The sequence below is a fragment of the Adiantum capillus-veneris genome, chromosome 15 (assembly GCF_014529385.1).
Source record: "Adiantum capillus-veneris isolate H3 chromosome 15, ASM1452938v2, whole genome shotgun sequence".
Taxonomy (NCBI): Eukaryota; Viridiplantae; Streptophyta; class Polypodiopsida; order Polypodiales; family Pteridaceae; genus Adiantum; species Adiantum capillus-veneris.
The window spans coordinates 12,043,287-12,115,375 of record NC_140945.1 but is presented as its reverse complement, the minus strand read 5'-3'; the positions used below and the strand labels follow the sequence as shown (position 1 = coordinate 12,115,375).

Genomic DNA, 72,089 nt, shown 5'->3' with positions numbered 1-72,089 from the left:
CAGCAAACACAAGCTACCTGATGAACTAGTGGATGTCGCCTACAGTCTGTGTGTAGATGCGACCGTGTCGTATGTGACACGCCTCCAAGAACTGTGAGCCGTCCTTCGATGTGTAGACATCCACAAATCAACACTCTGGGAGTGTCGATATCCTCAGCACCTTCAGTCGTAGGCCGAAAACCCCAAATTTGCAGAGTCGGATCTGCACCCACCGAGACCACGTAGTCGAAAATGGCCTGCGCAGACCTTTGTCGAAGCCGAACGGTGGCCGAGATGACCTTAGAATGAAATTCTGAGAACACCTAGCCCTTTGGGCTCACCCACAAGATTTGGGGCCGTGTCTTCGCCTGTCGAATTTCACTCCAATCTGAGCTGGTGACTCTAGCCTCCTGCAGTGCTGCCCCGAGCCTCGATCTGAGCTCTGATACCAGTTGAAGGAGTACGAGCGGAAGTGCGACGCGAGAGAGAGTGCGAGAAGAAGAGCACGACGATATGGTGAACTCGCTCTACTGTAATGTGTAGAGCATAGTGAGTTCTTATTAGGTTTTTACAAAAGAATATGTGTACATACCTGGCGGCCCGCCCACTTACCTGGGCGACCACATTGGGCTTTATACCCCAACATAAATAGTGTATACACTATCAAAAAATAGATTAAAAAAAAGGTTTTTTTGCTTATTTTTATCATTTTTCTTGATACTGTAGCTTAAAAATGAAAAAATCCACCAAAAGGTAGTAAATCAGTGTTTCTAAATGGATTTTCTTAATCATTGATTTTTCACTTTGCTTTTTTAGTGTATTGTATTATTTTCTTTGATTTTTTCAATAAACAGGTCAAAAATTAACATAAATAGCAAATGAGCTCAGATGGAGAAAGTGAAGATACATTGATGATCAGAGGAACAAGGCGAACGTGCAGAAAAATTTTCAATCAAAATGACAAATGGAAGTGGGAAGCCAGCCTAAATTAGGCCGCCAAGGCCTGCTTTTGCAAATTCTTCCAGAATGAGCTAATGAAATCTGATTGAAGAATTTTTTGAGTATAACATAGATTTCATGGCTTAGTAGGACTAAAAGGGGAATCTGGGGAAAAATAGTTTGGGAAGTCAGAGTATAGATATCCAAGGTAGCCCAAAATCACCTCATTTTCCACTAATCACTCTTGGAGGAGACATCTTTCTACCTTCTTCACGCACAATTTTTGGAGTCCACAATAGTCGCCTATTTTCAACGTCTGCTCATAGGAGATATGAGGGGTAAGTTCTATAATTATCAAAGAACGTTTCTATACAGTTGGGTAGCAAGTCTAGGCCTAGGAAAAAACCCTAGAATCCTAGCTGTGCACGAACTCCTACGACACAAAGTTGACCATAGCGTCCTGTTAGCTCAACCAAATTGGACAAGACTTGAACTATAGTAAAACACTTCCATATCACAGACTTGAAAGGGGTCGAGGGGGTCCCAAGTAAATAATCTAGGTTTTTGCCATATGCCAGAATTGGATTCTGACTCCATGCGCAACTTATAGACAAGGTCTATACATAGTGTACCTAGATGGTTTCAAGAAAATAGTCAAGGCAAGATCTCAAACATCACGAAACAGCTCGAAGGCTACAAAGTGTCAAATTTGATATATGAAATCAAACTGACTCTGAATGAGTCCAAATTGGATGAGAAGCATAAGGACTATGGAGAGAGATAGATTTCACACACAAGAGATTATAGAGTTGAGAGAGAGAGAGAGAGAGAGAGAGAGAGTACACACGATATACGTGGTTCACCCAATGTGGGCTACGTCCATGGGAAAGCAGCCACTCAATGGCTTTAGTACTTCAAAACAAGAAGTAGTTTACAAAGGGATTATACCTTTAATAGAGCTCCCGCCTTGCTTCACTCTCACCACCTCACACTCACCTTGTTGCATCAACTTCACAATATGAAATGTGTGTAGAAATGGCCTCCTTTTATAGGCCAAAAGGGCTATCCTCTCTCATGAGAGGCAACCATGTGTAGCCGCCCTTGTGTAGATAAGTCCAAATCGGACCCTCCAATCCGCCCATGTGTGACCGCCCTTGAGAAGACAAGTCCACTTTTGAATTCTGCCACCGGCCATTGACTTTCAACCACCGGCCAATCAGCCAACCGACCGGTCATTTTTTTATCACTTTCCGGCTGTTGTCCAGCCATAATATTCTGACGAAAAGGAATATTCTGACGTGAAAATTTTGGTTTCCGACGAGTGATTTTCCTTCACGCACGATTGCTTCTCCTCATAATGGGGGCCTTACAAATGTGCGTTTTTACCACAAAAAATTACAAGGGGTAAATGTTGACAAGTCAACCTTTTAACAACGCTTCCACAAAGATTCCATGAAGATTCCTCAAAGATTCTCTAAAGATTCCAAATAAAGGCTGATAAAGTGATGAAGACGAAGATGGATGCTGTAATGTGAAGATACAAGCTCATGGACATCATCAAATATCCCGTTATTATTATTTTGAGCCATTACGGCCACTTTTGTAATGTTTACGGGAACTTCATATTTTAAGTTAGCAATTGTATTTTGGCCACAGATGCTTGTTGGATGAGCAAATCCAGCTCACAGTGTTGTAATTAAGCTCTATAGAAGCCTAGGGACAAATCATGTCATTTTGGTCGGACATTAGGTTTTCTAAGGCTTAATATATAAGCCAAAACCTAAAGCTTTGTAAAGGAGACTTCTAATAATCTGATCTTTTGTGTCGTTGGGAGACTGCGAGAGAGTGAGAGAGTGTGTGTGTGCGCTACAGGAGCTACGGTGGTCGGAATCGCAAACGGAGAGCAGTAGTGTGTTGCCCACGAGGAGAGCTATGCGTTGATGCTCACATCACGCGCGTTCGTCTGTGTTTTGGCAGATTCACCCGCGAGATACTTTTGGAGTTTCGATGAGTAACTGTTGTCCGTTTTTGCATTTCAGCATATCCACGCGATTAGAGAGAGTAGAGCTACACATTAGGCACTTTAGTTTTTGGAAACGTCGACCTTCAAAAACCGGCCAGACATCCTACGTGTTTTCTGCACGGAGGGTATTGGGTAAGTTTTTTTGGTCACGGACCTTAGGGAGAGTGGTCTATTGGTGTTGATAGGATATACCTCAAGTTTTGTAACGTTTCGAGAACGTCTAATGGGATTTTGGCTTGCGGTAGCATTATAGGAGACTCTCACATTCACAGAACCGATGGCATGTAGAGTTGATATCTTTGTAGGAATTAGTCAGGAGTCGGTCAAGTGTAGAGTGACACCCTATGCTTGCTTCCACGCGCCTGCGGGTCGAGCTCCGTCCTCAGTTGACATTATATGTTAGGTGAGTTCTCGCTATGCTGACGTCCGTCACGGCGTATCCGTCCAACATTGGCGCCGCTACCGGGGACGAGGGCCCTAAGTAGGTGACCGAGACTAGTCCTTGAGGATAGAGGTCCCTCTGGCTTGCCAGAGTACTATTTTACATTTAGATAGGATCAGAGGGTGGTGGACTCTCTAGGTCTTAGGAGGAGTCTAAGGAGAGTGTGTCTAGCCTGGATCTTCCGTCTTATGTAGTATTAAGTAGTAGTAGGTTGTGGTGTAGAGAGTAGGAGTTGGAGTGGTAGATGTGGTGGTAGGTTGACTTGAGAGTCCGTGTGAGGCCAGGAAGCAACCAAGACATCAAAATCGTCATCTCACATGATGAGTAGGAGTAGGGTAAGTAGGATATCTTGATTGCTGATCTAAAGTACTTTATGCATGTCTTATTTGTTGTTAGGCTCATCGGAGAAGTAGAAAATGCTAAGTAGGAAAGACGGTAAATTGTGTTTGGAAGCTGATTTGAAGTCCAAAAGTTTCTGTGATTATTGCTGAGAGCTCTACAGAGCATAGGGAATACTACTGCCAGAAAAAAATTGCATTTTAAGACAGTAGACATCCTACGCGTAGGATGTCTCCAGGGTACTTTTGGCAGGGAATTTGGGAAAACTGAGGTTACCAGTGGGTTCAGAGGGTAGGTTTTACCCTAGTAACATGTTGACTTGGGTGTTTTTCCCTATTTTTGTTGACCAAAAGCCAAAAGGCGGAGTCACAAAACGTAAAATTTCAGAAAAGGCTTAAATTGAGTAATTTTTGCATGTTTTTGCAAATGTGAAGCATACTTGCACTTGCTGAGAGCATAAGGAAGCATCAGGGACACTTCAGACTGAAAAAATAAGCAGTAGACATCTTACGCGTAGGATGTCTACAGAGTGATTTGGGCACTTTTTGGAAAATCTGAGGTTACTAGTGTGTTTAGAAGGTAGGTTCTACCCTATTTTCACCTGGAAAGTGGAAATTTGACCAAATTTTGACAGATTAAAGCCAAAAGACGAGAATTGCGAGACATCCTACCCAAATTGTGTCCAAGGCCTAATTTTGAGACCAGACCATAGGATAACTCCATAGGCATATTCTAAATGTTGTATTGAGTGCATGTGATAAATTTCATCTCATTTAGGTCAGTGAAAATGAAGATTGAACAGACTTTAGCATTTTTGGACAGACAAAAGGCAAGAATAGCTAGTTTTGGGGTCTTTTGACATCCAAACTCAAATCTAAGCATACCAGTGGGTTGCTGAAGACTAGGGGAATCTTTGGTCCAAGTTTGGGTTCATTCTGGGCAAAAAGACAACCTACGCGTAGGATGTCTACTGCATGATTCTGAGACCAAAATTCTCCTGTGACCATACCATGCTATCATATAGCCTTAGATAAGCCTCCTACACAAATTTGGTCCAGCTTGGAGTTGATTTGACTTGGGAATTCATCAGAACAGACATCAAGATTTGGAACAGATTCTTGATCATTTGACCAACCTATAGGTGTCAGAATCAAAAAGTAAAAATAGCTGTGAGTTTAGCACATAAAGGGGAAGCTATAGTGCAAGTTTGAGCTGAAACAGAGCAAAAAGACATCCTACGCGTAGGATGTCTCCAGGGTCATAAAGTGGTCAAAATTCTATTGTAGCCATATAGGGAGGTTCTAAGTGTCTCAAGGATTCCAGATCTTTTTTCAAAAGTGAATTTGGACCTTGTTTTGCCTATTTACCAAGCAAAGACAAGAATTGTCAGACATCCTACTCTTGGAGTGCACTAGAAGCTTATGCAGCCCAAATCTTGACCTATTGGCATCCAAATTCAATTCTAAGCATACCATTGGGTTGCTGAGCACTAGGAGAATCTTGGGATCAAGTTTGGACAAAATTTGAGCAGTTAGACATGCTATGCGTAGGATGTCTCCAGCTTGATTTAGGACTCCAAACCAACCTATGAGCACACCACTGTGATCAACACATCAAGGAGAAGCTAGAGTCAAAATTTCAAGTCATTCTGAGCAAAAAGACATCCTACGCGTAGGATGTCTCAAGGCCATTTTTAGGTCCAAATGAAATTCTGATCATACCATTGTGTTGCTGGACTTAAGAGGTCTCTCTGGACCAAATTTTGTTAAATTTTGAGCATGTAGACATCCTACGCGTAGGATGTCTCTAGGCCAGTTTTAGGGTCCAGCTGTAATTTTGACCATACAAGAGTGTTCACAATGTCACAAAGATCCCAAATCTTCTTTTAAAATTGAATTTAAACTCATTTTGACCATTCTAAACTGCATTTCACTATTTTGGCCATAACTTTCACAAACGGTATCGGATCGAAAAAAGTTTTTATAGCAAAGTGTAGCCTAAGAACGACTCTACGGCAACCATTTAGGTCAACTTTGAAAAAAACATCGTTTAAGGCCTTAAAATGCATCCGGGTCAGGAGTGTCTAAAATCGATAATTCGAAAGAATTGTGAGAAAATGGTCACGGTATTGAAGACTGCTAAGTTAGCAGATTGAAATTATCTTTTGGAAAAACCATTGGTCACCCGCGGAAAGGTGTAAAAGTTAACTACGGCCTAGTGTACGTCCATACACAAATCTGGTAGCAGTAAGACCATATACAAGGACTCTTGATTTTGCAACAACAGTTGCAAGTTTTGGAGAACTTTAACACAAGATTTTTGCTAGCAAATCCCTGCAACTTGTGCATAATTCTCTTGTGCTAGCTTAAGTTTAGTTCAGCTAAAAGCGAACTTGAAAGTCACTTCCGAGCCCACGGAACAAGTGTGGCCGTCAAAGGCACATCAAGAATTTTTGCATTCATTGTAAAAGTTTGCCAGCTAAATAGAATTTTGCAGATTGTGTGCTAAAGTGAACACAGGTTAGCTTGACTCAAGAATCGCTATGAAGGGAGCAGTTGTTGCAGTATAGTGGTAAGTTGCATAACTTATCACAGTGCTTCCACTAGATCGAGGCCTGCTAAAAAGCTCTAGGAAAAGCAAGCAGCCAAACAAGACAGTATCAACCTTGGCAAGCAAGGGAGCTAAGAAGTTCAAGAAGTTCAAGCAAAGCCCAGTTCAGAAAACTCAGAGATTAGGGAATCCACAAAAGCTGAAGGACCTCAAGCGAAAAAGACCGACACAAGGGTGCTAATAATTTTTATTAGCATTGAGGCAAGCAATTAGAGCTATCATTGAACAGGTACAACAAGGGATTCAAGACAAAAGCAATGGAGTCTCAAAGGAATCAGACCAGTCAGGAAGAAGCTTCAAGTACATCCACAGAAATTACAAGAGAGCAAATTTGGATCTATCTGATTGGATGCTACAAAGGACTACCATGCTATGAGGATGACAATCGGAATTTGTACATCAAGACAAAGAAAGATACAAAGGAAACTCGGACATATCAATATGTGGAAGTTGAAACAGCAAAGAATGTACTACACCCACATCCAGATTTCATGGAAGACTGTCTGGATCAATTTACATGAGGCACGGAAAATACATTGACAATAGAAATATTGTACAAGGATCAACTTACAGAACTCTACGCATATCCTCCAAGTATTTTTCTGTACAAAGCAAAAGATGGAAAACGGAAAATTGGTACCCTCTATGGAGACGAAGATGGTCTATACTACAGGGCTGTCACAAGTCAGGAAGTTCCTATAGAAAACAATCATTACTTTACAGCAGAAGCGTTTGGCTCAAGAGGAGAAGAATACATGTCTAAAGGTGGTAATGTATACCATCTCGTCATGGGTTTACCTCTAGCTACGCACTTGGAAGAGTTAACAACTACAACTGTCACTGCACAAATGGGTGGCACAACACAAGGCACAACATGGAAAGACACTGCACAAGTCTCGTGCACCGCACCAACACAAGACAAAGCACAAACACACCAAATCGCACAAACAGGGAATACGTCGGAAGTATCACCTATGAAGATAGCACAACTGCAAAAAGAACTAGCTCGGTCTCAAGAGCTACTTAACAGAGCACAATAAGTCATATCATCAGGCATTGAACAGATGCCAACATCAGATATGAAACCCTCTCGGATGGAGGGAGTTCAAACTCAACAAAGAGACCCTATCTCTTCAAGAGTGGGATTAAGAAGTCCAGACTTACAAGAAGCAATGTCCTTTTCAGGAGCCCAAGTGGAATTTCAGGAAGCATTGGAAGATGCCAAGCCAGAGGCGAGACCACTGGAAATTCACAATGCCCAATGTAGAAGGTCGGGTCAAGATGTCATTGTGGTCGAAAAATACGATAGGCACCATGAAATAGCCGATGTGAAAAATATGGATGAGTTTAGCAATTGTGGGCAACCGATAAGTCACATACTTGGACCCAGTACAAAAGCACCATCAAGGGAAACGGAAAACAAAGATTCGGTTCAATCTTCACCCTCGGTGCAGAACTCACCAAAATCAACTCGGAAACATAGCCCTAAGGCTATGCAGAAGCCCCACGTCAAAGACCATATACTGATGGAAGAATTAGCATTACAAGTGCTAGAAAGCATGGATAGTGAATTGATCTTGTATGCAAGCAATGATGGAAGCTATTTTCATCTTCTCAAGGACAAGATGATGAAGGATAAAGAGACAAATCCAGTGGATACACCTAAGTCAGTCGTAATCTATAGGTTCATGCAAGCAAAGAAGAGGTCATATCTGTATCTAGATACCAGAGGAAACCATTATCAACAGTATTATGGAGAGTTGCCTCATCCAAAGGGTGCACATGTTGAGATAACAACATATTGCGACCAATGGGCCATTGGTCATTTAGTGAAGGATTGCCCATCAAAGCTCTACATGGAAAAGAAGAAGCAACAAGCCAAAAGCAAAGTTCAGACAGTGACAACAAGGGAACGAAAGCGAGAATCCCCAATAAGATCTCCGGAAAAGAAGCAGATCTTGTCGCAGAGCACAAAAGATAGGCTCAAGAAACAGTTTCTTGAAGTCAAGGGTGTCAACGACATTATCATAGAGAATCAGGCTTTCAAAAAAGATCAATTGAATCAGCTGATTCAAGATCGTTTAAGGAACCTCAGTGAGGACAAGTCAAAGCATCCACAAGGTGATGAAGATGAAGCTCGCAGTTCAAGGTTCGAGAGCAAAAGAAGCCAAGATTCTGACGATAGTGAGCCAACACAAGAAGAGGTGGCAGAGGTAACAAAAAATCTTAGTGCCACGTCGCAAGTGGAAGACATGCAAATAGAATCAATGGATGAAGCTGAAAGTCTACCAAATAAATTCTCTATTGTGGACTCTTCATTGGTGATTAAACAAATCAAAGAGTATGAGAAGCTAAAAGAAGATGTAACTGAAGACATAGAATGCACAGAAGAACAGGAAATGACTGAGTCCAAGATTGACTACCAAGGACAAGCAATACAGGATATGAATGAATATTTTCGAGAAGAGACTCTACAAAAACCCATGGAACAATGGAAACCAAAGGCCACAATGAACATTGCATCAGAAGAAGAGAGTCAATCTCAACATCCTGCTACACAAGCTTACAAACATTTCCGAGAAGAAAAGTCACCATTGAATGACCTTCAAGTGCTAGAAGAAGTAAATAGTGACAGAGAGCTTCTGAAATCAAGAATCAAGGCGTCACAGTTAGAAACTAGCAATGAAGACCAACAAGCTGCTCGGGCTATAGACCTTCCCCAAAGCTATAGATCAGAAGATAGTAAGCACTTGGGACATGCTACAACCAGTCAAATGACAAAGAAGTTCAACATACAAGAGGATGACAAATCCTTCAAGACACAAAAGTCCAAGAAAAGTACCGAAAGCAATGAGGACATCAGCTACTTGGCAGCCAACAAGAAGATTAAATTCTCGTTGGATGTGTATGAGAAACTGAAATTCAATTTTACAGCAGAGATAGATTGCACTGCCACGACTAATGTCATGTCTTATGGGCTGTGGTTACTTCTAGATAAGCCTGAACTGTATGAAATTCAGGTACAGATTCCTATATCACATGGAATAGTTGTCACAAGTTTAGGGATTGCAGAAGCTACCCTTAAACTACGGTCAAAGGTAATCAAAGACAAATTCCTAGTGGGGTGAATTCCTCCAAAATGAGTACACATTTGATTTTGTCCAAGCACTGGGCAAAAACATTGGCAGAAGAACCTGAATTTTCGGCAATGGTCATCACGCCTAGCTCTCAAGAAATCCAGCCTACTACTACTCCAAGATTATCGGCTTCCGACAAAGGCAAAACCAAAATGAGCCCACAAATGTCCTACCAACAGAAGCAGCCCCTTCAATCAAAGTCTTCAGTCCAGCCCCGGAAAGTTCAAGACAGAGCTTCGACATCAACTGACCACATGCTTCCACATGGAAGACAGACTCCAAAGAAAATCTTTCAACCGAAATACCCTACACTGCGAGATCACTGCCGCCAAAGGTCTACATTAAAGCTGAAGAAATAAAGGTCAAGGACCCAATATGGGTAAATGATCCTAGCCAATTGATGAAAGGTAAATACATGGGATGGATAGCCTCCCACTATAGCTTAGCAGAGCAAGGCTATTATGAGGGTCAAAAGAAAATTTGGTTACCAAAACCACAGACCTCGGCTTATGTGGTGGATAAAGGTTTCAAAAAGCGTCCCCAAAAGCAACAAAGCTCATATTTATATCGCCAAAGGAGACCAACCAGCAAGGCTCGCCAAAGGGATGCAGAAAATTTCAAATCCAACTTGCCTTCATACCAACATAGGACTTCAACGATAAATAATCCCAAAAATGGCACTCTTGTACATCTCAATACGACATCAAAAACATCCTGGGAAGTGCCATCTACAATTCTTCAAGCACAAGGTTACTATCAAGGAAATCGGAGAATCTGGCTACCAAAGATGCCAGGTAAACATTCTTCAATCAGACGACTTCAGCTTGGAAATAATCTCAATTTCACGGAAGGCAAAATCAAGGACAATGTCACAGTCAAGGCAAAGGATATATGCAAAGACACGCTAATCACACGATACAGATACAAATGGGTGCCAAAAGAACAACACATAACGAAGAAGATTGAAGTCATCTCTAGCTCGCAAGAAATGTCAAGACATGATAGACAAAGTGTTATGGAGAATGGAGCGAGCCAATCTTCTCAACCAAGGGACCAACAACAACAAAAAGAAATTTTGACAACCAAGGTCACACAGGTATGGCAAAAGAAACCAATATTGCCAATATGGTCCTTTACAAGTCCTCTCTTCGAGGATGGGAGTTTCGAATTTCAAAACCTATTCTTGGTCGAAAGCTCCCGAGAGTAAGTCAAGTCGCCATAAAAATCATGGCATAAGAGTCAAGAGTCGGGCAGCTGAGCCACTAAATGAGCAAGACAGACCCAAGCTTCATGTCTTAATATTTTTTGTGGTCTATGAGTCTAGATATTTAGATTATAGCTCAAGCTGGAAGAGTTGAGCATATTGTAAAATGGGGTCGCTCATGCTGGATAGGTGAGCATAAGAGTCGAAGTGTACTATTTTAAATGGTGGAGTGGCAGAGTAGTCCAAAAAACACTCATGCACATGAACACAGTGAGGAGAGTGGAAAAAACCTCGTCGACAAAAACCCTTCTTGTGAGTAACGGCAGCTCTTGAAGTCAAATATATTTTTGCTTCTCTAGCTACGTTCACTCCTGGAAGCACCCATTCAAACTCTTCTTGCACGCATATTGTTTCCCATGCATCTATCTGTGCAAGCATATATAATGTCCCATCATTGGACATTTGCATTTGACACGATTTGTGTTCCACCCATGCACTTACATAACAAAATGACGATGACGAAGCGGTAACAGGTTTCATAAGCATTTGCTCAACAACAACGACTCTGACTTCAAGCTACTAACACTTATCCAATGTATATCAAGTCAATAATAGTAGCCATATGACCATAAGTACTTTAACTCAACAGAACTCGGTTACATCAAACATAAGTACATATAGCCTCCCATTTAATTGTGACTAAATGCATTTTTTTCCCACTGGGTTTTTCCCTTTTGTCCTATCCAGGTATCCAAGACCTTCATTTTGTAATATACGCCACATTTTATTTTTACTATTTTATTTTATTTATATAAACACAGAAAAGCAGACCAACAACGTCCCCAAAAAACTACGTGCTCATCAACTAGAAAATCAACGGGGAGCGGCCCAGAAAAAATTCAAAAAGGCTTCAAGTTTACAGGTACACATGCATAATGACACCCAAAGAACAAACAATACAGAGCTTCCAAGATAAAGACTTGCTGCAACAACAAACCTCACTCAACCTATTCACGCTACAACAACCAATCGGAGGGGGAGAGCTATGGATTCAACTACACTACGTGTACAAGAAAATGGTACCTCTACAACATACAAAGCATCTGGTAGAAGCAAATGCAACAACAAAAGCTTCAACCAACACCAAAACATGAAACACTCGTCAAGGCCACTGCAGACATAGGGTCTTGTCGGGGACGACAAGACTTCGGAGTGGGAGAGTGTTGACAGGTCAACCTTTCAACAACGCTTCCACAAAGATTCCATGAAGATTCCTCAAAGATTATCTAAAGATTCTAAATAAAGATGCTGATGAAGTGATGAAGACGAAGATGGATGCTGTAATCTAAAGATACAAGCTCATGTACATCATCAAATATCCCGTTATTATTATTGTGAGCCATTACGGCCACTTTTGTAATGTTTACGGGAACTTCATATTTCAAGTCGGCAATTGTATTTTTGCCACAGATGCTTGTTGGATGAGCAAAGCCAGCTCACAGTGTTGTAATTAAGCTCTGTAGAAGCCTAGGGACAAATCATGTCATTTTGGTCGGACATTAGGTTTTCTAAGGCTTAGTATATAAGCCAAAACCTAAAGCTTTGTAAAGGAGACTTCTAATAATCTGATCTTCTGTGTCGTTGGGAGACTGCGAGAGAGTGAGAGAGAGTGTGTGTGTGTGCTATAGGAGCTACGATGGTCGGAATCGCAAACGGAGAGCAGCAGTGTATTGCCCATGAGGAGAGCTACGCGTTGAGGCTCACATCACGCGCGTTCGTCTGTGTTTTGGCAGATTCACACACGAGCTACTTTTGGAGTTTCGGTAAGTAACTGTTGTTCATTTTTGCATTTCAACATATCCATGCGATCAAAGCGAGTAGAGCTACACATTAAGTACTTTAGTTTTTGGAAACGTTGACCTGCAAAAATTATCCAGACATCCTACGCATTTTCTGCATGGAGGGTATTGGGTAGGTTTTTTTGGTCACGGACCTTAGGGAGAGTGGCCTATTGGTGTTGATAGGATATACCTCAAGTTTCGTAACGTTTCGAGAACGTCTAATGGGATTTTGGCTTGCGGTAGCATTATAGGAGACTCTCACATTCACAGAACCGATGGCATGTAGAGTTGATATCTTTGTAGGAATTAGTCAGGAGTCGGTCGAGTGTAGAGTGACACCCTATGCTTGCTTCCACGCGCCTGCGGGTCGAGCTCCGTCCTCAGTTGACATTATATGTTAGGTGAGTTCTCGCTATGCTGACGTCCGTTACGGCGTATCTGTCCAACAGTAAATCAGTCTCCATACTTAACAATCTTCCTCTTGGAGACTGATCTCTTAACCAAACGTGTGAGACTGCTTTCCATTCTGGCTTCTTATCCTTGAATGCCGATTGAAGATGAGCAAAAGCTCAACTTCTCCTTGTTGACCACCTTTGTAAACATGTCTGCACCTTTACTAGCTTTAGCTGTCCCTCTTCCAAAAGAGTGTGTATGAAGTGATATCTCACCTCAATGTGCTTTGTCCTTGAATGAAAGGCTGAGTTCTTTGCAAGATGGATAGCGCTTAAGCTATCACTGTACAAGACACAATTGTCTTGTTTGAATCAAAGCTCTTCTAAGAATCTGTGAAGCCACAGAATTTCTTTGCTTGCCTCCGTCATTGCTACATACTCTGCTTCCGTGGTAGAAAGTGAGACCACTTTTTGCAGCTTTGAAGCCCAGCTTACTGCTGTGCCTCCAACCTTGAAGACATAGCCAGTAGTGCTCCTTCGAGTATCTTTGTCACCTGCCATATCTGCATCAACATATCCTTCTAGAAAAATATCAGTTCCTCCAAAATACAAAGCATTTTTTGTTGTCCCTTTTAGATACCTAAGTATCCACTTCACAGATTGCCAGTGTTATTTACCTGGGTTGTCCATGAACCTACTCACAACTCCCACTGCATGTGCAATATCTGGCCTTGTCTAGACCATAGCATACATTAGAGAACCTACCACTGCAGCATATGAAACTTTAGACATATAGTCTATCTCCTCTTGTGTCTTTGGACACATATCCTTGGTTAGTTTAAAGTGACCAGCCAAAGGTGTAGAAACTGGTTTTGCATTTTGCATTGCAAACCTTTCTAGTACCTTTTTGATGTAATCCTCTTGAGATAGCTTTATTGTCTTCTTCATCCTGTCCCTTGATATTTTCATACCAAGTATCCTCTTTACAACACCTAAATATTTCATTGAAAAATATTTAAACAACTCCTCTTTTAGGTCTTTGATGTCCTGCATGTTAGCACTTGCAATCAGCATGTCATCAACATACAACATTAGGATGATGAACTTCCCATCTCACAAATTCTTCGTGTAGACGCAGTGATCCAAGTTGCGTCTTGTGACATGGTCCAACATCCATCGATCAAACTTCAAGTACCATTGTCTTGATGCTTGCTTTAAACCATACAAGCTCTTCTTTAATCTGCAAACCATTTTCTCCTTACTTTTTACTTCATACCCCTTTGGTTGAAGCATGTAGATTTCCTCCTCTAAGTCACCGTGAGGGAATGCCGTATTTACATCCATTTGCTCAAGATTTAAATCATGAGCAGCCAAAAGGCTTAAGACAAACTTAATTGAGTTCATTTTTACAATAGGAGAAAATATTTCATTGAAGTCAATACCTTTCTTTTGAGAAAACCCTTTTACCACAAGCCTAAAATTGTACCTTTTCTTCCCACCTTCTTCTTCCTTCAGCTTGTAAACTTATTTTTTTTGAAATGTACGCTTACCTCTAGGCAACTCAACCAACTCCCATGTTTGGTTGCGATGTAGTGAGTCCATCTCCACTTGCATGATCTTCGTCCATTCTTCTTTGGATTTTTGTTGCATAGCTTCTTCGTATGATTTCGGCTCTCCAGAACTAGAGATCAAGAGGTGGTTGAAGGAAGGAACAAACCTTTCTGGAGGTCTACTTGCTCTTGTAGATCTTCGTGGAATAGTTTGAGGCTCCTCATTTGGCTGACGTTGTTGCACATTGTCACCGTTTGTAGTCCTTGAGTGTTCACCGTTCTTAAGCTCCATGTACTCATCACCTTTTTCTTTTGTTTGTTTTCTTACCAAGTAATCTTTGTACATATTTTGTTCGTTAAAAATTACATCCCTACTCCTTAAGATTTTACCATCTTCAGGATTCCATAGGCCATACCCAAAGTCACCTTCTCCATAGCCAATGAAGAAAAACTTTTTGGACTTTGCATCTAGCTTTGATCTTAGGCTTCTATCTATGTGCATGAAAGCCGCACACCCAAACACTTTGAGAAATGCATAATTTACCGGTTTACCTGTCTATGCCTCTTCTAGAACTCCCCCATCCAATGCCGTTGAGGGTGACCGGTTGATTAAGTACACATAAGTACTTACTGCTTCCGCCCAAAGCTCAAGCGGTAGGCCTATATGTAGCCGCATGCTTCGTGCTCGCTCCATGATTGTCTTGTTCATCCTTTCCAAAATCCCATTTTGTTGAGATTTTATTGGGGTTGTCCTTTGCCTCCGAATGCCATTGCTAGCACAAAAGCTTGGTTGCAATATTTGCCTCCATTGTCGGATCTGAGGCATTTAACATTGGTATCTGTTTCATTCTCCACAAAGGCTTTCCACCTTTGAAATATGGAAAACACATCGGACTTATTCTTCATGACATAAACCCATGTTTTTCTAGTTGCATCGTTGAAATGTTTACATAGTACAATGAGCCACCAAGTGATGGTGTACTTGCAGGACCCCATACATTAGAATGAACCAACTTAAGTTTTTTATTTTTTCTTTCATTTGGTGATTTTTGAAATTTTACCTTCTTTTGTTTACCATAAACACAATCTTCACAGAACTCTAAGTCCACTTCTTTCAAACCTGGTAGAAGCTTCTTTGTTTGAAGGATTTGCATTCCTTTGGCACTCATATGCCCAAGCCGGTAGTACCACACCGCATTGTCAACTTCTGTAGTTGTTGCACAATCTGAAGGTTGCATGCTAATCGTACAAAAGTAAAGTGTATCGACCTTTTCTCCCTTGGCAACCACCAAAGATCCCTTTGAGATCTTCCACCGTTTTTTTTTTAATGCAATGTTGTGACCTTCATCGTCCAATTGTCCTGTAGAGATCAAGTTTTTCCGAAGAGAAGGAACATGCCTAACATCTTTAAGCTTCCATTCATTTCCGTTAGAAGTTTTGAAAAAAACTGTACCTTTGCCCACAATCTCACAAGCTTCATCATCTCCCAAGTATACATACCCAAAATTACCATTAGGCAAAATTTGGACTCACAAAGGGGCCCTTTAAGGAGTTTGACTTTACCTCTCTCTACCAAAATGGGCGCATGGATAAATTTTTGCAAACAAAGTTGGCGGAGGTTTGACAGTTAGAATGTCCTCTTCAAGCTCTATCTATTGATATATAGCACACCATGAGATTCCTCATATTTTGGAGTTTGTTTGCAAAAATTTATCCATGCGCCCATTTTGGTAGAGAGAGGTAAAGTCAAACTCCTAAAGGGCCCCTTTGTGAGTCCAAATTTTGCATAATTCTTTGGTGTAATCTTGGAAATGTTTCTTGTGGGGTGTCACATGGAATGAAGCCCCAGAATCTACTATCCAGGAATTAGACACATTGTCTAATGAGAGAATTAGAGCATCTTGCTCTACTTTACCTGCCACATTGGCCTCCGATGGTGGCTTATTGTCTTGAGACTCAGTATCCTTCTTCTTCTTGGACCAGAAACCCTTCTTGACGTGGACCTTCTTGCTACAGTTCCAACATTCAAGAACCGACTTTGTGCGTGGCTTGCTCTGCCTTGAGCGATCACAACCCTTTTGGTTTTTGAACCTCTCCTTAGGCCTTCCTCTTGTTTCCACTGACAGTGCAGCACTTGATGATTCTCCTGTGCTTCTCCTTCGTATTTCCTTGCTTAGGAGAACACCCACAACATCATCAAACTTAAGAGTATTTGTGCCAGAAATAGAATTACTTACAGCCATCACAAGTCTGTCCCAAATATCCTGTAGAGATGATAGTATAAGGAGAGCTCGTACTTCATCATTGAAATTGATTTTCACTGATCGAAGTTGACTTATGTTTGTGTTAAAGTCATTTAGGTGTTCTACAACTGAACCATTCTTTGCCATCTTTAGATTGAACAAGTGCTTCATAAGAAATACCTTATTGGATACCGATGGTTTCTCGTAGAAGTCGTCAAGTGACTTCATCAAGTCCTCCATGGTCTTCATCTCCGAAACATTGAAGGACACCGTTGACGCCAAGCTTAACCGGATTGTTCCGAGTGCCTTTTGATCAAGAACAATCCATGCTTCATCTGCCATTGTTGCGGGCTTCTTCGCAAGACCGCCTAGTGGCAAATAGAGCTCCTTCTGGTAGAGATATTCTTCAATCTGCATCTTCGAATGTTGGTAGTTTTTTCCGTTGAACTTCTCAATCTTGAGCTTCCCTTTCTCCGCCATAACTCCCTCTCAATTCAAGGAATCCTTTCCTTGAGATAATTTAGCTACGAGCAAACCTTGCTCTGATACCAGTTGTTAGGAAATAAGACGTAGCTAAATAGGTATTTGAGTAGATTACTTAATGGAGAGAGATAGATTTCACACACAAGAGATTATAGAGTTGAGAGAGAGAGAGAGAGAGAGTACACACGATATACGTGGTTCACCCAATGTGGGCTACGTCCAGAGGAAAGCAACCACTCAATGGCTTTAGTACTTTAAAACAAGAAGTAGTTTACAAAGGGATTATACCCTTAATAGAGCTCCTGCCTTGCTTCACTCTCACCACTTCACACTCACCTTGTTGCATCAACTTCACACTATGAAATGTGTGTAGAAATGGCCTCCTTTTATAGGCCAAAAGGGTTGCCCTTTCTCATGAGAGACAACCATGTGTAGCCGCCCTTGTGTAGATAAGTCCAAATCGGACCCTCCAATCCACCCATGTGTGGCCACCATTGAGAAGACAAGTCTAGTTTTGAATTCGGCCATCGGCCACTTCTGACCACCGGCCACCGGCCGACCGGTCAAACGACCGGCCAACCGACCGATCATTTTCCGATCACTTTCCGACCGTCGTCCGACCATAATATTCCGGCGAAAAGGAATATTCCAGCGTGAAAACTTTGGTTTCCGACGAGTGATTTTTACTTTTGACGAGTGATTTTCCTTTACGCACGATGGCTTCTCCTCATAATGGGGGCCTTACAAATGTGCGTTTTTACCACAAAAAATTACAAGGGGTAAATCAGGCTCCATACTTAACAAGTCATGGCTTCAAAAGTGACCAAACAACTCTATATGCCAAGTAGTCACAAAAATTGATGATTTCAGAGTCGACAAGAGCATGAAGTGATGCCGACAAGACCAAACTTGACCAAATTCATTTTAGGACTTGTTTTAGATGCATTAAAGATGTTTAGGTCATCAAATTATCTTTTCATGCAAAAAAAAAGTGACTGTTATAAATAATCGTGATTATTTACTTTTGTACATATTTGGCTTGAAAATTATCTTGTCACTTCACCTATCACTTGTACACATCCATTACATGCCACATGTCAAGTATGAGCCCAAAAGATCAAGAAAACCTCTGATTTTGTCAAAAAATGCACTAAAGCTCTTTTGTTCAAATTTTGAGTTAACAATAATATTTTTTGATCCAAATCACCCCATATCTCACACACAGATTTTATATCATGTCTAGAATCAACTTGCAACAAAAAATGTATAAGTTGATGAAAAAGTTAATAATCGCGATTAATTACTTTTTTACCAGAATGTGTTCAACTTTCAACTTTGACCTTATGGGACCAAAATTACATGATGTTCCAAGCCCACCAATCAAGTTTGCTCAAATTTGGATCCCAAAAACTCAAAATCCCTTTTTATCCATTGTTTCTGAGTCTGAAGCCTAAATCTGGCACCATTTTCACCCAGTGCACTCAAATGAGCCCACACTTCACTCAAACTATCTAAATACCACATGTCTCAAGCCTATGATGTCAAAAATGCAAATAGTGGAAAAAGTCCCCATTTGTAAATAATTGCGATTATTTACTTTTGTTGCAAATTTTGTCTGGATTGCATGATTTTGATCTCTACATGTTTTTATGCATCTATGCATGCTCCAAAATTGATTTGAAGCAAAATAGCATCATTTGCCAAGCAATTCAGACTCATGGAATTTTAGGGCAGAATTTCTAAGTTTGACACTGTATTCTCCTAATAAATGCAGTGCAAGCAATTGAGAAGGCAAAGAAGAGGATGTCTCAGAAAGATAAACTACAAGACTTGCCACCATACCAGTTGGATCCGAGCTCTATGAAGACAGCAAAGGCAACCTACCTGTCTAGACTCCAAAGAGCAGCTTGAAAAACATAACACTACGGTCTTCAGCGATAGATTCAAGAGTGAATATGGACATCACGTGGAGTTACAAATGCTACCCAAGGAGGTTTACGATGTAGCTGCAAGGCTAGACACTAAAGAAGCTAACAAAAGGCTGGGACTTCGGGAATTCTATGACCAAGAGCCATGTGGAGTGGATTTCCAAAGAGCCTATGAACTGTTGTCCACAATTAAAAAGATGGATCTGCTCAAATCCATCTTCTTCTGCTAATCTGAGATCTGCTCGGATCTTGGATTAGGAGGGGAAAAAATTTGAAGTGGTTATCGACAAAGATATAGTGGCCGAAGCACTGAAGTTGCCAACAGAAGGTATGACAAGTGGGCCAGAGATAGGAAAAGACCAGGTACTTTTACCAAGGATACCGCTGCCGTCACCTTCTTCGATCTCATCCTAAAGCAAGTGGACGATCCAATCCGTCTTTACCACCAACTTTTGCTCTTTCTTTCAAAGAGACCACCAAGATACACAACTCTGAATCATGCAGTTGCAACTACTTTCACGCAAGTGTTGAAGTCAACCACAAGGCAAGAAATAGATCACACGTAGTACATGCTTACCAAACCCAAGAGCACAAAGAAAGAAGGAAATATAACATATCTGGGTGCTCCAGAAGTTCTAACACAAATTTCATATCAATGTCAGATAACTTGCCGCCAGCCCCAAATCAGAATATGTAGATCATCTTAGCTCAACCTTCTCCATGAACCACGATATCGATGAAGAAAAGGGTATATAAATCATATGAAGAATCAGTAGAAATCTCACGTGAAGCCCACAACAACGAAAGTTCTGACAATGAAGAAACGAGGGCAAGAAGAGAAGAAATGAAGAAGAAAGCAGTGGCAGCCCATCAAGAAGAACCTCAGCAGAAAAGGACAAGGTTTGAAAGAGAGAAACAACCTTATGAAAGAAGCCACCAAGTTGTAGGAGAAAACCTAGAATCATAGAGTCCAAGAGAGATCAAGGGTCCAAGGACCAAGAACCCCACGAAGAAGGTCCCAGAGGATCCAAAGGATTTACTTGAGTGGATATATGCAAAAGCTGAAGCTTTGAAGATTCAAGAAGCTCCAGAAGCACAAAGGAAAGCAAGAGAAGAATTGGTTGCTCAACAAAGGCAAGCAGAAGCTGCACAACAAAGTGAACCACATCATGAACAAGGAGAGATGTCTCCAAGATCCACTTCACCCACTACAGAGCAAGAATACCATCCCATACCAAGTCCAAGCCCTTCACCAACTGCTAAATCCAATGAAGGCGAGGAAGAAAAGGAAAAAAAGAAGCAACAGTAAGAAGCCAGTTTTGAGCAGCCAGAGGAAACAGAAAATACTGAAGCTAGAACTTCTACATCAACACAAACAGGATCAGTTGAAGCAGCTACAAAGCCTCAAGAAACATCAACTAAAGCATCTACAAAGCCACAAGCAGAATCTGTTGCACCGTCAAAAGAGCCGCAAGACAAATCTACTGGAACTTCTAAGCAGCCTCAAGTAGAACCTAAAGAGTGGAAAACGACGGATGAAGTGATCATTTAGGTTAATGAGTATACAAAGCAAATGCAGCTAATGATAGAAAAAATACGAACAACAGTACTTAGCCGGCAGTGCCAAGGCTAGAGAATTGGAACATGTAATAGATGCTCTACAAGGTGAGCTCGAAGACATGATGAACATTATAGAATATCTTCAAAGACAGATTAAAGAGCTAAAAAATGAAGCAGAACAACACCAAACGGTCAAGGAAAAGTAGTAGAAAGAGATGAACGATTTGGGGGAGCTCCTCACAAAGTTGTGTGATGCATGAAAAAGTAAGGATCAACAAGTGACTAAAGTGACCAACGAACTTAAAATCACTACTCAATCAGTTTAAAAGATCCAAGTGCAACTAGATGTATCCAATGCCTCCTTGCAGTATTGTGAGCAAAGAATCAATGACCAAGCGGCATTTCTAAGGCAAATAAGGAAAAACCCAGCTGTAGCTTCACTCAAGGGAACAAATGAAGTCTACAAGACTTTGGAAAAGAGGAACAAGGACCTCAAACTTGAGTTGAAGCTTGTACAAGCACAAAGACGAGACCTTGCATTAATGCAAATACAAATAGAAGAGCAATTGCTCAAGGAGATAGAGGATTTAAAAAGAGCCAACCACCTGCTAAGAGAAGGACATACAGAAGCTCAAGAGGAGGCATGAACCTCTGAACATCCAAGCATAGATATACCATTAGTCTCCTTTGTAGATATGAAAGCACAACCATCAGAAGGGCTAGAAGGAGATTCAGAGTTTCAAGTAGCAATCACAAAAGAAGATCAAATACCAATGGTCCAGCTTTCTAAAGCTGAAGAAGATGCACTGAAAGAATAGATAGTCCATGGGGTAGATGCTAAATGGAAAGCGGCAATGGATTGGGAGTTGAGAGTTCTCCACTCAGTCAGTGTAACTCTGCTCACTCCCAACCAAATCAATGCTCAATGGCATTAGAAGTGGCTGCCCTACCCTTTGATAAAGGTGGAGCTATTGCAAGTCAAAGAAAGACTTTACAAAAGGATATGCAGGTAGAAGGTTTTGATGCTCTTCACCCAAAATGGAGAAAGAACTGGCTCAACAAGAACTCAGGATCTCTCATTATGTTTACAAGAGCACCTACAACGATACAGAAAGACCCTACATTCTGTCCTGTAGCAAGGGTAAGGACATGGCTAGTACATGAAGCACTGAGAAAGAAGAGGCCGACATGGCTCAATTGTTAGGAAATAAGACGTAGCTAAATAGATAATTGAGTAGATTACTTAATGGAGAGAGACAGATTTATATACACGAGATTAAAGAGTAGAGAGAGAGAGAGAGTACACACGATATACGTGGTTCACCCAATGTGGGCTACGTCCACGGGAAAGCAGCCACTCAATGGATTTAGTACTTCAAAACAAGAAGTAGTTTACAAAGGGATTATACCCTTAATGGATCTCCCGCCTTGCTTCACTCTCACCACCTCATACTCACCTTGTTACATCAACTTCACACTATGAAATGTGTGTAGAAATGGCCTCCTTTTATAGGCCAAAAGGGCTGCCCTCTCTTATGAGAGACAACCATGTGTAGCCGCCCTTGTGCGAATAAGTCCAAATTGGACCCTCTAATCCGCCCATGTGTGGCCGCCCTTGAGAAGACAAGTCGGCTTTTGAATTCGGCCACCGGCCACCGGCCATTGACTTCTGACCACCGGCCATTGACTTCCGACCACCGGCCATCGGCCATTGACTACCGGCCACCGGTCAACCAACCGGTTGTTTTCCGACCGCCGTCCGGTCATAATATTCCGGCGAAAAAGAATATTCCGGCGAAAAAAAGGTCTCGGGGGCCTCCACCCCCGAGGCCTTTAAAGTTGCCCCTGATTCTTGTCCGTGAAAATTTTGGTTTCCGGTGAGTGATTTTCCTTCACGCACGATGGCTTCTCCTCATAATGGGGGCCTTACAAATGTGCGCTTTTACCACAGAAAATTACAAGGGTAAATCAGGCTCCATACTTAACAATCTCCCACTTGGAGACTGATCTCCAAACCAAACCTGTGACTGCTTTCCATTCTGGCTTCTTATCCTTGAATGCCGATTGAAGATGAGCAAAAGCTCAACTTCTCCTTGTTGACCACCTTTGTAAACATGTCTGCAGGATTTTCACTTGTATGCACCTTTCCTAGCTTTAGTTGTCCCTCTTCCAAAAGAGTGCGTATGAAGTGATATCTCACCTCAATGTGCTTTGCCCTTGAATGAAAGGCTGAGTTCTTCGCAAGATGGATAGCGCTTTGGCTATCACTGTACAAGACACAATTGTCTTGTTTGAATCCAAGCTCTTCTAAGAATCTGTGAAGCCACATAATTTCTTTGCTTGCCTCCGTCATTGCTACATACTCTGCTTCCGTGGTAGAAAGTGAGACCACTTTTTGCAGCTTTGAAGCCCAGCTTACTGCTGTGCCTCCAACCGTGAACACATAGCCAGTAGTGCTCCTTCGAGTATCTTTGTCACCTGCCATATCTGCATCAGCATACCCTTCTAGAAAAATATCAGTTCCTCCAAAATACAAAGCATTTGTTGTTGTCCCTTTTAGATACCTAAGTATCCACTTCACAGCTTGCCAATACTCTTTACCTGGGTTGTCCATGAACCTACTCACAACTCCCAATGCATGTGAAATGTCTGGCCTTGTCCAGACCATAGCATACATTAGAGAACCTACCGCTCCAGCATATGGAACTTTAGACATATAGGCTATCTCCTCTTGTGTCTTTGGACACATATCCTTCGTTAGTTTAAAATGACCAGCCAAAGGTGTAGAAACTGGTTTTGCATTTTGCATTGCAAACCTTTATAGTACCTTCTTGATGTAATCTTCTTGAGATAGCTTTATTGTCTTCTTCATCCTATCCCTTGATATTTTCATACCAAGTATCCTCTTTGCAGCACCTAAATCTTTCATTGAAAAAGATTTGGACAGCTCCTCTTTTAGGTCTTTGATGTCCTGCATGTTAGCACTTGCAATCAACATGTCATCAACATACAACATTAGGATGATGAATTTCCCATCTCCCAAATTCTCCGTGTAGACGCAGTGATCCGAGTTGCATCTTGTGAATCCATGATCCAACATCCATCGATCAAACTTCAAGTACCATTGTCTTGATGCTTGCTTTAAACCATACAAGCTCTTCTTTAATCTGCAAACCATTTTCTCCTTACCTTTTACTTCATACCCCTTTGGTTAAAGCATGTAGATTTCCTCCTCTAAGTCACCGTGAGGGAATGCCCTATTTACATCCATTTGCTCGAGATTTAGATCATGAGCAGCCACAAGGCTTAAGACAAGCCTAATTGAGTTCATTTTTACAACAGGAGAAAATATTTCATTGAAGTCAATACCTTTCTTTTGAGAAAAACCTTTTACCACAAGCCTAGACTTGTACCTTTTCTTCCCACCTTCTTCTTCCTTTAGCTTGTACACCCATTTGTTTTGAAGTGCCCACTTACCTTTAGGCAACTCAACCAACTCCCATGTTTGGTTGCGATGTAGTGAGTCCATCTCCACTTGCATGCTCTTCGTCCATTCTTCTTTGGATTCATGTTGCATAGCTTCTTCATATGATTCCGGCTCTCTAGAATCTGAGATCAAGAGATGGTTGAAGGAAGGAACAAACCTTTCTGGAGGTCTACTTGCTTTTGTAGATCTTTGGGGAATAAGTTGAGGCTCCTCATTTGGTTGACGTTGTTGCACATTGTCACCGTTTGCAGTCCTTGAGTCTTCACCGTCCTCAAGCTCCATGTACTCATCACCTGTTTCTTTTGTTTGTTTTCTTTCCAAGTAATCTTTGTACATATTTTGTTCATTAAAAATTACATCCCTACTCCTTAAGATTTTACCATCTTCAGGATTCCATAGGCGATACCCAAAGTCTCCTTCTCCATAGCCAATGAAGAAACACTTTTTGGACTTTGCATCTAACTTTGATCTTAGGCTTCTATCTATGTGCATGAAAGCCTCACACCCAAACACTTTGAGAAATGCATAATTCACCGGTTTACCTGTCCATGCCTCTTCTGGAACTCCCCCATCCAATGCCGTTGAGGGTGACCGATTGATTAAGTACACAGACGTACTTACAGCTTTCGCCCAAAGCTCAAGCGGTAGGCCTGCATGTAGCCGCATGCTTCGTGCTCGTTCCATGATTGTCCTGTTCATCCTTTCCAAAATCCCATTTTGTTGAGGTGTCCTTGGGGTTGTCCTTTGCCTCCGAATGCCATTGCTAGCACAAAAGCTTGGTTGCAATATTCGCCTCCATTGTCGGATCTGAGGGATTTAACCTTGGTACCTGTTTCATTCTCCACAAAGGCTTTCCACCTTTGAAATATGGAAAATACATCAGATTTATTCTTCATGACATAAACCCATGTTTTTCTAGTCGCATCGTCTATGAATGTTACATAGTACAATGAGCCACCAAGTGATGGTGTACTTGCAGGACCCCAAACATCAGAATGAACCAACTCAAGTTTTTTATTTTTTCTTTCATTTCCTGTTTTTTGAAATTTTACCCTCTTTTGTTTACCATAAACACAATCTTCACAGAACTCTAAGTCCACTTCTTTCAAACCTGGTAGAAGCTTCTTTGTTTGAAGGATTTGCATTCCTTTGGCACTCATATGCCCAAGTCGGTAGTGCCACACCGCACTGTCAACTTCTGTAGTTGCTGCACAAGCTGAAGGTTGTGTGTTAACAGTACACAAGTAAAGTGTACCGACTTTTTCACCCTTGGCAACCACCAAAGATCCCTTTGAGATCTTCCACCGTTTGTTTCCGAATGCAATGTTGTGACCTTCATCATCCAATTGTCCTGTAAAGATCAAATTTTCGCGAAGAGAAGGAACATGCCTAACATCTTTAAGCTTCCATTCATTTCCGTTAGCAATTTTGACAGAAACTGTACCTTTGCCGACAATCTCACAAGCTTCATCATCTCCCAAGTATAGATACCCAAAATTACCTTTGGTGTAGTCTTGGAAATGTTTCTTGTGTGGTGTTGCATGGAATGAAGCCCCAGAATCTACTATCCAGGAATTAGACACATTGTCTAATGAGAGAATTAGAGCATCTTGCTCTACTTTACCTGCCACATTGGCCTCCGATGTTGGCTTGTTGTCTTGAGACTCTGTCTCCTTCTTCTTCTTGGACCAGCAATCCTTCTTGACGTGGCCCTTCTTGCCGCAGTTCCCACATTCAAGAACTGACTTTGTGCGTGACTTGCTCCGCCTTGAGCGATCACGACCCTTTTGGTTTTTGAACCTCTCCTTAAGCCTTCCTCTTGTTTCCACTGATAGTGCAGCACTTGATGATTCTCCTGTGCTTCTCCTTCGCATTTCCTCGCTTAGGAGAAGACCCACAACATCATCAAACTTAAGAGTATTTGTGCCAGAGATAGAATTACTTACAGCCATCACAAGGCTGTCCCAACTATCCGGTAGAGATGATAGTATAAGGAGAGCTCGCACTTCGTCATCGAAATTGATTTTCACTGATCGAAGTTGACTTATGTTTGTGTTAAAGTCATTTAGGTGTTCTGCAACTGAACCATTCTCTGCCATCTTTAGATTGAACAAGCGCTTCATAAGAAATACCTTATTGGATGCCGATGGTTTCTCGTAGAAGTCGTCAAGTGACTTCATCAAGTCCTCCGTGGTCTTCATCTCCGAAACATTGAAGGCCACCGTTGACGCCAAGCTTAACCGGATTGTTCCCAGTGCCTTTCAATCAAGGACAATCCATGCTTCATCTGCCATTGTTGCGGGCTTCTTCGCAAGACCGCCTAGTGGAAAATAGAGGTCCTTCTGGTAGAGATAGTCTTCAATCTGCATCTTCCAATGTTGGTAGTTTTTGCCGTTGAACTTCTCAATCTTGAGCTTCCCTTCCTCCGCCATAACTCCCACTCAATTCAAGGAATCCTTTCCTTGAGATAATTTAGCTACGAGCAAACCTTGCTCTGATACCAGTCGTTAGGAAATAAGACGTAGCTAAATAGATAATTGAGTAGATTACTTAATGGAGAGAGACAGATTTATATACACGAGAGTATGAGTTAGACAATGAAAGGTTGCTCATCTATGAGTACATGGAAAATGGAAGCCTGTATAAGTAGCTTCATGGCACGACCTATGAGTACATGGAAAATGGCAGCTTGTATAATTCATGGCAAAAAAAAAAAAAACAAGATGATCCCAATGGCCAGGATGCGGCTACAATAGGGCTTAGATGGGAAAGCAATTAGCTTATAATAGCTTCAGGAAAGTATCATGTTAGCCCATTGTCACTCAGATTCAATACTTCAAGAGAGAAGCACTTTGCAAGAGAGGCCCATAAAAGAATTTTCCAATACCAGGATTAAGCATATGATCACACAAGTTGTAAGTAACAGGTGCAATATTTAGGCCGAATCGGCCAACATTGCGTTGACCGACACTCACTACACCTTTCACATTAACATAAGGAACATGAACACGACAGCTACTATACTCTTGTTTTAGTGCATTTAATAAATCATTTATACCTTGTGTTGCATGTACTCTCGCTAGATCCATCGTTCTTAGTATACTAAATACGCTGCACACCTTGCTATAAAAAGAGAAAGGATTAAAAGTAATTCATTTGAGAGATATTAAGAATATGCTGCCACGTCCTTGCTAATTTTAATCGAATTCGATATTGTCTTTTCTTTTTTTGCTCAATTTACAGGTAGTTCCGCCAATTCAACAGATTTCAATTGAATAGGGTCTTTAGTTAGAGGTAATTTATGCATAACCGGGCTTTGAATCCACAGGAGCTTGTATGTTAAGCGTTGTGGGTTTTTAATTCTTTCTTAACTCAAAAGAATAGAGAGTAGAGCATATATTGAGAACAATAGAAAACCACAAAGACCAGAATCAAGATTGATGCCTGATGCTATACTTGGGTGTTCATGTGTGTTTAACGGAGGTGGTTTAGTTTTAAGAAAATCAAAATTCCATGTTTGAATTTGAAAGTCAAACTCGGCCGTAAAAGGTGTCAAAGAGTCTAATTCCCTAAAGTTCTCCGGTATATAGTTAAATCTATTTAGTATAGAGAAGTCTACGCCAAGAAAACAACTAATGAGCGCAAATTAAAAAAAGGACACAATATAGGTTTGATTAACATAAGAAGCACGAATAAAACGAAATATTACATTAATTATTGGGCTTGGTAGGTACTAGTCAATACTTTTTCGAAGTTTGAAAAGCTGTAAATCCCTAAACAGACGATGCATATTATAGTAATTGGTTACACAACGAGGCCCTAGTATCTCATCTTTTAAAACCTCATCCCAACAAGTCGATTCAGCTCATTGATTGCTCGACTTCAATCTTCTCTGCAGGTCGATTTTGCACTAAGGCTTCAACGCCTTCCTAGTTCTTTGCCCAAACTCTATTCAATGCCACTTCAAGCTGCCTGATTCTCACCACTCGATGCATGTTCCTTGTAGAGATTCGATATTCCTCAAGATTCCATCATGAGCTTCCACAGGGAGGGGGTGGTAGAGGGGGGGGGGGGGGGGGGGGGACTACACGCAGCAAGAGCTCCAAGCTCTGCCGATCTCCTCCGATCCGCCTTCTCCTTGCCAGACTCGGGCCGAGCTTGATCCTCAAGCTCCCATAGCCGACGAGCTCACCCCCTCCGATCCGATGCCGCCAAGCTCCGTGGCTCTCATACCAGTTGAAAGTGTGTAGTGCACAGATGTGTGCATGCGTGAAGGGGAAGAGCGACATTGTGTGTGGGTGGAGCAAGCCTCAAAGAAGATCTCCTTATCCATATATATGTACATTGAATAAGGATATGTGGTCACTGGGTGGCTAGACACCGAATGTCCGGCCCTGGGCAAAGGCAGATCGCCTTCTTCCCAATGAGAGAGAGAGAGAGAGAGGGGAGGGATAGAGAGATACAGGAAGGTAAACTGATGAGAGAGGGAGGGTGGAGAGGAATACATAGAAAGATGGATAAGGAGACGGAGGGATACTTTTTTGTTCATCTCTCTCCTCTCTCTCTCTCTCTCTCTCTCGGCTATGCATTGATGAGTTTGAACACATGGCTATTTATATGCTTGAAGGAGGATTTAAAGAGGTTCATTGGTAATGTTTTAATCATGCTTTAACTATGTGTGGATATGTATTGCTTTTGGCTTGTACTCAAGAAGATGTAGAAAAGCTTAGGACCGTCCATCAAAATTTTTCTTGAAGTGGGAACGAGAGCCTACCATGCATTTGAAAACGCGTCAATGAGGGAATATCAAATATTGGATTCTCAAGAAAGTCTCTTTTGACACATGGGTAACTCCTATACTTCTTTGTATTGAAGGATGGGGTGGTAGGCTGCATTAGTGTCTCCACTTGGAAACAGTTTGTAAATGTTAAAAAGAGGTTTCTCACAAACTTTCTCCAAGTGAAGGTACGAACATCTTACATGTCCCTTCTCTTTCAGTCCGGATTACTTCCAATTAAAATTATGGGCATGGAGAGACTTGTGGAGTACATGATAAAGATGCTTCATAGCTTGCCACATTAACCATCTAAAATTGAAAGTGAGATAAGAACCAAAGTCTAGATGACTCATAGAAGCAAAATAATAAGGCTAGGTTCAGATGGGGCGGTGGCACAACACCCATAGGGGAATTGACGTGAGGTGGCATGCAAGCATTGGAAGAAAGAAATGAAGGGTTCTCCAAACCCACCAAGAAAATGGGCGAAACCCCCCCCCCCCCCCCCCCCCCTCGTCACTAAATGACACCTCTCGAGGGAGGTGGGATCAATGGCCCACAGTAGGCATCGCGAGACAGGTGCAATCCGCGCCATCCGATCGACATTTAAACTAGGTGTGAACTAAGCGTGAACTCGGAGATATATGCACCACACTAAATTTGGTGTGAACACGGTGTGAACTGGGGAGGGTCTGCACACCACACCAAATTTGGTGTGAACTCAGTGCGAACTCGGTGTGAACTATGTGTGAACTAGGTGTAAACCTGTCTGCGACGCTGTGATCTATAAACTTATCCACACACACCTTTTAACGAGCGCGCGTTAGCCTAATGGTTAGAGTCAATCCCGTGGGGAAGAGGGTAGTGGGTTCACGTCCGGTATCCGAGAAAGTGGGAATCTTTTGCATTCCGTAGGTAATCCAACGGTCACGATCAATCGATGATCGTGAGCCATTGATCCCACCTCCAAATGGAGGTGTCAATTAGTGACGAGCCCCCCCCCCCCCCCCCCCCCCCTCCCCCTCCGAAAGAGGAGGATTTCTGTCGCAAGACCCGCCACAACCTATCACATGACAACACACTTTTTTTAAATTTGTTGTAGGTTGAGGTTGACTTTTCTTCTGGCAGAGAGCTTCCGCCTATTGTCAACCAGGAGGGTTGAGGCAGAAGAGTTTGACAAGGGCTACCAGCGCCCTCATCTGAATCGAGAATAAGTTTGAAATGGATGCAAGACATGAAGCAGTGCTTTGGAAGATGGGATGCAACATCGTTGCTTCATGATGCATCACTAAACCCTACAATGAATGAGACTTTCCTATAACGCTAATTTATCATTACATGGAAAAATAATGGAGGCTGACATGTCATGCATTACACCACGCATATTGCCCCAATTACAAAAGCATGTTCTTTAAGAGAGGAGATTGTACACACCCATACATGTTTGAGGTTATTTGTTTATTTGTAATCCACGTCTTAGTAGTGATCCGACTTAATTCTCTTTCCCTTCGATGTAAGATAGGGAATTAGGGCACTGGAGAGGAGTCCCTTCGTACATGCACATTATGTCCCTAGCAAGTCCGAGAGTTTGAGCATCACACCCTACTTGAGTGCTCATCTTTCAATCATATTTGAGCTTGCTTCTATCACACTTTTAGCCTTGGATCACTCCTTACATACCTTCCTCCCAACCACTCCATGGACTCTAGTTGCCACCCTCATATTCACAATTCTCAACCATTAGGAGTTGTTGATGAACTCAACATAGAGTGGGGACATGCTTCATTTGGTCCCATAGGTCTATGAGCAGTTAAACGAGCTATTTAAAGTCCAATGCCATGTTGAATAGCAGAAAATGCAAGTGGAGGGTGAATCTCCACGGCAAAAACAATCCATGTTCCTTCACTTGTTTGGCTGTTGCAGAAAGGCTGGCTGATCTGATCCTTGGGAGGAGGAGAACCTATGCTGATGATGATAATGCAGCTGATCTCAAGCCCATGGAAAGCTCATTGTTGATACCATGTGAGAGCGCACATGTGCGGAAGCATGAGAGAGGAGAGGAGAGAGAGAAAGAGAGAGACAGTAGACACAACACAAAACGTTGGTGTAGGGGAAGAGGGGGGGGATCAGCCCCCTGACTACCAGAGCATGAGATGTGTCAATACAATCTATATATGTGTGAAGTGGGTACCCCGCTGGCCCCTTATATATGAGTGGCCAAGGGAGGTCGAGCAGTGTAGCTGCTACCCCATGATCCACCATGAAAATGTCCTATGTAGGGCGCCTCGACAAAAGAGAAGGCGGCCGGCCCAGAAGGACAATGCAGCCTACATGCATATGCTATGGGTGGCCAACCCGGAGGCACACTAGCCGTACATGCATGCCCTAGGTCTACTTTTTCTATAGCCTTTGATTTGGAACCCCAATGTCACATACCATGAGGGCACACAACTGGCCCATGACAGCATTAATGGTTAAACTACTTGGGATTCAACACCTGCTTCCTTTTCAGAGTGGAAGATGATGATCTAGATGTCCTGGCCCAAAAGTTCTCTAGCATTTCTTGGAGCTTGGGGGAACTTTTCCACCTGCATGTGAGCCTGCCTCTCAGAGCCTATAACCAGACTTCTCTATGGGCTGGTGAACTGCTTGTGAGTGCTGCAATAATTCGATTGTCCCCTTCAAAGGATCATCTTTAACGTTCGTTCTCGTTTGACCCTCATCACTGTGCTCTTACAGCCTACAAGTAAGACCTTGCCCATACAATTGTTATGGTGGTGGACATACTTGGAAGACAGTATGCACTAGCCCCAGCAGATGTACGTTCTTCTGCATGACTTGGGATAGTTAGCCTTATTTTAGCTTGGGACCCACAGGAATGGTTTTGGCAATGAGAAGATGTATCATGTAGTAATATGTAGACAATTCAGAGCAGTACAGAGATTCTTGTGAGACTTCAGGCCCAGCAGCCTACAAAGATTGAGAGTTTTGGTTACATGCCGATTAATCTGTGGGGCTGCCACCATCCGTTGAGACCTTGAGAAGTAAGTCAAAATATTGATGGCAGATGGGCTAGCTGTCTGATAGCACAAGAGGGTCTACCATTTCGCACATGGGCAAGGCAGTAGGGTTCATAGTCCCTACCATCTCATCTGTTTACTCTGACCACTTGATCTATCAGACATATGTTCATGTGTTGCCCACACCATTACGGGGTATATAGAGCTATCTGTTTGCGTTTGTTAAGAGCTAGATTAAATATTGAGTATGTTTTATGGGACACGGGCACAAGGTCAGCTGGCTTCATGGCATGCACCTGTAAGACCGAGCGTCCCATACCACCCACTTACCCAGACCTCATCCTACACCTGCTGGGTAAATTTCCGATACACTAGGAATGTTACCTGTCACAAGTGATGACGTGGCATGCCCAGCTGAAAGAGAAACGGCCGAGAGGACAAGACAAACAGAATCCGAAGAACTTACAAGCATCAGCCACAAGGCCTAAAACCCTAAAGACCAAAAGCTGCCCATAAAATGCACTGAAATGACACGTGGTAGGATTGTATCTAAAGGCCATATTGACCTATGAGACCAAAGAGTTACATCATGGTGAATCTGATACAAGGTCTAGATAAAAAGAAAGAAAGAAACTAACTAAATAGAAACATTATTAGAGTTGTAAAAGGTGGGTATCAAGAGCCTGAGAAAGGGAGTTATGATAATGACACACATAGACACTGAAAAATAAGCAGCAAACAATCTACAAAGAGATACTATAGGAGGAAGTAGTACAACATGGCCATCCATGAATTGAAGAAGAAGAAAAATCAAAGTTCGATACCTATAAATAGCATCATAACTTTTATAAGCCTCACAAGTCTCACCCTACATGCCTACTGAATTTGTGTATGTGAGTGTGTGCACAACTGTATAAGCGTGTTTGCATGTGCACCTGCATGTCAAGTGTTTTTATGTAAATTCACAAAGAAAGATCTGTCAAAAGGTCACTTTTGATGCTTAATAAGGCAAGCCAGCCGCCTCAACATCGGCATCAATTTCACTCACAAAGTAGAGGGGAAGACCCTTAGCAAGAAGCTTGGCTAGGAGCCCCTCCCCTTTAGCAAAGTTTGCCAGCAAAAGAGATAACCATGTTGAAAAGATATCCGGCTCCAAACAACAAGACATTATTTGCACAAACATTTCTCTATTCAAATCATTTTTGTACAATTTAGTCAGAATGAAGAAACATTCCAATTATCCTATACGTCAGGACAAAAAGTGAGTTTGTAGATGAACTAAGTCTTGATCTTCCGTGTCGGACTGCAACTAACCTAAACATCTTTAAACAAGGTAGGATTCTAATTTGCAACAACAACAGATTTTGTTAGCCTTCTTTGTTAGCCTTCGATTCATATTACAGTGTCAAAGAGCCTATTATTTGTTATCCATGTCAAAAGCTTAAAAATAATTAGTTAGAACAAATATTTGATTTTTGGCAAACTAAAGTAAGAAGCAGAGAGGCAGTGACATCCTCAAGGATTCCAATAATGTTTAAGCTAAAATTTTAGCATTATCTTCTTCTTTTTAACTATCTAGGTTTCCATCAAAAGGTCTCACTCCTTTGGACGGGCATGGCAATAAGTGTTTTTTCCCAAAAGGACTATTAAATAATTTCGACAACCATCCAATGTCAATCTTTTTGTTTCTCTCTCCCCATTATTTTTTATTAAAGAGATCTATCATATTTTAAGAGCTTGAAAATATAGCGTTTACTTCGAGTTTCTCTTTTGAAGAATTGCATTATCAAGTCAATATCTCCATGTGTCCTAAAAAATAAGCTCTATTTAAACAATAAGAAAACAATCCCCGTCATCTTTTGAAAGAGCCAATGGGATTTACTCCTTTGCACAAGCATCAGTACAAATTTGGTGCCACAATCTCAATAATAAAGTTAGTGCCACAAATGGGAGTGCATAACAATACCAAATATACTTTGATAAATAAAGTTTATTATTAAATATTGAAGCTAATTAATATTTATATATGTGTGTGTGTGTGTGTGTGTGTGTGTGTGTGTGTGTGTGTCATAAAATCTAATATCTAGCTAACCCAAATGATTTTCTCATATTAAACTGATCATTTAATGTGGTAGAATAAACGGGAACAAGAGTTAGAATAGAGACATGTGCTTCTACACCCATCTCAGTAGGGGACCAAAAGGAGAGATGGTTGCATCTCAATAGGGGTTCAAAAGGAGACGGTCTACCAAAGAGCAATGTACAATAAGTGCTTCTTGATTTATCTCAACAAGGGACCAAGAGGAGAGATGGTTATATCTCAATATGGGTCCAAAAGGAGGTAGTCTATCAAAGAGAAACGTGCATCTAATGGAGCTTAAAAGACCTTAGGGTTAGCTTCATTAAAGACCTCCAATAGTTAGTGTTAAAAGTCCTTTGACCTTAGGCAAATCTAGGATTGATCTTGAGGTGGGAACCCGACCTAAGCTTGAGGTGCTTGTCGTGCTTGCTGACTAAGGTGTTGAGGTGCTTGTCATACTTCATGACTAAGGTGCTTGAGGTGTCGTGCTTGATAACTAAGGTGGTGCTTGTCGTGCTTGATAACTAAGGTGCTTGAGGTCCTTGTCGTGCTTGATGACTAAGGTTCTTGAGGTGCTTGTCATGCTTGATGAGGAAGGTGCTTGAGAAGCTTCCTATGCATGGGGGGTAAGGTGCTTGAGTAAAAAAGAGACCCTACAAAGGAGGGGGAAAGTCCCAAAGTTAGGGGAATATTTGACTTAACCTCCCACTCACCCAAAGTGCACCCTTCTCTCAAGGGGCACATGGGACACATGTCAGAATCTCCCTATGCTTAGCCACATGGTGTGCTTGAATGCGATTGGCTGGGCTAAAGAGGGATCCAATGAGCTTCTAGTTCCATTCAACAAATATCTATATATTTTCAAGCTCTCTCTCTCTAAGGGATAAGGAGGACACTTGTCCAAATACTACCCATGTACTTGAAATGCATGGTGCATATGATTGGCTAGGGGGGAGAGGGGTCCAATGAGCTTGAGGCATGAGAAAAAGGTGGAACTTGCCCCAAGCAATCAAGGGGTGTGCTGAGGGGGTATACACACTCATTTTTTGGAGGCATTCTCACTTGATGAAAGTACAGGAACTCTACCTCCTTCTCCAAGCTTGTGAGAAGTGAGAGCCTAAACCAACACTCTTGACTATGGAATGCAAATCCAACCAAGATCCATGCTTCGATGCTTAAGCTTGCCATCTTCTCCCTCTTCATTACTATGCTATTATGTATGCTAGCAAGAAGAGTGGTGATAAGTGAGGAACTATTTCTTTCTCCTATGGAATGTTTCTTCTTCCTCTTCCCTACCCTTATTCCCCGCTAGCTCTCTCCACCTTCGAAGATGTTTGAGGCCTTGGGACTGAGGCTTGGGATAGTTGCTCTGTTTTCGACAAAGTTTATGTTGCGGCTTGTGATGCATGAAGCTTTCCATCTTCATTGCATCACCAAGGTCACAAGTATCTCTTGATGGGAGAAACTATAATACAAATGCCTATTAGAGTGGGGACCGGCTCCGTATGAATCCAGTCCTCAACTATTGTCATGTTCTCTAAACTCTCTCTCTTGCAAAATTATTGTTCATGCCAAGTTAACTAAGTACCATGTTTATGTTGCTACCAGCAATTAAGTTCACCCGCTATGCTCACAAAGGAATCTCACAAAAGTGCTTCATCTAATTTCCTAATTCTGCTACTCTCAAAGTTCATAGGCCATTTCCATTACATTGGTATCAAAGCATTTGGTTTCTCTTTTCTTGCTTAAGAAGAGAGGTCCTTTAATGGTTGATTTTGTTGATTATATTATGGTAAGTGGGACTAGGATCTATTATCGGTTTTGTTAAGCCCACTATGTGGGATATGGTGCACACCTCGAGAGCTTTGGTCTTAATAATGGAGTCTTTTTAGACTTTCCTACGGCTTTACCATTATTGAGCCATAAGAAGTTCGAAAGGAGCTATCCCTCGGCAACTCAGCTATGTTAGACCCACTCCACTACTCTCTATTATTAACCTTGAATTGGAGCCGTGGGTGTAGATACTTAAGTGCCTATTTTCAAAGGCTAAGAGAAGTAGCAACTAAGGTTTTGAATTGCCAAAGCATACACTAAGTAAACACATAAGTTTAATTAGCATGGCTGACAATAACCAAGAGAGTAGAATGAACATTGACAACTTTGATTTTGCACATGAAGGTGCTAATGATGATGCCCCCATGTTTGGTAATTATCTTGTTACTAGGTTGCAACAAGCTATGGGCAACCCCTCTTTGGAAGCCGAAGTTACTCAACAACTTCGTGCTTATGGGATTTCCTTTCCTCTCCAAGAGGAGAGAGAGCTTAGGAGACCCCAAAAATAATACTCTCTCCCATATGAGAGGAGGAATCCAAAGAAAAAGAAAGTAATGAATCCCTAAGTTCCTCCGAAGATGTGGCTCCACGAAGACGACGGGCTTTACAATCGCCAACTCCTCCCAAGAGGAAACGGTCAACCCATAGTCCTTCTCCTCATCATTTCAAAAAGGGAAGAGAGGAAACAAAGGAAGAAAAGAACAAGAAAGAGGTCACTCTCTTCTCCTTCTTCTTCACCTCCCTCCTCTTTCGACGAAAGCAATAATTATTCTCCTAGAGAATACAAGAGGGGAGGACACCACAAATCTTATCCTGCATGGCGAAGGTCACAAAATCTCAAGAAGTTCAAAGAGGGAGGAAAGAGTATCTCTTTTCTCACCTATGATGTCACCTTTGATGCTACTGACAAAGTATTGGCCTTCATCCAACAATTTGATGCGGCCTTTGGAGATAAGGGCTTCATGGAGTCCTCCAAGCTACACCATGTAGCTATGCCCTTCCAAAAATTGGCTCGTCAATGGTGGGCTAGCCTTCGTGGCAATGGCGAATCTCCAAAGACATGGAAACTCTATGAGTTTCCATCACGAAGCAATTCCTTGCAAACAATGCAAAGGACAAAAAGCTTATCGAATGGTGGAGTTAGAAGCTTCTCTCTCATGAATCTATCCGTGGACAAGTTTTGGGATTGATATCTCAAGGCTATTGTCTTTCAAAAGATAGACTTTGTTGAGCAAAATCAATAATTCTGTGCAAGATTACCCAAAGAGATGGCTGAGTATGTCAACTCTCAACGGCCTGGTTCTATATCACCGAAGTAATCCACCACACCGTGGTTGCTTCGTGCATCAATTTCCATCAAAGGGCTAGACGGAATGTCAAGCCCATGGAAAATAAAGACAAAAGTGATGCCAAGAGGAAAACCAATGCCCAAAATTCTTACCAAGGCTTTTCCAACAGCAACAACAATCGGTCCAAGAAGAAGGGAGTTTACAAAGGTAAATATGTCCTAAAGAGCTAGAAGCTTTTGGTAAGGACCACAATTGTTTTAAGTGTGGGGAGCAAGGCCATGGTTATCATACTTGCCGGAAGAGAATTGCCGGCAATGAGACTCCTAGATCCTCTATGTTTGAAGCTCCAAGGAGGATGCTCATTGCCAAGTATTCCTCCTTTCCTATGCTTGGGGAAAGATGCAAGAGCATGATGCCTTTATTTTGTTTGACCCTGGTTCAACTCACAACCTCATATCCATGGAGTTGACCACCAAGCTAGGCATACAAGCCCACGATATGGGAGATACATTTAAAGCCGATGGATCTATCAAGGGACAAGACATCTCAGCTACTTCCTGAATAATGGGAAAATTGAGGCTTCATGTCCAAAGCTATGTGGACAAAGAGGATTTCTTTGTCTCCCCTCTCAAATATGAGGATGTTATTTTTGGGGCACCATGGTTTAACTGCATGGCTTCCAACATGAAGTTCCTTGAAAGGAGAATCTACTTCACCTACAGGGAAAAAAGCATGTACATAGATGCTAATGAGTTGGGGAACACCATATCCCTGCAATAAAGGGAATCAAGAGGAATTAGAGTTGTCTAATTTCCTAAATGGATTCCAAGATGTTTTCATTGATGAAATCCCTAGTGAGCTACCTCTAAAATGAGGGATGATGACCATGAAATTGAGTTACTACCAAGAAGTTCACCGCCTAACAAGCCTCCTTATCGAGTTTCACAAGTTCAACAAGAGGAGGTCATGAGGGAAGTGCATGAATTGGTGGAAAAAGGGATGGTGAGGTCTAGCTCCTCTCCATTTTGTTCACCATTAGTTTTAGTGCACACATGTCTGTCGACTATGTATCACTAAATAAGATCACTATCAAAAATAGATTTCCCGTGCCGCAGGTAGAAGATCTATTTGATAAGCTACAAGTTTTAGCGTGACAAATGCTCCAGACGCATTCAAACTCATGATGGACAAAAATCTTCAGGCCATTCAAATTCTCTTGAGAAGTACTAGCGACACCTCGAGGTAATCTTTCGAGATGTGAGAGAGAATAAGCTTTTCATTATTTAAAAAAAAGTGAATTTTCCTACAAGAGATTCAATACTTAGGTCACATTATCTCTAAAGATGGCACCCGTATGGATGCAACAAAGTTAGAGGTAATAAAAAGATGGCCTAATCCAAGGAATTTGCAGGAGGTACAAAACTTTGTAGGTATGTGTGCCCATTACATGACTTAACAAAAAAGGATGTTAAGTATTCATGGATTGCAAAATAGAAAGAAGCTTTTGAGAAGCTTATCTCTCAACGTGTGCTCACACTACTAGATCTCTCAAAGACATTTGAGGTCCAATGTGATGCTTGTGGTGATTGCCTTGGAGCTGTTTTTCTTCAAGAAGGGCATGCCATAGCATATGAGAGTCAAAGACTCAACTTTGATGAGCAAGTATTGGGCAAATACAAAAAAGAGCTACTAGTTGTTCTAAATGCCCTAGACACAAGGAAACGCTATCTCTTGGGGACTCCATTCCTCATGTGAATGGATCACAAAGCCTCAAGAACTTCATGATGCAAACCAAGCTCTTCGACAAACAAATGAGGTGGGCAAATTTTCTTTTGCAATTTAAATTTCATATTTCTCACATTGCTATCAAGCACAATCAAGTGGTCGATGCAGTTTCACAACGACCAAGGGTAAATGTGGTGTCTATAGCAACTCACAATGATCTATCTTTTATGATAGACGAGTATGCTACTGACCGAGACTTTAAGTACGTAATTATAGCCTTTGCAATAGGGAAGAAAAAAGAACCATTCACCTTGAAGGATGGTTATCTTCCAAACAGCAATCGGTATTATGTTACTCACCCATACAATACGAAAGTCATGTATGAATCCCATACTTCTCCTTATGTGGGGCAAAGAGGGATTCCATAATCTACTCTCGAGGAGTAGAAATGTATTTTTGTTGGTCTACCATGAAAAGTAAACATACAAGAGTATGTTTCAAAATGTGTGGTATACCAAAAGTTGAAATTTGATCGAGGGAAGCAACTTGGGTTGTTTCAGTCAACAGGCTTAGCAAGAAAAAACACTCTATGCCCATCAAAAAGAATATTAAGGCACATTAAACGGCAACCCTCTTCAGATCTCAAATTTTCAAGTATCATGGCTTGCCAATATCCATAGTGTCGGACAAAGATCCTAGAATGACCAATAATTTCTGGAAGGGTCTCTTTGAGAACCTAGGAAGTAGATTAAATTTCTCTTTTGGCCTATCATCCACAAATGGATGACCAAAGTGAAATAACTAAATCTAATGATTCTTGAATCTACTAAAAGCCTATGTCATGGACATAGATCAATGTTCTCAATTAGAGAAGTACCTACCTCTTATAGAGTATGCGTACAATGACATTGTACATACTTCTATGGGGAAAGCACCCTTCGAGGTTAAAGAGGGAAGATCCAAAAGTCCCTTACTACTTAAAGTGCATGGGAAGATCTTTGCTACTGATGAATATAGCCAAGACTTACAAGAACATTTTTCAAAGATTATAATGGTTATATCCATCTCACAGCAAAGGCAAAAAGCGCTGCTGCTAATAAGCACAAAAGATCCTTAGCCTTTAAGGAAAATGACTGAGTCTTGCTAAAGTTTCTCAAAGCTCGTCTAATGCATACTACCGGCAAGAATCCTACGGGCCACCAAGAGTATTATGTTAAACTAGCAAAAAGATACTATGGTCCTTTTCAAATTCTTAAGCTAATAAATGAGATGGCTTATCAATTAAAGTTTCCCAACCATTGGCTCATGACAATGTTTTCCATAAAAACCTACGTAAGCCTTACAAAGGAGCACCACCAAAAGAAGCAATAGTTGCAAACCCTCCAAAAATCAAAGATCAAGAAGAAGTACTCAATCTGAGTCCATCCTATGACATGAAGACAAGGTATTAAGAAACGATAAGATTATCTGACGATATCTTATTAAGTTAAAGAATTATCCTTCTAAAGATGCTAAATAGATGCAAGGAACCTAGCTTAAGGATAATATGAACCTTGTCAATGCTTACAATGTTGCACTAGAGTAATCATATGACAATGCATTTTAAATGAAAAATATTTTTGTCTTATAAGACTAGTTATCTTTTTATTGTGCACAAATTTAAATAGTATGCATCCTTAGAATCATGTTTGTGGTGACGACGTCTCCCAAACACCAAGTAGAATTTGTCACTCTACTTTCAAAGTATGATATGGACTAAAAAGCAGACATGCTTCAGGCAGCTACGTCTCCCAAGCACCAAATGGATTAGTCATCCATCTTGGAATGATGTCGTAGGGTAAAAAGAGATCCTCTACATGCTAAGTAACATGAACTAATGACTAGGCTTTATCTTCTCTACCTCATAGTCGAGGACAACTATGATTTCAAGAGAGAGGTAATGTCATAAAATCTAATATCTAGCTAATCCAAATGATTTTCTCATATTAAACTGATCATTGAATGTGGGAGAATAAACGGGAACACGAGTTAGAATAGAGACATGTGCTTCTAAACCTATCTCAACAGGGGACCAAAAGGAGAGATGGTTGCATCTCAATAGGGAACCAAAAGGAGACACTCTACCAAAGGGCAATGTGCAATAAGTGCTTCTAGACTTATCTCAATAGGGGACCAAGAGGAGAGATGGTTATATCTCAATATGGGTCCAAAAGGGGGTAGTCTATCAAAGAGCAACGTGTATCTAGTGGATCTTAAAAGACCTTAGGGTTAGCTTCATTAAAGACCTCCAATAGTTAGTGTTAAAAGTCCTTTGACCTTAGGCATGCTAGGGCTGAGCTTGAGGTGGGAAGCCAACCTAAGCTTGGGATGCTTTTTGTGCTTGCTGACTAAGTTTCTTGAGGTGCTTGTCGTGCTTGATGACTAAGGTTCTTGAGGTGCTTGTCGTGCTTCATGACTAAGGTGCTTGAGGTCCTTGTCGTGATTGATGACTAAGGTGCTTGAGGTGCTTGTCATGCTTGATGAGGAAGGTGCTTGAAAAGCTTCCTATGCATGGGGGCTAAGGTGCTTGAGTCAAAAAGAGACCCTACAAAGGAGGGGGAAAGTCCCAAAGTTAGGGGAATATTGACTTAATCTCCCACTCACCCAAAGGGCACCCTTTTCTCAAGGGGCACATGGGACACATGTCATACTCTCCCTATGCTTAGCCACATGGTGTGATTGAATGCTATTGGCTGGGCTAAAGAGGGGTCCAATGAGCTTCTATTTCCATTCAAAAAATATCTAGATATTTTCAAGCTCTCTCTGTCTAAGGGTTAAGGAGGTCACTTGTCCAAAGAATACCCATGTACTTGAAATGCATTGTGCATATGATTGGCTAGGGGGGAGAGGGGTCCAATGAGCTTCAAGCATGAGAAAAAGGTGGAACTCGCCCCAAGCAAGCAAGGGGTGTGCTCGGGGGTATACACACACACACACACACTCATTTTTTTGAGGTATTCTCATTTGGTGAAAGTACAGGAACTCCACCTCCTTCTCCAAGCTTGTGAGAAGTGAGAGCCTGCACCAACACTCTTGGCTATGGAATGCAAATCCAACCAAGAGCCATGCTTCAATGCTTAAGCTTGCCATCTTCTCCATCTTCATTACTATGCTATTATGTATGCTAGCAAGAAGAGTGATAATAAGTGAGGAACTATTTCTTTCTCCTATGGAATGTTTCTTCTTCCTCTTCCCTACCCTCATTCCCCGCTAGCTCTCTCCACCTTCGAAGGTGTTTGAGGCCTTGGAACTGAGGCTTGGGATAGTTAATGTTTTCTACAAAGTTTATGTTGTGCTTGTGATGCATGAAGCTTTCCATCTTCATTGCATCACCAAAGTCACAAGGAACACAAAGATTGTATTGTACGAAGTCTCTCTTGATGTGAGAAACTATAATACAAATGCCTATTGGAAGGGGCCCCGGATCCGTATGAATCCGTTCCTCAACTATTGTCATGTTCTCTAAACTCTCTCTCTTGCAAAAGTATTGCTCATGCCAAGTTAACTAAGTACCATGTTTATGTTGCTACCATCAATTATGTTCACCCGCTATGCTCACAAAGTAATCTCACAAAAGTGCTTCATATAATTTCCTAATTCCGATACCTTCAAAGTTCATAGGCCATTTCCATTAGAGATGTGTGTGTGTGTGCACACACACACACACACACACACACACACACACACACACACACACATATATATATATATATATATAGAGAGAGAGAGAGAGAGAGAGAGAGAGAGAGAGAGAGAGAGAAGAAGAAGAAGAAGACAAGTTTTAACGTCGTGGGAAACTATCCCAAGAGACCTCAAAGACCTATCCCAAGAGAGAGAAGATTAGCACAGTACTGGGACATGAAGATGGGCTAGTCCCACACCCCCGCCCCCCCCCACATACAAACTACAGTTCTCTGTGTAAAGTTAACAGGTAATTGAAATAGTACCTCCCTCTATTGTGTACAAGCCGGTTATACTCTCTCATATAAAGTTTAGTGATTTTGCAATTTATGTTCGTGTATTGGTATTGATTTCTCACTTGAAGTGTCCAAGCCTGTAATGGGGGGGGGACAAAACAAAACAGAACACAAATGCGTCAAGCGACTAGAATGTCGCTGTGCACACGAGACCGACACCATGTAGGCCCCAAAGACTGGCGCCCCTTTCGATATTTTTTTATTCAATTGAAAGTAGATGATCCTAACACTTAGAGCATACTATCACAAAACTGTCCAAACCTGGCGAGGCTGAAATTGCAGGTTTTTGACCCAATTTTGTTATCATAACGATGCTAAATCCCTTGTAGGTCAAAAGTACATGTCTACGATGGATTCTCTCGCAATTGTGAAGCTTTCTTGTGAGCTGTAATAGAATTGTAGCTTGTTTTAGTTCCTTGTTTTGCCACTGCCAGGTTCCCAAAGCCCTGTCCAAGCATGCCAAGGCCGTCCCGAGGCTCCCCCGGCATTCTCTTGCAGTTTAGCTGTGAAACCCAAAACCTGCAGAAAAACGCAGCATGTTGTAATTCTCTGTTTTGGATCGCTTTGGGCAGAGCAAACATGTCTATATGTGTCCCAAGGGCTCCCGCATGTAATGGGACAATCTCCCTATTATTTGGACGATTTTTCATGCGAGAAAACTCTCCAAATTTGCAATCTTTCACGATGGAACTGTGCGTACCTATGAAGGATTAGCAGCTAATCCGGTTCCTGTTCAGAAGACTCTTGCCTTGGCAAATGCACATAAAACCCCAGAATTGTACATGATCATCTGAGAAGCCCAACTAGTGGGGCATTACCATATGTGCAAAGGGGGGAGAGAGATGCACGAGAGCAAAACATTGTGCTACATAGACAGGGATTTCATTAACGTAATCACGATCAGGTGATTACGTCAATAACTCTAGTATTTACACCAAAAAAAATCACGTGATCACGTTAATTGTTAACGTGACTTTGATTTTGACCTGCAAAAACCTATAGATCCGGTTAGCCCTCCGGGGTTTCTATTTTTCCCTGCGGGGCCCGCTGGGCTTTTCCATTTTCCCGGTGGGCCCGTCGGGTATATGCAGTAGCCCGGCGGGCCCGTCGGAAAAATGAAAAAGCCCAGCGGGAGTAATTATATATAGTAAATAGTGTGCTAACCCCGGTCTTTTAGCTAGGTAAATCCTTGGGGAGTGTATCCGAGTGCCGGGTATAGTCATCTCCTTGTGAATTGACCTAAGGTTATAGAGTCACAGGTCCTTTTTTTGGGCCGAACGTGATTCTTAATTTGGTAATCACTTCTAAAAAATTTTAATTCGTTTACCGACATAAAGGTAAGAAACCAAAACAACTAAAAACTTGGAGAATCTCATTGCGAAGAAGCTATTGGTCCAAATGAGGACTGTAATTGGTTTTAGAAGATGAGCATATGTAAATGACGAGTCGATAGTCAAGGGCGGATGTCCTCTACTAGTGTACCGGGCATATAAAGATCCTTGAAGTCTTGCATTTGAGTTGAGTTACACTTGTCACTCCACAATATAAGAGCTATAATCCTTGATTGGGTTACAATAGCTTTTATATATTGAATTGGTTGCATGGGTGGGCTACAATCCTTCATTGGGTACAAGTAGTCCTCAATTGAGTGATTATATTGAAGATTTATTTGCGTTAGTTCATGCATTGGTTTATACAGAGAGTGCGTTATGTATTACGATAGATTACTAGTGCATGAAATGACCAATCATATATTTTATTGCTTTCGTTTGTTTTTTTGTAGCAAATGAAATTAGATGTATCTTATCGTTTGCAAATCAAAGTGGATATATAAATAATCATTATAATAATAATCACATATAGAGATTCATAGCATTGTTATAGTTATTATGCCATGCATAGACTACATTGCAATGTGTATGGTTGCTCACAATATAGGTGATCGATATGTGGATTGACTAGCGTTCATTGAAAATCTCATATTGTGCATCATGATTACTTTCATATTGAATGGTTTTTAAATTATAATATATATTGAAAATAAGAAAAATATTTCAAAAACTGAACATCTTGTTCTTTTTTCTTTAATTTTAATTTAAAAGAAATGGAGTAAAATGTGGACATAAGTGGTACGAAGAAGCCAAAGAATAAAAAAGCTCCTGGCAAAGAGTGGGATTATGCTCACAACATATGCGGCCGATATATGGAGTGGCAATGTAAATTTTGTCACACAACAAAATCAGGCGGTGCACTACGTATTAGGGATCATTTTCTGGGTAGCGCTAAAAACAGTTGTAAGAAATGTGAACATTCTCAGGCACCTGCAGTTGCAAAGCGTTTGAGAGAAGAGCTCGCCAAAGAGGGTGGCAAGAGACAACAGATATATAGCTCCGTGCCTTTGAGTCAAGAGTTCCCAGAGCCAAATATTAACTCTACAGATCTTGTAGTGATGCCAACCTTGGAGAACAACCTGCGCAAGGAGAGAAAATTCCAGGCAGTGTTCCTTTTAAACGTCACAATGAAGGTGGACTTTGTCAAATGCTTCAAAAATCATTACATCGAAGGTTTTAAGTGTAGTCTCTAGAAGAAGCACAAACTGCACTCACCAAAGCAATATTCTTTATTGGAAGTGCTTTGGTCATGGTAGATAGCAATCATTGGAAGGCTGCTTGGAAGAAAATCGGTGAGTTTGGTCCAGGATTTTCAGCTCCCTCTTATCACACGATAAGAAATGTTTTCTTAGACAAATGTTACATCAAAGTCAAAGAGCATGTTGGCAAAATAATACTTGGGAATATTTCTCTTTCAGGATGTACGATTGTGAGAGATGGCTGGTCAAATGTTCAGAGAAGACCGCTGATCAATGTAATGTTGGTTTGTCTAAGGGGAGAAACGTTTATAAAGGCGATTGATAGTTCTGGTGCAATTAAAAATGGCAAATATATTTCTGAGGTCTTGATGAATGTAATTAAAGAAATTGGTGCTGTCGTTCAAGTAGTCATGGACAACGCAAAGAATTATAAAAATGCTAGTAATTTAATAAAGAAGTGCACAGCTTGTAATACGCACAGCTTGAACTTGGTGCTCAAACATTGGTACACTAGCGAAGAAACCACATGGTTCGCCAAAATAATTGATACAGTACGAAAAGTTGTGAAATTTATCTTGAAACGACGAAGAGTGCTCGATTTGTATAGGATGCACATGTCAATGATGCTCAAACTTCTTGCTGAAACTCGCTTCTGCACACACTTTTATACCTTGGAATCAGTTCTCCGTAATAAATGTGATGTGATTGACACATTCAATTGCACGGCCTTTGATGAATGGCAGCTTGAGTAGAAAGAAAAAGTGAAAGATAAAATTACATGTCTACATGGCAATGTAAACAAGGTTGCTTGGTGGAGGAGTGTAATAGATGCATACCATGTAATGATGCCCGTTATGTTCGCGATCCGCAATCTTGATCAAAGGGCACCAAACTTGGGCAAAGTGTGGATGACATGGTGGTCAGTTCAATAGAGTCTTGAAAATCCTAAAGAGCTGAAAGAGTCTGTAGTAGAGAAGGAGTGGCGATTACCATTCTCTTGCAAACAGTGAAAATTTTTGGCTAAGTATTTTCATGCAAGGTTGAAGAGCGCTCATAGTCCACTCCATAGCGTGGCTTACATGCTCGATCTAGAGTATTGGAATTTAGATATGATGTCCAATACAGAGGTGGTAGGCGATTTCTATCACGTGGTCAACACGTTCTACTCCAACGTTCAGGACCGAATTGATTGCATCAAAGAAATGAGTGCATTTAGGTCAAAAGAAGGTCCTTTTGCGAATGATTTTGTACAGGTAATGGCAAAAGAGCAACCTGCATGGAAGTGGTGGATAATGAATGGTGGAGAGCATTACTCTACCTTACGTCCCCTTGCAATGAAAGTACTCGCATAATGTGCATCAAACATAGTACATAGTTTGTCGATCTCAATTGTGTTGCCCTAAAGCAGCATCTTGCTCATCAAACAGGTTACTAATTGTGCTAGAGGTATCTGGGCGTGCTTGCTTGAATTTATATTCGTTTGCCGTGCCAAACATAATATATATTCCTTGTGGAATATCTTGTGAATAGATTGCTCATCGACTATACTGTTTTGTATCAAACGAATACGACAAACTAAATGATAATAATGACCACATGTCAATGTATAATATCCATTCCATCCATCAAAATTCTTATAGCAAACTGGACATTGGGAAGATGAGGATGCATCTGAAGTAAACGAGGGAACCCACTCCGAATGCAAGACAAAGGTGGCTGATGTGTGTCCCTTGTACAGGTGTTGGATTCAATCGTTGTGTCAGATTTTGAACATCGTGACTTAAGCGGTGAATGCTTTTCTCCATCCGGACTTGTGAGGGTTGCGGTGTCTGGGTGGCTATAGAAAGCCGAGTTATTTATGCATATTTCTCTGCCAATTGTGTTATGTAAATATCCTTCTCTCTTTTTAACTGTAGGTTGGCGCCTTCCACTATCAATGCCAGCTCATCTCGGGTGAAAGTGACACAACGCTCCCTTAAATCATGAGTGGCAGCAGTTGTCTCCTTTGACAAGAAGTCTACTAGTCGTTTTTGCACAATGTGAACATGTAACATTTTTGCAAAATATGGCGCACAATCTGCATTGTGCAGGGGATGGCCATAAACCTCCAAATAAATCCTCTCAGCATTATCTTTGATAGCATCAATATGGTTGCACTTTGAAACCTTCCACCTTCCTTTCTGGATCTTTGCTTCCTCACATGGCCATATTGCCTTGATCATGTCCTTTGTCACTTCTTTATTGATCTCTTTCCATTGCGTATGGTTTGGATTTGCCCACTTTGAGAGTCGACGAGCAGTACACATCGCTTGTTGGCGACCAGTACGTGTCAACGAGCAGTACGCGTCTCTTTATCTTCTGTTCTTCCACAATTTATCCCAGAGCTCTAATTTTGGCATGTTGCAGGCAGGTGGGATATCTTCCTTTAAGTCTCTGCAACATACTTTCATATTGCCCAACACTGTCCTGACCTTGTGGTGGGGGTCAAATTCTCGTATCCTAGCTGGAAGCAACAACTCATATTGGCCTTCAAGTCACAACCTGCGCTGTTTGTGTCCCATATAGCGCTAGTGATGTCTTTGATGTAGACATCGCTTTTACTAATCTGTTGTATGCGATCAGCTGCACATGATGAGATTGCCAAAATACATTCTTTAAAAATGGCACACATAATACATTTCTTTTGATCTGGCGTCATATTTGCACTAGACAATAAAAAAACAGCATATCAAATACATATTCATGGTTGCGAATGACACTAACACTCTCACACTATCTCAGGTAAACTCTTAACCACCACTTGAAGACTTTAACAAATGTGCAAGGAAATATTCATAAAAATTGAAAATAATCTTCACTTAAAATTGCAATATGTTACACGTGTAAAAAGCAGTTCAAACAAGTGGTTTATAAGAACTTAATTCATATCAAACAATACATGTTAACAGTCTGGCACATTTCAACATATATTGAATTTTTAACTTATATTTTTCTCCGTGCACACATACTAATTCAAACAAAGCACACACCGACTTAAAAACTTCAAAAACATTTAAAACATTGGAAGTATACAAATTGGACTAGCAAATTGTGTTCACACACTTTTTTACATAGAATTTATGTAAATGTAGCAATCAAAAAGCGATGATAATTGATGCTCTTTAAAAAGATACAAAAAAATATTTAACATGCAAATTGTGTGCATTTAGATTTATTACAGAGAAATTATGTAAATGAAGCATTAAAAATAGCAATAATGCTTGAGAGTCCTTTAAAAATATTAAAAAAGAATATTAAACATGCAATTTGTATGCAAATACTTTTTTACATGTAATTTATATAAATGGAACATTTAAAATAGCGATGATTGATTAATAAAGTATTCTTTTGAATATGATTAGCTAGTATATAATTTCAAATGGACAGTTAAAAACAACAAAATCAAAAAATTCATACATTTTGTATATGAAATACTCTTCACAGCGGCGTTACCGACCAAGTATTTCATATACTTAATACTTAAAAAATTAACTGCACATGCACATACAAATTATATGACGTTCGTACGTCCGGGTTAATGACCTAAACGCCACATTTATGCAAAAATAGATGCTTCTAACAAACGATACTCTATTAGCCGCGTTACCAATCGAGTGCCGCCCGAATCTAAGGAAAAACAATAGCCTGCATACGAACATCATATAGCCGCGTTACCGGTCGATGCCCATATGTTTTTTGGGAAAGAGGAAGGGAAGTTGACTTACCATAAGGATACTAGATTCGTCGCGTTACCGATATAGTACCCAGACAGTAAGCCAATACTTACCACAAGGACACCATCTTTCCCGTGTCACCGAGGTGATGCCCTCGTGATAAGCAATGTTCTGTAGAACATCTTACACACACACTCCCATTGTGGGGTAAGGTACCTTATTACTGTCGTGCACTACAACAAAAGGCACGCTACCACACAGTGCATATGCACACACAACACATACCCGGATCGTGTGGTCAGGTACTCTGCTGTTGCCGTACACTGCGACGCAGAGCATGCTCCCACATGACCCCCTCTCTCCTCTCGACGTACCTGCAAAGGTGGTCGCAAGCGCTCTCTCTCTCTCTCTCTCTCTCTCTCTCTCTCTCTCTCTCTCTCTCTCTCTCTCTCTCTCTCTCTCTCTCTCTCTCTCTCTCTCTCTCTCTCTGAAGATGAAAGCAAGACAAAATACACCCAATGGGCCCGCATATATATAACGTTGAGATCCCTCCGAGCTTTTTAGTATCCCTGGCGGGCCCGCAGGGAAAATGGTGAATCCCGGCGAGCCCGCCGAGGATACTGAAAAGCCCGGCGGGAATTTTGTGGGTTTGCAGGTCACCATTAACGGGGTTCTGTGTGATTATGTTTACTGTGATCATGTAAATGTGTCAATAAGACCTTGTGATCACACAAAATTTGACGTAATTACGTAAATATTAAATCCCTGTACAGTAACATAGAGCAAGGGAGGAGGCAAGCTTTCCATTAAAGATGTGAACCTCCACTTACTACTCACACACATACTGAAGTCACAATGCTTCAAAAATCAGCCTCCACTTCAATTTTGGGCGCCCCCTCTTGGATGAGGCTTTTGGAATGTGTGTGTTGGCCTGCATGCAGCTCCCCTACTGCCATGTGTCCATTTGACTCCCTTTGGTTTAATTTCCTAGTACCCACAAACTTATAAAGTTGTAAGTGACTTGTCGAGTGGCCCAAATTCCATCTGGTGCACACAAGCTTCCATACTCATCAGAATTCAATGCTAACTAGCCCGCCGACCAGTCCCAAACTGACCGACCTAGACTCCCGATGTGAGAAACATGTTCGGCCACAGCCGTTTCACACTGGCCATGCAATGTCCACTTGCACCTTTTCAAGGGTCCCACAGAAAACAAGTAAACATAAAAGAAATAAAAATATGTAGTACATATTTAGAGAAGGCAACAGGAAAGATACACCTCCTGGTGACACACACACACACACACACACACACGCGCGCAAAGAGAGAGAGAGAGAGAGAGAGAGAGAGAGAGAGAGAGAGAGAGAGAGAGAGAGAGGATACAACACGATGGAGTTTTGCTCCTAGATGCATTGGCCCCAAAGACTGGTACCCCTTCCAATATTTCTTTATTATTTCTCGCAGCAATAGTACAATTCTCGAGGGTCCTCTACTCTCAGACTCTACGTTCAAATGCTCTGCAAAGTGAGGCCCTCAAATCCTTATAAATAGTAGAAGGGTTGCCTAAGAGCAGAGCCCTTAATTCAAAACGCATAGTACCCAAAAGCATCTATTACCAAAAATCTCCACGCAAATATACAAAAGCTGCCAACATGAAACACAAAAATCCGTACAACTTGCCATGTCACCAAATAAATGAAAACCATGAATTTCCATACAACTGTGCCACATGGCATGTCAGCACGATTTGCAAAAATCAGCCTCAGACTTCAAGCTTTTAAGTTTTATGGGTTTAGGCCCCACGGCGAGTGCTCTTTATGTTCATAAGTTATTTTGGGTTAGGATTTTTAATCCTAATCCTCTTTTTAGGCCCTATGCCCAAAACTTTGGCAAGTTCTTCCGGGAACTATTTCTCCTTGTCCTCTTCGCCACTTTCCTTCTAGCTGGGGATGCCCCATCATCACTTTGTGACAATCCACCCTCTTGAAAGAATCTTAATCGCCCTCGATTAAAGACTCCACGAATCTATCACTTTTACAAAGACATCAGTCATTGATCAATCTTATTTCTGTCGAGGGTCTCAGATACCATCCCTGATCATTGTAACCATCTAATAATCACATCCAGACCGCACTGCTCTTTTCACAAATGTCTTAATTTGCTAAATCTTGTACTTCAAATTCATATCCTTTCATTTCACATTTCAATCAATCAAACCTTGCCCATCACAAGACAGTACATCCACATAGCATGCAGATCACAAAATCAGACACTTAGTTCACACTAAACATCGTGCTACAATCATTCAATCTAGCCGTCTCATTCCGTCCATGACTGTTGATGCGCCTAGATCACTAAGTAGTCATCTCATCCTTCCAAAACTCTTATGCACTAGGGTCTCATTCAATTTTCATTTACTTAACAATCACATCCAGATCTCGTTGATCTCTAACAAATATCTAGATGCACTAAGTTCAAATCATCCATTAAACAAAATGATGCAGACATTTTATCTTTCTCTACATGCCTCTAACAATACACACATGAAAGAGTGCATGTTATCAGTTCAATTAAGGAAATTGTAACAGACTTGGAAACCCCAAGTCGGGAATCTGGCACGACACATAAGAGAATCACTTAAAAAAGCACTTCAAAATTTAATCACAATTCACTTCCGTCGACATGTCCCGGCATAGTTCCGTGCCCAGAGTGTCATGAGACGGGCACCACGTACCATCGAAAAAGAACAGACTGAATGGACTTCTAGAACTTCAAAACAACTGAACTGAAAGAGAGAGAGAGAGAGAGAGAGAGAGAGAGAGAGAGAGAGAGAGAGAGAGAGAGAGAGAGAGAGAGAGAGAGAGAGAGAGAGAGAGAGAGAGAGAGCAACGCAACACGGAGTGGCAGAAATCCACCCTAGAGAGTATTGGCCCCAAACCTTGGTGCCCCTTTCGGTATTTCTTTATATTACTTGAACTCAGTACAATGTCGGTACTCCACCTTCTGCACCTTCGCCCTGAAGCATGCTAGAGAATGATCCCTCTGCACATATTTAAAGGCCCTTGGCCTTGAAAAGCAGTTAGCTTAAAAGCATATGATCCAAAAGCGCTGCACCAAAAAACTGCCGATAGTAAATTACAAAAATTTGTATAGTGCAACGTCAGCACATGTGAGCGCAAAACTCAGTACTCCATACACTACCACATCAACACTCAGCACAAAATTTGAGCGTCCATACAATTGCCACATCATCATGTTTGCATAAAAATGCAGGATTTTGTACAGCTCTGCCACATCATCAGCCTTTATGCAATTTGGTGAAACTTCTTCTAAGTTACTTCTGCTTCTTCTAGGGTTTAGGCCCCTCAGTCGGGATCTGCAAGTTGGCTCCGTTCTTCAATGGCTTGACACATCATCAATTTGTGACATCCCCCCTTCTTGAAAGAAAGTAATCGTCCTCGACTACAACATATGTGCAAAACAAGTCAAGTTAGCTCAAAAATTTTCGAGGGACAATCAGTTTTCTCATTCTAAATCGGAGCCTTTGATTTCCTGGGTCGTTTGCTTCCCAGAAGAATCTCATCCAATAAGGATTCTCATTCCAGATCGGAACTCTTGATATCGTCCGTTTTTTGGTTTTCCAGGAGTATCGCATCCAATAAGGAATATTCAGTGGGTGGCACATCACAATGCAACAGAAATGCTCACATATGCATGTTACAAGACGTAGAAACATAAAGAATCCGATGAGCACTCCTCCCGCATAACCTAACAAGGTCCGGGTGGGGAGATATTCAATGACTCCCTCATCACTCCTCCCACATAACCTAAAAAGGTCCGGGCCAGGAGATATAGAGGCCTTTCACAACCAACCCCCCCCAGACTGAAACCTCCGTTGTTTGGAAGGGCTGAGAGTAACCACTGCTCAAACTTCTTATACTCCCTCATAAATAACCATCCAAGTCCGGGCCATGAGTAAAGAAAAACAACGCTTTTCAAACATTTCAATACTCCCCCCGCAAATAACCATAAGGGTCCGGGCCATGGTATGAACAAGCATTCTCAAACATCATTTCTCAATAGTCCACTTGGGAGTAAAATCACCGATCATTGAAACTAATATTAAAACTAGATTCAAACAATTCAAATCAGCACCAAGACAGGTTTAAAACAGATAGCATCCATTTCAAACAAATTTCAAACAATACTTTCTCAAACAATGTTCAAAAATATTTAACTATAAAACAACTAGAGAGTTCATTCAGGGTTTTGTTTGGACAATTGAACTTTGAGGATGACTGGCTTGCCCTTTTGCATCACAGTGATGGTTTAGTTCCAAACCTGGAGAGTCGCATCATTCTTGTCGTGCCAAGGCATGCCCAAGACAATGCCGCAATTTCCAAACTTCATAATGTGGAAATCGGCTTTTCCATAATAACCTTGGATAGTCACTAGAAGAGCACCAATGAGCGGTACCACTTTGTGAGTTTTCCCCATGGCTAGCTCGCCTTCAATTTCTCCAACTTCTGCATCATAATCAAAGTGCATCTGCTTCGATAATTCTGGATGGATAAAGTTCTCTGTAGCTCCTAGGTCAAAGAAAATTAGGGCTTTGAAGCCGTTAACTTTGTCATATGCTCAACACAATTCATTTGTACTTTCAAGGCGTATGCCATAGATATCAGGTATTAGTCCAATAGTAAGTCTAGCTCTCTTAGCTGGAGGTGGCGTTGGGGTTCTATCGACCGTCAATGCGGGCGTCTGCTCAGCTGGTCTATCAGTACGATGGGGACAACTACAATGGTTATGCCCTATTTGAAAGCATCCAAAGCGTTGGCGTTCTAGTGATAAGGTATCTCCTTGTTGAGGTGTCAAACGAGGCCTTTGCGATTGACTTTCACGAGACTCTCAATAGTTTTTTCGTTGTTGCCGAGAGTTGTGGTTAGTGGTCAGAGGTTCTTCTGTGGTAAACTCTAGCTTTCCCTTCATCAATTTGTAGCTGACCGCGGCATGGTCCATAAGCTCTTGCATCGTGGAGACTTGCTTGGAGAGACAATATTCCTGCAATGGTGATGGTAGTCCAATGGTGTATCACTTGCATTGTGCCTCCAACAAAATGAACCTAAAGAAGGATAATGGAAGGTATACGTCAAGAAACCTTTGGTTATAGTCGTCCATGGTCTTTGTAGAAAGCATTTTGAAATTGCCCCATTCTGCCAAGATCTGAACTTCAAACATAGAAGTCATATAACTGCGTGCAAATACTATCTTGAAAGCTTTCCAGGTCCTTGGAGCATGCGATTGTGTCACGATTGAACTCCACCACTGCATAGCATTATCTTTAAGAAATCCTGCAGCTCAAGAAATCTTGGATTCTTCGATATAGTTCCCCAAAGCATAGATGTTGTCGAATTGCTCTAGGAACTGTAATGCTTTCTTCCGATCTTTCACCCTAGGAAAAGTGAAAATTTTGATTGTCGTGCCACCATTTGTGAAATATTGGGGTTGCTTAGGCACGTATCCCGAGTACAGATAATAAGGGTATCAATATGGGCTCCAATCATTGTAGCCTGGTGGCAGTGGCGATGGGGGAGGTGGGGGCAATGGTGGTGGCAAAGGCAGTTACACTGGATCAGGGTCAAATGGCTGCACCATATTCCTGAAGACACCCTTGATTGGAACAGATGGCTGGAAAGGTTGTCGGTTGGAAGCTCTTGTACTTTTTGGTGCCAGAGGAGGAGGTACCACTCCGGGCATCAGAGGGGGTAACATGTAATCCAAAAATTGTTGAGAACTTTGCAGCATCGAAAGATTTTGTTGAGGATGCCACAAAAGAATTTCGCAAAGCTCGTCCGAGAAGAAATTGCAAATATTCTTTTGAATCCATGAACGCCATGTCTTGGGTTCTTTATGGCTAATGCCTTGTAAGACAGAGCGGTGAAGACGGGAGCGCATCCGATGCGCGATGAAATAAGGGTGGGAGTGGCTACTAAGTCCGGGGTCAGAGCACAAAGATTCTTCAAATAAAATTCCAATAGCCTTTGGAAGCGCCAGTTTGCTCTGTCTACTCTTTTGTAGGACTGGTATGCTTTCAAAAAATCACACGCTTGATGCTCTGGTACCACTGGCAAGAGACAGGCACCACATGCCAACGGAAAAGAACAGACTGAATAGACTTTTAGCACTTCAATAACAACTGAACTGAAAGAGAGAGAGAGAGAGAGAGAGAGAGAGAGAGAGAGAGAGAGAGAGAGAGAGAGAGAGAGAGAGAGAGAGAGAGAGAGAGAGAGAGAGAGAGAGAGAGAGAGAGCACAAGCGACACAGAGTGGCGGAATTCCACCCCAGAGAGTATTGGCCCCAAACCTTGGCGCCCCTTTCGGCATTTGTTTATATTACTTGAAATCAATACAATGCCGGTACTCCACCCCTCTGCACCTTCGTACTGAAGCATGCCAAAGAATGAGCCCTCACAGATATTTGAAGGCACTTGGCCTTGAAAAGCAGTAAACTCAAAAGCATATGGTCCAAAAGCGCTGCACCCAAAAAGCTACCCAACGTAAATTTCAAATCCGTACAGTGCCACGTCAGCACATGTCAGTGCAAAATGCGAAAATCCGTATACTGCCACATTAACACCTATTAGCGTAAAATTTGGACGTTTGTACAACTGCCACATCATCATGCCTACGTAATATGCAGAATTTTGTACAATTCTGCCATCTCATCAGCATTTACGCAATTTGGTGAAACTTCTTCAGCTTCACATATTTTAAAACATTGACTGACCGCCCCACTTATGCTTCTGCAAAAATAAACCAGCGCTAGCTGATGGGCTGAAATTAGCATTGCTCTCTAATATGTCCCGCTTACAAGAGAGGGGATCTAGCCCAAACACCGTCGAGATGGGCTTCTAGTATTCGGGCGGTAGTGTGAACCCAGCCAGTGTGGCCGATCATTATTATAAAAGGGAGGCCAAGGCCGCATTTGCAGGAATCGACCCCCACTGGCAAAGTGTCAGTGGTTAGCGCATGAGGCTAGGAGTGCATGAGGTCACCTGGAGGAGGTGAGGCCAACTGGTATGGGACGCTTAATCTTACAGGTGCACGCCTGCGTCCTTAGACGCTCACCTCAGCAGCACGAGAGAGTTGCCGGATGGTGGCTATCATCAAGTGGTTCATTTGATGCATCTCTGTAGGCAGTCCGTGTAGCCAATATCCACTCCGCACGTTCGTTTCATATATCAGAGCAGACTTGGCTGTAGGAGGGACTATGTGCACACCTACATATGGGTTCGAGTAGGAGAACCTCAATTTCATGTAGTTTTTAGTGATTAATTTGCTGAAAATACTATTTTTTTTCTTCTCGTAGGCATGTTTGCAGGTGAGGATTAGTGCTTTTTTTGCTGATTTTTGAAAAAAAACAGCAAATTAACAGATGGGCGTATTGGAAGTAAACACATTTTTTTACTGATTTTTGGTGAAAATCAGAGAATTGCTTGTTGATTTCATAGTCACAGGGAATGGCCATTTTCAGGTCTCCGTTCCTTGTTTCCATTCCAATTTTTCGTTCCAAATTGTGTTTTAGATGTGAGTATTTGTAACAGGGAATGGCATTTCATGGTCATTGCTGTTCTTCGTTCCCCGTTTTGATTTCCCATTCCGGGTAACTATGGTTGATTTATTGAATTTAGACTAAATTCTACATTCAATACTTCTCAAATCTCTCTCTCTCTCTGTAATGTGTGCGAAGCATAGAGAGAGAGAGAGAGAGAGAGAGAGAGAGGATCCTTGCGCAGAGCAATCTGTTGCCAACGTGGATTTTCTTTTCTAGCGTGGGTGTTGAGTTGGGGGCTCATCGCGTGTGCAGCACAGGTATCCGCAAGCAATGCTTTTTCCACAAGATCACGTGTACGATGCTTCTCCCTGCCCAACGCGGCATCTGGGCGAGTAACTAACGTTGATTTTTTTACGCTACCCCTCTCTTTGTTACATTTTACTAAGTGGAATTATTTTTAAACTTTCCCAATCGAGTTTTTTAAGTGTGGCTTGGACACTTTTAATTTTTTAAAGCTAAGTATGAAACCTGTGTTTCATTAAATCACTTACAGAGAGTGAGTTTTCCTAGAGAGAAACTCACTTTTCAGCCCTCTGCTTCTCTCTACCGCTCCTCCCTCTCACCCGCTCATGCTCTCGCGCTTTCGTCATCGCCTGCTTGTGCTCACGCTGATGCGTAGATCTCCTCGGAGTTCAACTTTTTGTGATCAAAAAGTGCAAAAAAGGCCCCGGTTTTGCGTGAAACTTCCAATTTTTCACAGACTTTGCCATGGATTCTTCCAGCTCGGATGTGCAACGTGACGATGAGCCAAGTGACATTCAAATTCCGTTCACGCATGCTCTATACACATGGATTACGGGCACTTTCCAGAGGTTTGACCAACGTGTTACCCCTCTTGAAAAGGTGAACATTCAGACGAACATTCACTTGACCTCTCTCAAAGGGGCTATGCACGGATTAACGCCCTACTTACCACTTTGGAAAATACGGCTCCTCGACAACTGTGAGTATTTTTTGAGAGCGAAACCCATCTCCAACAATTGCAGATACAAGTTGCTACTTTTGGGCGTTCTCACAGGGTGGTCCTACTACCACCATTCTGTACAAAACCACTAATTTCTCAGGAGAAGAGAAAGAATGTATGGAGTTGACCGTAAATAATCGGCTTCATCAGTGAACTACGTATTTTGTTCTCAACGGGGAGCATGACGAACGGAGGATTCAGACGGTTCCTCTTTATTTGTGCAGCAAGGCACTTACCTGGTGGCGTGATATGATAGAGAAGCCTACTCAAGCTAGCAGAGTTGAGCATATCTAAGTTTTTTCGCTCATGCTAGTATAGGTGAGCATAAGAGTCATAGTCTATGTATTTTAAGTATAAAGGGGTGAATGAGAAAATAACAAAAGATACTCCCCATTGAGCACTATGGGATATGAATGGAGAAGCTTCTACATCAGAAACCCTTCTAAGAAAAGTGAAAGATCAAGAAGTCTTTTGTATCTCATGTAATACATTTGTTTCTAGAAACACCTATCATTTTTGTACCGCATGATTGTTTTGAAAATTATCTTGTATGCATATAAAGTGTCCCATAATTGGCACTTGCATTACGCATGAATCTTGGGGCAGTCACTTTTTAAAATGTGTATCATATCACATGAGTTAACCAAAGAGGATTATTATTTATCCCAAAATGTATACATAAGAAGGGGGTGAGGGTTTTCAAAAAGGGCACCCGCAGTATAAATGTAGAATGTACATTGAGGTATTGTTAATAACCTCTTGAACACACGAAATATAGGGAGATTTTGATAAGTCACTGCCTTGGGGCATGAACAAGTACTTAAATTTCAAGTGCTCAACTCCAATATAAGTGTATACCAAAGGCAATTTATTTGCCATCTTTTTCCCCTTGCTATTGAAGCAGGCATCACTATTCTCTTTTGTACATATATTCCTTCTACATTGTTTGAAAATAATAAGGAGACTTGCTATAGGTTTTCTATGGAAAAACAAATTAGAGTGAGAAAAAACAAGTCTGAGCTTATATATTTTGCCAAGAGCTCGGGATCGTCCCTTTTTAAGTATCGTATCACATGAGTTAACCAAAGAGGATTATTAAGAGTCCCAAGTGTATTGATTTATGTATATATTAGAGGTAGTTGGGGGTTTTCAAAGAGGCCCCTAGTGTAAATATTACATGTATATTGTGGTATTATTAATAATTTCTTGAATGGATATGGTATAGGAACATTTTTTATGAGTCACCACCTTGAGGCCAAGAGCATATATTTGCTTCAAGGGCTTAAAAAATACTCTATCAAGGTGTATGGAAAACATATAAATAATTGTTGGGTAAGCAAGAGGAGGACTAAAGACATACTAGAGTACCAAATAGTGCATAAAGTGCCAGAATGAATGCAATAGCTAGGAGTGTTTGGCTCAATAGCTATACCAAGGTATAATAAAGCTATGAAAATGGTCAAAGCCAAATTTGGGTCAATGTGACAATAGTGGGATTGAGATGTGTATTTTAGAGTCCCCAAGCACAACAAGGCCTACACAAGTACCAAGAAGTTAACATTACTCTAAGATGACATCATAGTCTCTATGAACATCAGGCATTTTTAACAACTCATTTAGATCTTTCTAGACCTAGTATTTATAATTTTGATTCATAATGTACCTATGTTGAATAATAGGCACTGCAGCCTACTTCAGATTTATTTTATGTTGATAATAGTAGAGATCTATACCTTTCATGTGTAAATAGTTCCAAAAAAACCACATCTTTGAATACCATCAAAATGTTCTTCAAAGCCCTCCAAAATTCTACATCCACATTCATTTTTATACTCTCACAATCTTGGGATGTTCCTCCATTCCAAAATTTAGTTCTTGTAACTCTTCTTCTGATATCTTGAAAGATTTTGATATCTACTTCTCATATCTCTAGTTTGCTGCTATTATGGCATATGTCCCTTCTAACTATTTTTTATCCTCTTTCTTAATCACTTTCTTCTTTTCCAAAACTAAAAATTCATCTTTGGTGATTAATGCTCCTGGTTAAATTTGATCTTGCATAGTCTGTAAGACAGGTTCCTAACCTCACTCCTATCTTATTGCAGACATAGCGAGAACCATGCACATAATTGTCAATCCATGGGACGAAGCTGACTCGACTAGTGCATAGAGGCTACAAGAGGTTGTCAATCTCTTGGAAAACAACAGACAACGCGCATCTAACACAAGTTACACTCAAATGACCAAAGTCACCAAAAACTAGTCGCTAATCCGTAAACAAAACATGACCGTTACATCATCAAATGACATCTGAATGTTACAAAACTTTTAGGACATGTATATAAGACCTAGACACACATGCTTATGGTCTCAAAACTCACTTTAGGTCAAGTGCAAAAATCATAATTATTAACAGCAGTGAGTTTTTGACCTAGTTTTTTTTTACCCGAATGCATCTAAATACTTAGCAATGATGCCCCAATACCCCGCCTATGCTTACCTTGTGATTTCCTAGCTTAAATTCCTACTTATGATGAAATTAGGTTGTGGGTCGGCAACACCAAAAGCTACAGTTTACCATGAAATGTTTACGTCAATGCCTAAAGCTCTTACCTGCGGTCGCAATGCAACACACGGCACTGCAATGTGACAATCGGGAAAGGAGTAGGAAGTGCAAGAAGGAGAGAAGTGAGCGCCGTTAGCTCACGCTATGTTTCTATTATCCAAAACCTCAAATTAACTTACAAAAATTGGTTTTTATACTTTAGTCAAGGTTTCTTTGGTCAAAAACTAATAATCTGGGAGCTCTAACTAAGGATAAGATGATACAATCTGGAAGATTATAGCCCTATCTCATCAGTTACAATATCCATCTGGAAAAGAGGAATTACAATATTCCCAATTTATAAAAAAAATAAGTATTTTTACAATAAAAGCTCTCAAAAAATGTTACATGGATTAGCTTGCTGCTAACATTCCCCCCCTCCTCGCTTGTGTCGTCCCTTAACACAGTTTCATGGACTGAAGTAGTCTTTGGGTTGACGACTAGCGAGGCGGTCTTTAAGTGTGTGTAGAGCTTTCTCATATCTGATGCGTCTTTCTTTGTCAAGGACTTGCAAAAACTGAATAGTGATTGTTTTTAAGTTTGATGGTAGAATAGCCAGCAAACTGTGATGTCAGATTGTGGATCACTAGCCCAACAATATTTGTCCACCATGTGAAGAATCCTGTGTAAAAAGCCTCTTCAAATGCCAACATATTTCTTGATCGCAAGAACATGCATCTGGCGTAGAAGCCGTAGAGGACTTATTCTAAGGGTTGTCCACTCATACCATAGCATAAACCTTTGTTACCTTTTAGGAAAGACATCCATGGGGCTCCTTCTTAATCAGGCTCATGAAAAGCTTGAATGCATGTAAGCAGCATTCGACAGATTTTATAGAGCATTGCACATGAGAGGTCAGGGAGGCGTTGAAGAAGTTAAGGCGCCCGTTAGGGTTTTCACCATGTAGTCCTTCGTTGATGGTCCTTGCTTTGGAGATGGCAGCCACGGGTAATTGATGTTAAGTATGGAGCCTGATTTACCCTTGTAATTTTCTGTGGTAAAAGCGCACATTTGTAAGGCCCCCATTATGAGGAGAAGCCATCGTGCGTGAAGGAAAATCACTCACCGAAAACCAAAATTTTCACGGACAAGAATCAGGGGCAACTTTAAAGGCCCCCGAGACTTTTTTTTGCCGGAATATTCTTTTTCGTCGGAATATTATGACCGGACGGCGGCCGGAAAGTGGTCGGAAAACAACCAGTCGGTTGACCGGTGGCCGGTACTCAATGGCCGATGGCCGGTGGTCGGAAGTCAATGGCCGGTGGCTGGTGGTCGGAAGTCAATGGCCGATGGCCGGTGGCCGAATTCAAAAGCAGACTTGTCTACTCAAGGGCGGCCACACATGGGCGGATTGGAGGGTCCGATTTGGACTTATTCGCACAAGGGCGGCTACACATGGCTGTCTCTCATAAGAGAGGGAAGCCCTTTTGGCCTATAAAAGGAGGCCATTTCTACACACATTTCATAGTGTGAAGTTGACGCAACAAGGTGAGTGTGAGGTGGTGAGAGTGAAGCAAGGCGGGAGATCCATTAAGGGTATACTCCCTTTGTAAACTACTTCTTGTTTTGAAGTACTAAAGCCATTGAGTGGCTGCTTTCCCGTGGACGTAGCCCACATTGGGTGAACCACGTATATCGTGTGGAATAACCCCACAAAGAGACGAGGTTAGGGTGCTTGATTTTCCCTTTTGTTTTTATCTTTGCCTGGAAATATCTTGGCTCACCCTTCTCATCAATCTTATGGATGAGCTTCTTAACCGCTACCACAATTTGATCATCTAAGGTGGCCTTGTAGACTATGCTAAAGCCTTCATTGCCTATCATGGCCTCTTCACAGAAGCCCTTGGTGGCCTCCTCGAGCTCTTTGTAGGATATCTTGCAAAGCCCTATACCTTTGCATAAGGTGACATTGATGCTAAGTGACTTTTCTAGATTTCTTCTTGCTAAAATGATCTGTGGGATATGCTGCTTGAGGATGTATAAGTGATCGGTAGCTTGTCCATGGAATTATCTTGCATTAGCTCTTTCATGTGCTTCTGTGTTTCAATCATACGGAATGAACACTTAAGACCTATAACAAGGACTAACGTTGCAACCACAAGAATAATAACTATTGTAATCTTGGATTTGAATCGCTGATGGTGGCTCAAGGACAAGCTATCCATGGAGGTATGGGAACTGTTTGATGGAGGAGATGCTGACTAACATGGTGGGAGAGGTGTGCCACACAGATAAGGATTGTTGGCGAAGCTAGAAGCTGGAAAGGTAGAGAGCTTGCCAGAGTCGGAAATCCGGATAGGTTTTTGTTTGACAAATCAAGCTGATTTATGATCTCCAACCTTGCTAGCCCATAGGGGATAGGGCCTTGAAGGTGATTATGGTGTAGGTGCTTTTTGAAGCATTGGACTAAGTTGCCTAGGCTGAAAGGGATGGTGCCAGTGAGGTTGTTATGTAATAATCTGGGTGTAGATTAGGCTACCATAGTCCTTTGGAATAGTGTTTGTAAGGTTGTTTTGGCCAACATCAAAGAATGTTAGGCTGCCTTCACTAGATCCTGGAGGGTTAGGGATGTAGTATGGTGCAATGTATGCATTGAAACGCTAACGTTGCATCTCTGCTCGGGAAGTTTGGAATTTTGATTAGCCTTAAGGGGTGAATTCTTCTCATGGTAAGCACTGAACCCACGCCATACTTTGTGCATAGATTTCCGTACAGATACTGAAAATATCTGAATTGCAAACCAGTGTTGAGTGTTCCTTTTATCACCTTCCCTGCTTGCTCGGTCAGTTCGCAAGGGATGATGCCCTCTAGCTCAGTGCTGCTAAGATCCAACCACACCAGATACCTGCAGTTTCCAAGTGTGGGTGGAATTGTGCCTGATAACGAACGAATGGGTACCAAGGTGCGGAAAATTGATTCTTGGCATAAGCCCTAGCTTTGACAGAATGTAACTTGTGAGACAGTTGTTTGAAATAGTTAGCCACTCTACGCTGCTGCAGTTTGAGAGGGTGGGTGGGATGGTGTTGGACAAGGGCCTAGATGCAAGTGATTGATTTGCTAGCATGAGACCACTAAAGGAATGATGCCTGTGATGTAAAGAGGTTGCTTGTGAGGAGAGCGATTTACTCTAAAGTGCAGTTTGCCAAGGTGGGTAGAATTGTTCCGTGCCGTTGAAAAGGTGAGAACTAGAAACCACAGTCGGCTTGTCGCTAAGCAGATGTGAGGTCTTCTCCCTCAATGAAATGAGATTGGCCACTCCTTCTTGCAGGTAAGGCAAGATGGGCAGTGGCTTTGCCGTTCACAAAATTATGATATCTAATGTGACAAGGTTAAACCATCCAAGGGAACTACCCCATACAATTCATTATCTGCAAGCAGCAACTTCTTGAGAGAAGGACCAAAAAGAAGGGCAGGATGCTTTCTATGGTATGGGATAAAAAGTAAGTCTCTTTTAGTCTAACAAGAGAGAAGAGAGAAGCTCCCTTCTTAACATGATAAGATATCAATGAAAGAGCTCCCTTCAGTCCAAATTAACATGATAAGACGGCATCAATGAAAGAGCTCCCTTTAGTTCAAATTAACATAATAAGACATCAATGAAAGAGCTCTTCAGTCCGAAGTAACATGATAAGACATCAAGAGCTTCCTTCAATCCAAAGAAAAGTAGCTCCCAAACCAAAGGAAAGCTTTCTTGCCAGCTTCCTTCAGTCCAAAGGATACTAAATAGCTTAGCTCCCTTCAATTTAAGGTGAGGTGGCTTCCTAGCCTCGGGTAGTTCTCTCCCGTCCAAGGAGAAAGAGTTCCATTCATTCCAAAGTTTATTTTAGTTCAAAGCTCCCTTCAATCCAAAGAAAGTATAATGGAATATTTTCCTTACCACAAAAAGCTTTCGGTGTCACATAACCACCTCACTGGCACCGTCTAGCTTGTTGCCACTGAGATCAACCCACGATAGATACCTGGAGTTCCCAAGTGTAGGCAGTATTGTGCCCGACAATGAATTGTTGAGATGCAAAAAAATGATTCTTGGCATAAGCCCCAGTTCCGGCGGAATGTAAATTGTGAGATGGTTATTTGAATTTGAAATAGTTAGCCACTTTAGGATGTTTCAGTTTGAGAGGGTGGGCGAGATGGTGCCGTTGATAAGGTTGAGGTTGATCACTAGTAGCCATAATTGCCTTGTTGTGCCACGGATGTCAACGGGGATTTCCTGTTCAATAAAGTTGCCTTGCATAACCATCTCTCTCATGTTAGGCATAGCCTATAGCAATGTCGGGAAGGCGCAAGTCATAAATTTGCAACTGACATCTATTGTAGCAAGTCTGCTGCAGCTCTCTAATGGCACCACCCCAGACAAATCATTGTCTGATAATAGCAATCTGCGGAGCAAAGGACCACAGATCTTGCCAGGAATACTTCCTGTGAAGGCATTCGCACTGAGGTCAAGTACCCTTAACCTACTAGAGTTGGCGAGGGATGCAGGAAGAGGCCTCGTCAACTTGTTGAAGCTTAATACAAGCTTATGCAGAGCCGGCAACTGGGATTATCGTGTTTCTTCTTTTTGCCAAAAGATCCAGCTTCTTAAGCTAGCGTAAAGAATCTCCAAAATCGGGTAGTATTGTGCCTGTGAGATTGTTTTTGGAGATGGAAAGCACCTCTAGGCTTACTAGCTAGTTGAATATGGTGGGAATATTTCCAATGAAGGAGTTCAAGGAGATGTTGACATGGCGCAAGCTTTGGCAGGAGCTGAGGATGTGGGAATTGGGCCTGTTATAAAAATTTTAGAGAGATCTAACAGAGTTAGGTCTGAGCAACTACCAGCTATGGCAGTTGTGAGGTTCAAGGTAGATAATAAGAAGGCTTTAAGAGGTATTTCGCTAGTTCCTTGATTAAAGGAAATGTTAAGATGTTTAACACTAGACTTGTAATGAGCCACAAAACTGGCTGAAGCCACAAAAATGGCTCCAATCAGGATTTTAGTAAATGAAACATAACTTTTGTATATGACATCAAAATTTCATGAAACTTCTTAATTATGGGTTCAAGATATGAAAAAGTTTTCTAAGTACACAATTTACATGAAAAGCTCAAAAATAAAAAATTTAATTTTCTAAAATTATTAAATTTTACGTAAAACTGCACTTCAACACTTAACTTAGAGAAGTAAAAAATGTTGGCAGTCTTTGTTATGGGCTAAAAAAGCTTGGACATCTATCGCATGCCTATTGAGTGATTTTTCAAAGAAGTTTGGTCTTGCTTAACTAAGATTTGATTTACTCTCAAAAGAAAATAGAAAAATTTTGTCCATCCGCATAAATTATTTGTAGAAGATGGCAATGGAAAGACACCTTCAGACCTTTATTTAGCTCTATACTATCTTTTATCAACTCATATTGAGTGTTGGTCCTAATTCCCTGAAACCATTTTCTATTTAGATAACTAACATAGTGTTGAGAGATTTTTTACAAAAGTCTCAAAAAGCCACAAAAGTGGCTGTTGTTTTACAGGACTAGTGTTAAGTGTCCTGCATTGTCCGATACCCATCGAGAGGCTGCCTGAAAGGCTGTTGTTTGAAACAATAAGCCATGAAAGAAAGGGCGCCGCAATGGAGGAGAGAGCGCCAGAGAAGTTGTTGTGCAAACTCCTTGTCAAGCACGCAATCAAACCCTTCCCTTCCCCAAGATTACAAATCCATTCCCTCTCTTACTGTGCCTGTTCTGCCTCCGCCTAAAAGAAAATAGCGGCTGGATGAATCAAACCCGGGCGGGGTACTTTTTAACGTTGATCGTCGATTTCTGTCAACAACTTGATGATGAATCATCGAGCCCACTCTGTGAAGCTACCATACCAGTTATTGTGAAACTGGAATGCTCAGGGTAGGACTAGAACTACTCTACTGGGTTTCTCCATCTTTTGAGATAGATCATCTAACCTATAGGTTAGGTGGTTTGCAGGAGGGGATGAATTGGCCTTTAGTAGACTCGACTTTTAGCGCGCAAGAAATCCCACGGAATTCCTCCATTATTAGGTGCTCTCTCCTACGAGCTGCGGCTAATGCTTCAAGTAAGTGTCTTTTCTTTGCAGTTTTTGTCGATATAACCAAAGAAAAGAAGCATGCACGTGATTTCGACGATACGTTCTTTGAGTCTAGAACAGGTACTTCGAGTGAACTAGCTTTAGTGGATGATAGGTGTTGTTACTTCGAGCGAAGTACCTTAGTGGATGAAGTCATGGGTGAAGATGCAGGTGCTTCAGGTAAAGTACCTTTAGTAGATAAAGGTGTGGGTGCTTTAAGTAAATTTGAAGTAGCTTGAGTAGATGAAGGATTCGTTTTATTTGCTTTCCACCCTTCAGAATCCCATCACTCGCTATCCCTTTCACGTCAACCACAAGTCCTGCGAGCAAAATGCAACCTTAAACCTTACCGTGCCTTCTTTTCTTGTTAGGTGGTGTTGGTCAGGGGCAAGCCACTATCTGGCTTGCCCCTGACCAGACGGCCACCATCTAGTCGTCTGGCTTATCTGAGTTAAGTTTATCGTGCTTATCCAAGTCGGGCTTATCTAAGTTGAGCTTATCGGGGTTAGGCGAGCCGGAGGTCATATAGTATATGAGGGGTTACGAGAGCTATCATTCAATAGTTTGTCAGTCTCTCCCGACGACCATGTTGGCTACCTTTTTGTCATTAGCTCTGAAAACACCAACCACCCTGAAGTTGTGCACATTGCCTTTGTCTGTGCATTTGGGAGTCTGGTAGTACCGACATATATTCAGGTGTCCCATGTGCTCACAGCACAACACAATAAGATATGTGTCACATGCACTCACTAACCGCGCCATCTCGAAGTCGGCGACGTGAGCCTCTAGCGCCTCGTCAAGAAGCACATTCACTGTCTTGAGGTCTCGATGTAGGATGTTTGGACGGCAATCATTATGGTTGAATAATAAACCTTTGACTGTGCCCAAAGCGATCCTTTTCTGACTCTCCCGACTAAGCCCCATTGCGACAGCGGCCTGCTTATTGGGATGATCTTGCTTCCTATTATTGCCATGAAGCCACCTGTTTAAGCTGCCATTTTCCATATATTCATAGATGAGAAACCTATCATTTGCTGTCTTGCAGTAACCCAGCAAACGAGACAAGGCTGGATGCTTGATCTTCCCTAATGTTTCCAGCTTTGCCCTGAAATCTCTAAGCTCACCCCTATCATTGATACGATGGCACAACTTCTTGATCGTGAAGTTTTATCAATCAAGGTGGCACTTTACCAAACCCTTTAGAGCCAATCATGGCCTCTACGCAAAAGCCAGCCCTTGGCAGCCTCCTCAAGCTCTCTATAGGTTGCGAAGTGGCGTGATCTTGTATGTTGCAAGGTTGATGTCGAGTGGCTCGCCTGTTGATTTTCTTTTTGTATATATTACTACCACATTGATAGTCAGAGTCTGAATGCGGCAACACATCTAAACTAGCCTAATACTATTAAAATATTGTACTGCGATGAAGATAGAGAGGAAATAGGTGAATTTTTGTGCCTCACTCGTGCTTGCTCTTAATCTGTGTTACAACTATCCCGCCTTCCTTTCGTGGTCTTTATTTAAAGAATTGTGTTGCTTCTAGTTATTTATTTCCCTCGGTTAAACAGTTTAACTTAACCTCATCATATTGAATATTAACCATAATTTTATGAAGCTTAGCGGTGTCATCCCAGAGTAGCTAGGCATTAGAACTTACATAACAACGCTATCTATTTACTACAAGAACCTCGCTGGGGATTAGGGCAACAATGGTAGAGATAGATGGAAACCATTGCATTGAAAAGATCAAGCATCATACCCTGGTGCCTCTGTTAGGCTATTGCACAGCTACCTAGGAAAGGGAGAGGTCGCTAATGTATGAGTAGTGGAAGGCAGCAGCTTAGATAAGAGTGACGCTTTGGTGTTATCTTGCTCGAGCCCGTTTTGGGGATCCTAATAGTATCCAAAATTTACTATTTTTAATTTATTTCATCAATGTAATGAAGAACAGGGGTGACGGGACAGACTCGCCTCCTTTTCGAGGTTTAATTCTTTGTGCAAACAATATATATTGCCATCGCCATCACCGTTGCCAAAAAAGCATAGGGTCCCTAATCAAGATTGGTATCGGATGTTGTACTCAGGGGTTTCTCTATGTCTAACACAACCAATCTTGGAGGAGTTCCACGGGAGCTTCCCAGAGAATTCATTCGACGTCTCAGAGTGGTTATTCCTTCATTAATGATCGTTATCGTTTTTACAGCTTTTGGACAGGTGATGAACCTTTTTCGTTCCCCTGCGTGGGAGGGGAGGTAGCAATTATTCCGCGTGCGTTCTTCTGTTCCCACTCCGCCTTCACGTCCTCTAACCTTTATCGCTACCTTTGTAGTGTTTATTATAATACGTAATAAAGGATCGCCCCGCAATGCCATCTGTATTGTGGCAAGGAAAGAAGGGAAATGATGTTGCCTGCCTTGCGCAGGACCCCGACGATTTAAAACCAAAATGAAGCCACGAAAGAAAGCCCGAAAACCATTAATTAGTGCTTTGTCCAATTCAAAGGGCTGCCCACACGGGGTGAATATGTCCAAAGAGCGGGAAAAGGACAGAAGCTAGGGGAAAGAATGGGTAGAAAACGGGATAATCAACCAGATTTGTGGCAACACCTCGAACAAGGGGCCCGGTGGGATGGAATTCATTAAGCCCCCATCCCTGTTATTCGTTTTTTGCTCGTTTTGAAATGAAATAAAGCCATAAATGGTTGGAGGCATTAGCACTAAAAAGGACTCGAACCCCGAACCACCTGGTTTGTGGCACTATGTGGCAGGCATTATGTGGCACTCTACCTGATTAAGCTATCGGTGCGGGGGGGTCAAGGAAGAGTAGACCCCCGGGGAAGACTAGGTCCCCTCTCCGTACCTAAAATTCAATAACTTACTTCATGAAATACACTGCACTGCGGCAGACACCCATGCTATAAGATTTCTTCATCAGTCAAAGGGAGTCAGTCAAAACCTATCCCATAATATAGTGGTTAAAAAAGAGGCATCAAGCAAAGCTAGAGTAGGTGGAGCGAAAGAATAGTTGTAGCTTATTCGATTGGTATTCATTTTGTTTAATAAGAGGTGGATTGTTAATGCAAGCAAGCAGTCGCAGAAAGAGTCGGGGTCCCTTGTTCCTTAGCGACGACATCAGTTTGAGAATGTTAAACAAATTTTGCATCTGCGAACTGATAAACCATAGGTAGGCATTATTCGCAACAATATTCTTTCCCTCTTCTTCTTCTATGGCAAATGTGCCATATGCAATTAGCAGTTTTATCAACAAAATCAGGCTCGGGTCACACGTAACCTGAGAGATCAAGTCGACAGTCGGTATTCCTTGAACGAGAGGAGCGGTTAAATAAAGCAAATAATCGCCCCAACCTTCAGGTAATTCCAAAGAGGTTAAGAATACATTTGCTCACGCCGGGTCTCTTGGCTCCAACGAGCGCTTGCCTTGGATCAACATTGTTCGAATGGTTGCAGAGTGGGTTTTCACTTTGTACGCAAGCATCTCAAATTGGTCGTTATCTAGATCTTGAAGCACAGGATATTCCTTTCTGATTCTGGCCCAGATTTGCGCATTATTCATTATGTAAGGTTGCTTTTTGCTACGGAAGTTGGGCATTGATGTAGTTACTCTCACTAGTTTCTTCGTATCCATAACTTTTTTGCAAGAAAATTTCTTGATCCCAGCACCACTCACGAATTAGTTTAGGGATTCCGAAACGAGTTTTTTGCCGCCCACCCTCGCAAACTGCAGCAGCAATAAAGGGCCCACATAATGATCGCCAAGCAAGCGGAAAAGGTAATAAAAGCTTGCATTTAACATTTTTCAAGCATCTTTAGGCGATCGATGCACAAAGTATGGCTTAAGATCGATGCTTACCACGGAAGTGTGCGGGTTTAGCTCAACATAATTCCAAACTTAACTAAACTAACTTACATAGCAAATCAGAGCAAAGCAGAGATGCAACCTTAGCGTCTCTACAACGATATCGTGCCATACTACATCCCTGGCCCTCCAAGATCAAGTTGAAAAGGAAGCCTTGATGTCGGAACAAGCTCACGGGCATGATCCCATAGCAGAGGAATTAAGAACCCTAACCGACCTTACCAGCTCGACCTCCCTAACAACGACCTTTCTCTTATCCACTACGAGTGGAATGACAACGAGACTAAAGGCACTTGACAGGGGTAATCCATGATAGGTAGATAGATCGTAGGGTTTGGTTTTATAGTACATGAGGGATACATGTGTATCCGGCATATGTGGGCTGCCGAGGTCTTCATAGCAGATAAGCTACTCTTAGGGCCGAAAATAACCAGTAGATCATGGATGAAGCATCCTCGTTCTTACGATCCTGGATTCTTTGCAGCGTGCCCGTGTGACCCGGGAGTTTCACCCTGTAGCAACCGGAGTGACTTTGTAGCCCCCTGCCCGGGGCGGGGAGATTTCAGCTTTCAAAAGCGGGCTCATTAGAAGGAGTTTGGAAGAAGAATTCATTCACAAAGTCGCACATCAATATTATGTTTTATCGATGACGATGAATAGGGTGTTACGCTAAAGAAACTTATCAAACTTTGCCTACTTAGTGAATAATATGCAGCTAAAGCAATAAGAAATGCACTAAAGAAATTCTCCGATGCTTCTCTAACCCTCGCAAAAATCAAGTATTTGAAGTCGAGACTCTCTAAACAATCGTACCAGGGAATGCCATCGTCCTTGCAGCTATTTTTGTAAATTTTGTGGAGCCTGTTTCAGGGTTTAGGTCAAATTATGGAAAGTGAGTGATACGTTCCTAGATTTTCATTATCAACTCTACAAGACCAACGATTCCCAGTCAGAAGTCGTCGGCATGTCACACATAATAGATACTAATAAAGTCTAGGTCATTGGAGTCCATAGGGGATATCTCCTACTTGCGAGCCAAGCGTCTATGTTCCAACTTGATAGCTAGTCTTGCCTCCTTATCTAACATCATCTGGCCATGGTGGTTTCTCAGGGAGAATGCGTGGAGCTCTCTATCTCTGGCCTTTGTTCATTTCAAGGGGAAACCGTTGGCTTTACAAATGAAGGCATGAAGGCTTTATTTTGGCTTTGCCTCGGCTTACAGGCCCAAAAAACGAAAACCGCCTTTTAGCGTTAGAAGAGGGAACGGAAAGGAAAAAAGGGCAAGGAGCCACTCCCCTCCCAAGTCAGGGAAGAAAGGGAAGCAAAAAGGGGTGAAGCCAAAAAAGTGCAAAGCAATTCCCCTAATTTCCGGGGTCTGGGATGGATTTCTGAGGAATCTATTGGACCTCCTCATGGAGGTTCAAAAAGAAACCGCTTTACATTATATGCATTTTATCTCCATGGTGGCTTTGTTGCCTGGAGAGTCAGAGTTAGAACCTGCTTCTTTTCCAGAGTTGATTTAGTTCTTTTGACTCGTTATTCCAAAGAAAACCGATCTTTCTTTTTAAGCCTCCAGTGTTTCGTGTTCCTACCGGATCCTTTCCATCTCCCGATCGGGCTTATATAAGTAAATATTGCACTGTAGGGGTGATAGTACACTGCCCTGTGGGACCCTGGAGGAAAGGCCAAAGGGGAAAGTTGGCTTGCTTGCTTTTTGGCCATCTCTTTTGTCTCCGTAAAGTCTAGCAGAAAATGGTTTGT

General features: G+C 41.7%; 1 pseudogene; it reads right to left on the bottom strand.

Annotated features, from left to right (window-relative positions):
* Positions 1 to 43,238: 43,238 nt before the first annotated feature.
* Positions 43,239 to 67,460, bottom strand: LOC147440283 (brassinosteroid LRR receptor kinase BRL1-like; annotated as a pseudogene).
* Between the last annotated feature and the right edge of the window lie 4,629 nt (positions 67,461 to 72,089).